This window comes from Sturnira hondurensis, unplaced genomic scaffold, assembly GCF_014824575.4.
Source record: "Sturnira hondurensis isolate 20B ecotype Veracruz unplaced genomic scaffold, ASM1482457v3 Scaffold0021632, whole genome shotgun sequence".
NCBI classification, from domain to species: Eukaryota; Metazoa; Chordata; class Mammalia; order Chiroptera; family Phyllostomidae; genus Sturnira; species Sturnira hondurensis.
The window spans coordinates 1,009,682-1,078,289 of record NW_028094263.1 but is presented as its reverse complement, the minus strand read 5'-3'; the positions used below and the strand labels follow the sequence as shown (position 1 = coordinate 1,078,289).

Here is a 68,608-nt window from a genome sequence, read left to right as displayed (position 1 = left end):
ACTCAGAGCGATGCCCTCACCAGGCCCAACGTGGCCCTGAAGAGCCCCCCAGGCTGAGAGGGAGGACCCGCCTCTGACCTGGGGGTCATCCCAAGTCTGCAGCCCTGGCCTGGGGGGCCCCTTAGCTAAGGGCACTAGACATGCTTTGGATCCAAGTCTTACCAGGAAGTCAATTCACGAGCCTCAGTTTCCTCACTTGTAAAATGGGGGTAATTCCTGCCTCCCATGGTCCCTAAAGGAATCTGGAGAGCTAGTGACAGCAGTGACCCTGGGGCCGACAGTGAAGACGAAGCCAGAGGGTTGGGGGGGCCGCTTGGGCCCATCAACCCCCAGTACCTGCAGAAGCCATTCCTGAGGCCCCCTGCCGGGGCACAGGGCGGGAGAAGCAGGATCTACGGGGCAGGGCGATCTACCGGTCAGCGCTCTGCCTGCGCCCTGCCAGGTAGCAGCCCGATCCCACATCCTGGGCGCTGGCACCCGCCACCACCCGACAAGGAGATTACCAGCCTAATCTCTGTGGCGCTAAAGATTTAGGTGCTGCCAGGATACTGGCGTCTACACGGGGCCCGTCTGCACGGGGAGCTTCCAGGGGCGGCCAGGGCCCGTGGGATGGGCAGGGGAGGGTGAGCCTGGCTCCCCAGGGAGCTTGCGGGTGGCCTGGGCACGCTGCCACACACAGGGACAGGGAGGGAGTCGGGTTTTCCGAGCGGCTGGAGAAGCTCAGATGAGACTAGACGACTGGAAAGACTTCCGGCTTAGAAGGTGGGTGGCCTCTCAGGCAAAGGTGTCTCCTGGCTTGCAGGGTGGGGACAGCAGAAGCTCCCTGGGAGAGGAGGGGCGAACCCCAATCCCACCCTGCCTAAGAAGTCTGGGGCTTCCGAGGACTGCTGGCGGGTGGAGGGAAGGGTCTCAAAGCCACAGTCAGAGCACCAGGGCTGTTTCCTGAGGTCAGATATCAGGAGGGACTTCCTGGCACTCCAAGACTGTTTTAGGGGAAGCGAGGGAACCAAGAGACCCTGACGTCACCTGGGTGGGCCAGAGGCAGCCCTTGCCCTGCTGGTCACCCTCACAGGGATTCCCCCACCTGCTCCTACAGGAGCACTCCCCGGGCGCCCCTGTGCCCCAGGGGCTGCCCTCCCCGGCTTCCTCCATTCTCCCTCCAGGCAGGGAGTGCCCACCTTCCAGCAAGAATCTGGAGCAGATGGGCAGGGGATGGTGGGTAGGCCAGGAGGCACCAGCCCCCTTCAGTATCTCTCCCCAGAGCCCATCCCCAAAGCCCCCAGACCTCAGCCTTGAGGCCCAATTTGAAAGGGCAGAGAATCTGTCGACCTTCCTTCCTCCCTTCAGAATCGCCAGAACCTCAGCCTCTCCACCACCTGCCCCTGTCCAGCTTCCTCTCCCCTGAGATCAGGCTGCGTGCCCAGGCCCCGCCTCTGTTTTGCACACCCTCCCCGCAGCTGGGCTTGCCCCAGGAGGGATCCCCTTCTATTCTGTTTCCCCAGCCTCTCCCCAGAGGCCCCAGGCCTACCCCACCCAGCAATGATTTCTGTCTGGCTCAGAAGGAGGCCCGCCCCCTGCCCGGGGGCTGTGGGAGCCGTGAAACATTCCTGGGGTTCCTAGGAGCCCCCTCCCAGTTAGGTGACTCAGAAGCAAGGCCCCCCCCCATGGTCTTGTCACCAGGTGCTCCCTCCCTAGGGACAAGCAGACACAGCCACCTCCCTCTGACTGGTTTCCAGTCAGATGAGTCTGGGGTGGACCCAAGACAGAGGACCCAGACACCTGCAGACACCTGCAGACACCTGCAGCCACCTGCAGCCACCTTCGCTCTCCCGGCAGAGCCATGTCAGCGCCCGACGCCCCCCCCCAAGGGAGGCCGGAGTGCCCTAGATGGGGCCCAGGGCAGGAGGAGAGGGCAAAGCAGGGAGGGAGGGCTGGAACGGACGGGGGACTCGAAGGTTGGAAAGTTTTAGTTCAAGGTAATAGCTCATAAGCCTAGTAGCTAAGGCAGGTGAAAAGGTATCAGTTCAGGAACAGCAGGAACGGCCCACCCAGGAGACCACAGCGACTGACCTCTGTCCTCCACGAGAGACCATAAACAACCCAGGTGGCCTCTTGTGTTCCAGGGAGAGACAGTCCCGGCCCAGGACACAGCTACAGAAGATCACGGGTCAGGGGTCAACGGACGGAAAGGTGTCAGGGAAACTGCCGACTGCCACTTCTATCTGATTCACCTCTTCCCTGAGCCCCAAAGCCCGCCCCCCACATTTCTGTCCCCTTAGAAAAAGGCTGGCTTGAAGGGAAACATGAGACAGTCTGTTAGGGTGCAGACCCGCCATCTTCTCAGATCGCGGGCCCTCTGAGTAAAATGCCCTTAGAGATTCCATCCCTGTCTCCGCTTACCAGGTCTGGTAGTGACAGGCAGCCTGATCGCTGGTGCTGGCTTTTCCGGTTTTGGAAATGGCGGGAATGGGTGGGGAGGAAGTCTGGGAAGCAGAACCTGGGCCTGACACAGCCGGAAACTCTCTGCTTCCCTGGAGCAGAACCGCCTCCTTCCGGCTGCCCTCCCCACCCTCTTCCTAGGCCTGAGGGAGGTACAGGGGAGGTGAGGGGGCCCCAGCTTCAGGCCGGTCCCCCTTTCAGGCCTGGGGGAGCCCTGGCTCCTTCCACCTGCCAGGCCCCAGCCCCCAGCGCCCTGGGGCCTTGTCCCTCCTGCCCACAGAGGACGGTCACCCTCTGTGCCCGTCCAGGCTGGCTGCTTACTCTCATCCCCTGTCATTGGTACCTGCTCTTCGATGCTTGAGAAAATTCCTCCAGGGGCAGCTGTGGCCTGGGGGTCCCCAAGAGAAAAGCTTGTCTCTCCCCTCCGATTGGACCCTCCCCCAGGGTGGCAGCTATGTCTAACCCCCAGCCTGGGAGCCAGCTTGGGGTGGGGGTCGCGTCACCGCAGGGGAACCCTGGGGATATTCGGAGAGTGGCCCGTCTCCTTCCTTCACGCAGCACAGCTGGCGAGAAAGGGGTTCCCTCCGCTCCCTGTTGTGGTGCTGACCAGCCAGGCCACCCCTGTGTGCCCTCCTGCCCGACCAACAAGGCAGGAGAAGGGCCGGGCAGGGCAAAAGGATGACCCTGGAGGGAGGGACAGAGGCGGGAAGACCAGGGGGCAGGACCAGGCAGGGGGCACTCTGGGAGGGAGGAAGGCAGAGTGGCCTCCACACCCAGGGCTCTCCTCCCGAGGTCTACACTGGGAAGGGAGATGGTCCACCCTTTCCAAGGGCAAAACAGGAGGACAGAGCAGCAGTGCGCCTGTGCGGAGGCCCAGGCTCCATGGAACCTCTGCCACCTCCTCCCATCAAGCCCCGCCCCCCCCCAAAACGCCCCGACCCACTTGCCTGGGAGAAGCTCCCTCTGCTGAACCTTACAGGCCCTAGTCCCTGCTGCCTCTGCCTCAGGACCAGGCCCTGAGGGCTTTTCACTCCACATTTCACATGCAAAGCACTTTCCCCAGCGAGGTTTGCTGGGGAGGAACCCCAGCTCCTGACCCTGACAACCCCCAGGGTCAGACCTATGTCCCTGTGATGACGTACACACTCCCCGAGCCCATTCTAACACCAGTGAGTGCTAGCCACTCTCACTGGTGTTAGAATTACCGGAGGTGGGTCTGCTCTCCTTCAAGGATTATCATCCTTTGCTTCATCTCTGACCCACTGCAAGGTCCAACTCATTGCACTGTACACAGTAAGTGCCCAATTGATGCTTGCTGCACCGATGCAGGCAGTGAGAGCCCAAAGCCGGATGTCATTTCAGCACCATTCACTGCATTCATTGTGTGGCAGTCGCCGGGCCGGGCACTGAGAACTCAGCGTTGAGTCAGCCAAGCCCTGCCCAGCAGGACCGGAGGCGGGTGAGTGAGAGACAGACACACAAACAGCCCATCACAGCCCTGTTATCTGAGCGGGGGCAATAAAGGTGTGTATACACAAGCACCTGGGAGGGGCCGGAGGGAGCAACTCATTCAGACGGGACCTCTGAGGACAGTTTCACAGGGAGGGACAGCAAAGCTGGGTTTTGGAGCCAGGGCAGGGCTTTGCCAGGTGGAGAAGACCCGACGAGGAATTGTCCAGGCGAGGGGGCACGCCTGGCGTGTCGGGGACCACCAGCAGGCGTGTGGGTGGATCAGTGCTTCCCCGGGAGGCGTAGGAGTGTTAAGGGACATGGACCTCGCAAGGGACGGCTTTGTTTGTTTGTTTGCTAGCAGTCGCTGTCCTAGGCTCTGGTAGAAGCTGATGAGCGCAGCAAACGGCATCTTTGCTCTCACGGAGCAGCTGTAATAGCAGGAGAGGTGGGTGGCTATCAAATCGGGGAAGGACACGTTCTCCAGGGAGACACGAAGGGGAATCTGAGAGTCCGGGGGGCCAGGGAAGGAAGGCCTCTCCTAGGTAACGTTCAAAAGGGCAACTGACCCTGGCCGGAGTGACCAGTTGGTTGGGCATCATACCACAAAGCAGCAGGTCACCGGTTCGATTCCCGATCAGGGCATATGCCTCAGTTGCGGGTTTAGTCCCCAGTCAGGGCACGTGCAAGAGGCGACCGATACATGTTTCTCTCTCACATTGATGTTTCTCTTCCTCTCCTTCTCCTCCCCTTCCCTTCTAAATATAAACTAATAAAATATTTTTTTTAAAAAGAGGGTGACTGAAAAAGGAAAGAGCCAGTGCAGGGAAAGGCATTCCAGGCCAAGGTAAGTGCAAAGGCCCTGAGGTTGAAGCAAGGTACCCCTTTTCTGACAAGAGGAAGAAGGGCCAGTGCAGCTGAACAGGGTGAGCAAGGGTCAGAGAGGGACAGGGCCAACCTCGCAGAACAGATTTTTATCCCCAGGGCAGCAGAGCTGGGCCCAGACGATGCTGACGAGAGCCAGGACAAGGGACACCCTGGTCCGTTTCTGCTTGTTTCACCGAAGACTTCCCAGAGCCCTCCCACAAGCTGACGGGCACTGCGACCCTCCAAGGAGGGAGGACGTGCTTCCCAGACTTCCCCACCCAGGGAGCCACTTCCAGGAGGAGCATCTGGAACTGGCGTCCCTCGGAAGCCACTTTGGGAATGAATCTCTGCACCAATTGACAGGGCACCGATGTGGGCAGAACAGCTAGTGTGCGGGTTGGAAGGAAGGGGAGACCAGCAACGCGCCGGGCAAGGCACACTAGAGTCTGGCCCGACCCTGCCGCGGTAAAGAATCACCCAAGCGTTGCTGAACTCTGTTTTCTCTCCCTGTGCGTGTGTCTGTCTATAAAGATTTTACTTATACGAAAGGGATATTACCGATCTCATCAATGCCTCTGGGTCCCCATCAATAACATCTCCCGGAGAGCCACCTCGTTTGTTTCCGATCCATCATGGCCGGCAGCTATAATCTCCTTCCTCCTGTCGCTACCCACCGCCTCTCCGGTCTCCAACTTCCTTTGCTTTTAGAAGCAACGGTGACGTCAACCTCCCGCAACAGACAGCGGTGTGAGCTTTCTCGTCCAACTCCGCAGGGGAAATTTTAGCCGTGGGATTAAAGGGTTAGTCCCTGTTTTACTTCAGTAACTATTTCCAGATTTCCTCTCCAGAGCACAATGAAACGATATCTGGAGTTTGCCTGAGGACACTCTAACTTCCTTCACGCAAGACGAGAGGGAGAAACAAGCATGGCAGCCTGTGACAGTTATGAAAAGTGGGTGACAGGCATACGGGAGTTCGTTTGGCTGTTCGCTCTCCTTCTGTGTATATTTGAAATTTTCCACAGTAAAATAAAAAACACCTTCTCGAAAAGCGCTGCAGGTGTTCGCCCCACCAGCCACGAATGGCAGTGCCGTCCCCGCATATCTGCCCGCACTGGGTCTCATCGAGGTGTCACGGTTCGTCTATTCCTGCTTCCCAATTTTTGCCATTTTGATCACTGAAACAGACCTCTCTTTTCCCGTTGTTTCGGTTTTCATTTCTCTCATTATGAGTGAGGTTGGACATCCTTCCCTGTGCTCTTCGGTCCCTTTTTCCCTTCTCCTTTCTTACAGCCCAGCTGCTGGTCTATTCCTTACTTGTTTTTTCTGGGGGGCCTTTTCCTTCCTGACTGGTACGAGCTTTTGGTAAACGTGGGGATGAGGTCTTCGGCTCCTGGCTTGCAAATGCGTTTTCCCCAAGGGCCATTGGTCTTCCATTGTTCATACTGTCTTTTTCCAAACAGATGACATCATTCAAGTCCTATTTGCTGGGGGGTTTTTTTCTTGTATGCACCTAAGCACAAGACTGTTTCAGAAGGGCTCACATTGGTGATGAGGAGAAAGCCGGATGGGGGACCAGGACTGGAGCGATGGCCTGGGAGAGAGACCAGGGCGAGGGTCGGGATGAGAACGGTCATCACGGCGAACGGGGAGAGGGGCCTGAGCCGGGGAGGCACCAGGAAGATGCTGCAGCATTTTCGGGATGAGCAGGTGGGTGGGCAGTGATGTCACCGGCTGACACTGGAAACCAGAGGGAAAAGCCAATTTCAGAAAAAGGAAATAATTCACTGCTCTCAAAGCACTTGGGACCCTGTGTGGTCACACCTAGGGTCACCTGGTGACGTGGGCAGGGACCTTGCCTCCTCTGTGTCCCCAAAGGCTAAGACAGCAAATGATGCCCCGTAACTATAGAAGTGAATGAAAAGTGAACGGCTTGAGTCCGAGGGGCCTCCGCCTGGGCAGAAATGTTGGGAGGTAGAAGGAGGCATCACAGCCCAAGGTACGTTTTCCTCCATACTTCCACTCCCCTCCGCCAAGGGGTCAATGGGCTTGGCCACAGCTTGTCTGAGCCGGACCTGGCTGTGTCCCCAGGCCCACTCACGGGAGCCTTTGTGGCAGAGGACAGGGGCAGCTCCTGGTACTGAGAACTCCAGGATCCTGGGATGTGGCAGGTGGAAGTCCTCCTCCTCAAGGTGGGTGAGGGAAGCAGAGAGGCAGTGAGGTCACAAGGAGAATGGCGGAGGCAGAGCCCTGGGGCTGGAGCCCTGGGGAACTTTCTAGAAAGGCCAGCTGGGCCTGACAGATTCCTAGAGACCCAAGGAAGCACCTCCAGAGCAGGTCAAGTGGCCAGTCACATTTCTGGGGGTGGTTTTGAGGTCACCACCTGGAGAGAGAGGATGGAGACACTGACCCCACAGTGCCTGACCAGGGAGAAGGACAAGGGGAGAAAGAGGACACTCTGGGGCTCACACTTCATGGATCGTCTCTTTTCACCCCTGTGCTTGTTAGCTACTAAGGCTGAAGCCAGAATCCTCTGGCAGGCCCCTGGGCTTTCCTATAAAGACGCGATTGCATGCCCCTCTCCAGTGCATGGCGGGAGTCTCAAATCTGTGCCTGGAGCGCCCTCTGCTGGCCATCCTGGGTCGTGCGCTTCTGCTCCGCCATCCTGAGAGGTATCTCGGGGGCCTGGAGACAAGGGGATGGATTCCACCTACTCTTCACACCTGCCCTCTCTCCAGGCACCTGGTTTCCCCTCACCATCTTCAGCCCCTCCCCCTTTTGTCCCATGACTGCTGTAGCTCCAGAGACCCAGCCCGGGCCACTGTGTCCATTCCCCTGTCTCCAAGCCCACGGAAACAAAAGTCCTTCCTGAAACTGGCCTGTGCATTACATCATGCCTCGTCCCCAGCTTTCCCCATTCTCCTTTCTCGAAGAAAAAAAAATCCTGCCCTGTCTGGCACAAAGCCCTCCCCGCCCCCCACCTTAGGTCATTCTATTAAACCACTCATTCCAAAGTCAACCGCCTTCACCAGCTTTTCCCAGCCCTAAATGTGAGTGTTGCTAACGCACACGCTCTGCACACACTCTCCCCTCTGTGGGGGCCACCCCCTTCCCACTGCCACCTCCCTAGGGACGGTGCTTTTCTTGGGCCCCCCCCCAGAGTATGGCACCCAATCAGTTCACGACAGATGGGGTGTGTCTGTGTGCAAAGCTTTGTGAGTTCCCAGTCTGTGCATCAGTGTCCTGGCCTGCCCTGTGCGTGCTGCACAGTGAGTGTGTCCACCTCTGCGGGGTCTCACAGAGTCCCCCAGGTGGGGCTTCTCACCCAGGCTGCTCACTGCCCAGTGAAGAGCAGGAAAAAGCCCGAGTCCCCGCCCGCAGAGGGCAGCACTGAGCTGCTCTGGCCCTGCCACAACCTGCCCAGGGAAAAAGTCTGGCATCTCACCAGACGCTGGGGCACCCACAGGGGGTGGCGAGAAGAACTCCAGACCTGCGAAAGGAAGTGAGGAAATAACACCCCAAAATCAAGACTAGTGCTAACACTGCAGGAGGAGGGGTGGTGTGGGGAGGGACCCTCATCAGAGTTTTAAAAATTAGGTGGCAAGTTCATGAGTGTTGATTGTATCTTAATTCTTAAATCCTACACATATGTTATAGATAATATTTTGAACCTATCTGACATTACTTCTTTTTGTTTCATAAAGAACTGCCTCGAGGAGAGAAAAGACCACTCACCCCCTGAGTAAACTCACCTGGGGCCCACTGACCCTTCGCGACCCGTGGGTCTCCCAGAACTCCCGGGGTGGGTTCCCTGAGTTTGACCATGGCCTTGGGGAGGGGAAAGACCAGCAGCTTCTACTGCCCTGGGTCCCAGACAGCAGGCCTCCAGGATAAACCAGAGATTGATGCAAGGTTCACATGCACACTCACACACTCTCAGACTCACAAAATCACACTCACAGTTACACTCACATTCATTCAGGCTCTTACACACTCACCCACATTCACTTACACACTCCATGACTCCCACGCTCGCACTCACGAGTCTCACACAGTCACACTGATATCAGTCACAGGCTCACCCATCATCACCACAGACGCACACACACTCACACATACTCACAGATTCACACACACTAATACGCACATCCACAGACTCTCATATTCACACAATCAGCTCACACGCATTCACAAATTTACACAATCATGCACACTTATAAACCCATTCACACACTCATATTCACACTCACACATTCATGCAGACTTGCCCAGCCTCACACATGAATACACACTCACAGGCTCACACATTCACACACTCATACACACCCGTGCACACCTACACACTTGTGCATATTCCCACTCACACAGCCTCTTGCTACTCATACTTTACACACCCATCCACATACTCAGAGCTATTCACATACCAGCCTATTAACAACCTTGAGTCCTCACAGGGGGAGAAGGAGCCTGTATCTTCCTTGATCCCAAGAGAGATTTCTGGAATCTCCCCAGAGGACCCCAATCCCAAGGCAGAGGGGCGTTTCTGCTCAGACCAGGGGAAGCAGAAGCAGGGCCACGAGACAGCCCTGTAGGCCTCAGAGGAGCTCCCCAGACTTCCTGCACTCGTTCACTAGCTTCTCTCACTCCCCGACCTGCGTGAGGGAGGGCCTGCGGACAGGACGGGGCCACACATCAGATCTCGATCTTGGGGAGCTCTGTCTCCAAGGCAGACGCCTGAACCTCACGAGCTGGCCCACCAGGGAGGGCATCACAGATGCCCAGCATGTAGGGCTGCGGGAGCTCCTGAGGGGGGCGCCTGGCACCCCAAGAGTCGGGACACCCAGGGAGGGGGTCCAAGCAGGGACCTGTACTCACAGGGGTCAGAGGTGGACATTGGCCTAGGTAAAGGCCAGGAGGCACCGGGGCCTGCTGCAGAGGGAGAGATGAAATGGGAGCTGGGCCAGAGAGGCTGGCTGGGCCCGATATGTCAATGTATGGTTGCTTCTCGTGCATCCCCTGCTGGGAACTGGCCTGCAACCCAGGCATGTGCCCTGACTGGGAATCGAACCCTGATCTTTTGGTTTGCAGGCCCACGCTCAATCCACTGAGCTACACTAGCCAGGGCGACTGTGGCCTTTCTCTCGAAGGCCACAGAGCACCCGGACCAACTGTGCAGAATGAACAGGGACAAAGCCTCCCTGCAGGGGCCGACAGCATGTGCCCAGAAGCTGCAGGCCTGGCAGGTGCCCGCAGCCCCTGTCCCAGGAGAGAGCTGGCCCAGAGACCCCACCCCCGTCCAGGTTGCAGCCGTGTGCTCCCCTGACCATCAGAGGAGCCCCAGTGAGTGCCCGAGGGTCTGTCTGCCTGTGCAAAGGGTCAGAAAGAAACACACAGCACCCAGGGCCCGGGGATCTCCAGGGAAAGCTGCCAGTTTCCCCCAAATGGCCTTCCCCAGAGGGGCTGCTGGCTACCGCCCAGCAAGGATCAAGGGAGCCCAAGGGAACCCCGCAGGACGGAGAGGGGCTGGGGGGCTGGCGGAGCACGGGGGATGCAGCTGGGGAGGGCCCTGGGCTCTGGCTCCCCTGCTGGGGCCTGTTCCTGGGTGAGGGAGGGTGGGGCTGCTCCTGCCTGCACATTCCGGCTGCTGCCTCACCCTCGCAGCCTGTTCTCACCTGTTCCCAAGATTTCCCAGGCTGCCCTGGACCCAGTGCCAACTCCCAGAATCCTTCATGGCTCAGGAGCCAGCACCAAGGACCCTGGTCTGAGTGCCCAGACCACCTGCCCTGGAACAACTGCCTCCCCACCACACACACACACACACACACACACACACACACACACACACACGACAACTGGGCTTTCAGGGGCAGAGGCACTTCCTTCCCTGCAGAGAGCACCTCCCTGAGACAAATGGCTGCCTTCCTGCCACAAGGCCCCCGATAGGGGAGGGAGAATGGCCGCCACACAGTCCCTAGAAGTCAGTGGGAGTAGAGTCACCCCCAGCACAACAGCCCTAGGGTTCAGCAAAAGAAAAGGTTGGGGAGGGAGTACCCCCGCCTGACACCCCCCAGGCCGGCCCTGCTCGGTGGGCCAGCTGGGGCCAGGACCACACCCACCCTGCCCTCCTCTCTCCACCTGGGGCTACCTGGCCACCTGGAGCTCAGTACAGGCCCGGGGTCCCCATCCAGGCTCATCCCTCAGACTTCCCTCCCACGGCCCTAAGTGTTGCCACTCCCGACTGTCCTTGCAGGATGGAATTCCCATGCCCACCTGAGCCCCAGAGCCCGGGCCTGTCTGTTCCCACCAAGGCCCAGGAGGGGATTTCTGCAGCCCAAGCTGCCCTGGGCCCGCCCAAAAAATAGCCTGGACCTGCCTGCTGCAGGGGCACGATGGAGGGGACCAGCCCAGGCCCCACAGGCTGAGCTCGAAACCACTGAGGCCACAGAGCAGGGGACAGGGTGGGAGGCAAGGGCAGTGACGGAAATGCTGGCTTCTCCAGCAGCACTCGGAGGAAAAGGGCAGACAGTGAGCAAGGCCCCCCGAGTTCCAGACCTGAGGCCTGACTGGTAGAGGCTGACACAGAAGCTGCAGGGCTGGGGTGGACCTGGCTGGGGAAGCAGTGGGGTCCCGGCATAGCCCATCTCAGGTTCCAAAGCAATTCCTCAACCTCAAGGTCACATTCCAGCCCCCAAGAGCCCAGGGGCCTTGGCAGGTGGGAGGCTCCTGTCCTCCTTTCACAGGAGAGGAAACTGAGGCCCAGAGAGAGGAAGCAGATTTTACAGGTGGCAGGGACTGACCTTGACCGACCCACACAGGGATCTGTCCCAGCCCCTGATGTCAGTACAGAGAGCCCGGCAGCTGGTGTGGAGAAAGCAGGGCCAGGGTGGCGGCCTGTTTGTAATGGCCCACAGCGCAGACGCCCCCACGGCACGGGGCCCCACGCAAAGCCTGTGTCCCAGGACCCACTGGGCACCAGAACTCCAAGCTGGTGAGGACAAAGGCCTCTGAGAGACTGGGGGCAACAAACAGAATGCTGCCTACCCCCATCTGAGTAGTAAGCAAGGTCAAAGCCCAAAACACAGCCTGTCTTAAGCACCAGCCCCCAGCTCTCCAAGCGCAGAGGCAAAGGGGGGCATGAATAGGGGGTGAGCAGGGGCGCCCCAACTGCCCAGGCCCTTGTGGGGACTGGGGCTCCAGGAGGTGGCCCCCCCAGCCTGCACCCCACCCTACAAGGATCTGCAAGGCCAGCAGTTCCCACACCCCGTTCCCAGCAGCTGCCAGACCCATCCCTTACAAGGCCATGGTGCTGAGCTGGCCCAGGGCGGGCGGGGGCCTGGGGGGGGGGCGGGGGGCCTGGGCGGGGCGCAGCACACCTGGCCTGGCCAAGCCCCGGCGCGCCCTGCGTGTGAGGAATGTGGCGGCTGCCCGGGCTGGCCCTGGGAAAGTGGCCACCCCCATGGCTCCCGCCCAGCCCTGACTCAGCCGGGTGGGCCGGGAAGCTGCAGCCTCAGCAGGATGAGCCTCTCCCACCCCGCCCACCCCACCCACCCCGCCTGCCTCACAATGAGGACAGGGGCCGACGCACCAGGGGCAACGCCCGCTGGGCCTTCTTGTTGGAACAGCAGGGATGCCGTTGAACTTGACCCTCTCCTGCACAGCCCGGGGTCTGCCCACAGCAGCCCCCCAAATGTTGTAAGAACTAGGTCCTCTAAACAGAGCAACCCATCACTTCTCGGAGCCTCAGTTTCCTCATCTATCAAAGGGGCCGGTGGCAGTCCCATCCCAAACTGCGGGGCTGAGGTGGTGGGGAGTGACTGCCTAACCTAGAAGCCTTTGACGAGCGGTGACAAATTAATAGTGGCTTTGGCCAGGCCTGGTCACTGGGGAGAGGACCCACCAGCTCAGGGAGGGGAGGCAGCCAGACCCTCGGGGACCCCCTCCCAGAGCCGCCAAAGCTTTACCCCCCCTCAGAGGCCGGGCTAGCCCCATGTTCCCAACAGAGCTGAGGGCTCCCACCGGCCTGCTTCTGTCACCGGTACAGGTGTCCCAAATTCCCAGGACAGGGGCTGTGTCTCCCCCTCAGACTGGGAGCTCCTGGAAGTCTCCCTCAGACAGAGGGCTCCCCAGACACTGACCCCCCCACCTGCCGTTTCCCATAATCCGAGCCCTGGACCACGGAAACCGAAGGCCAGTGCAGACCAGAAAAACTGTCCTTCCCCTCCCCAGTGCCACTGGGCTTCCCGGGCCGTGACATCCCCTGAGCTCGCCCGCTCAGCCAGCCTCCAAACACGATACTGGAGCCGCCCCATGGTGCCCCCCACCCTGACCCCAGCAGCTGGGGAAAATCCCGTAACCTCCCGCCAGGAAGGGGGCCTGCTGTCTGCAGCCAGGACAGAAGTGTCCCCTCACACCTGGTCTCCCTGAGCCCTCCAAGAGCTCTGCTTCCGTCCCCCACTTCTGTCCCATGATCCAGGCCAGGAGAGGGGCTGGAATCGGGGCCACACAGTCAAGGTTGTTGGCACAACAGCCCTGGCCAGCCTGAGCTTGGGTGGGGAGGGAAGGGGTCTCCGGGTCCATGGGGCCCTGCTGCCCCTCCCCAGCCCCAGCCAGGCTCCCCCACAGCAGGGCACGCAGGCCCAGGCTGGGGTGCGGCGCTGGCGGGACAAACAGTCTCCAGTGCTGGGTGTTGTGCCTTCGTTGCCAAGGCAGGAGGCTGGGGACTGGCGCCCTGCCATGTTTGGGCCCCAGGCTGAGTGTGTGGGTGGGAGGAAAAGCAGAGGGTTTGGGGTGCGGACGCACACTTCCCACTCCCAGGCCCTGTGGGTAGGGAGGGCCTGCCGGGACTTGAAGCTCCCCAGGCGGACCCAGACTTGCTCCGGCCCAGCCGCCCTACCTTTCTGCTGGCTCTGGGACACGCCAGGCCAGGTGGAGCGTGTGAGGGGAGGGCAGGCTCCCCGCTGCTCAGATGCAGGGGGCCGGGGAGCTGGAGCCCCAACAAGACAGGCACTGAGGTGCCCCAACCCCCAGGACCGACTTCATACCACACCCTGTCTCAGACCCTGTGAGAAGGGGCCCTAGAACACCAGGTTAAGTCACCGCCCCTCTCTGGGACTCAGTTTCCCCAGCTCTAGCGTCAGGAGCTGGCCAGGGTGGTCCCTGAGGGGCACCCCCAGTTCTGTTCTTCCCGTCATGAGCTGAGAGAGGTGGAGGATTCGGGCAGTTGTCTGGGACCATGGCTGGCTGGGAACCCCTGGCAATAAGGGCTCCTCAGGCCCGTGGCCCAGCCGGGGGCTGGCTCCCTCGAGTGGCTGGGTACAGGAGGCCGGGGCTGCAGCCAGGAATTGTGTTGGCAGGAAAGCGGGTCTCCCCGCTGGCCCCGATGGTGGGACTACCCTTTCTCTGTCTCCCAGCAATGGCCAGGCAGTAGCCCAGAGAACCAGGGCCTGACCCCTGCTGACTTCTCACAGCTCCCTACCTCTCGGCCCCCTGCCTCTCAGACAGAAGCCAGCCTTCATTCATTAGATCATTTACTGAACACCAGCTGTGTGCCTGGCTCTGTGCTGGAGGCTGGGGAGGCAGAGCCAAGGCCCCTTCCCAACGTAGGGGACACACAGCACAGTACAGGAAGCCACGCAGCACCAAGAGGGCCGCATGGGGTCAGGGCAGGAAAGCTTTCAGGGGAGAGAGAGGCTGAGTCCCAGTGGGGGGCAATGGCGAGGGGGGGCACCAGGAGGGGACACAGGCATGTGAACAGGGTCACGACAGGTATGGGCATTTTGGGGCAACAGCCCAGGAGGTGAGACTGGCAAAGGGGCAAGGAGCTGGCCTTGGGGGGCCTTGCCGCCGGCTGAGCCAGTAGGGATGGGGGTGGGTGCAGGGGAGGGGGAGGACCTGGTCCTGTGGGGAGGGACCCACAGGCAAACACTCTCTTGTCCCCAGCCGAGACTCTGGACCCTACCCCCACCCCCAGAAACCCAACCTAGGTGACTGCTTTGGGCAAACACACGAGCCTTTGCTAATCCAATCCAGACCTGCCCTCCGGAGCCTCGAGTTGGCAAAACAAAAAAGAAAGAGGCCTGTCCATGCGAGTGCGCCAGCTGCAGGGCCACGGGGCCACCAGGCCACCAGGTGGGGCGTGCATGGGGGCTGGCCTGGCTGGGAGCACAGGGACAGCAGGCCACACGCTCAGCCACCTGTAGGGTCCCCTCACTCCCCGGGGCCCTGGGGGAATGAAGGCCCCTGCCCCGGCAGGCTCCCCAGTGTGCTGCCTGAAAGTGTGGGATCCCAAACACAACTGGGTGCATTTTCACAATGAACCCACCAGTGTAACCAGTCCCCAGATCACTCCCAGAGTCCCCCACACCCCTCCCAGGGACTAATCCCTGCCCCCAGGAGTCACCATTACTCCTGACAACGTAGATCCGTGGGCACACTTTCGTGCTCTACAAAACTAGATTCTGAATACGCCTTATTTCCCATCTTCTTTTCCCTGCCTAGAGAATCCTGCTGTGTGAATAGCCCATTCCAGGCAGGGCAGCTTGGGGAGCCCAGCCCCCTGCCTTGCTCCGTCCAGAGCAGGTGTCCAGAGCCTGGAGGACCACACAGGCCCCATCCCCACCCAGAGAGGGCCCGTGCTTCTCTCCAGACCCAGTGGGGAGCCTGGCTTGGGGCTGCAGCCCAAGCCCCGCCCCCAGCGCTCCAGTCTTCCATCTCAGCTCCCCCTCCCAAATCCAGTCCACTCATCCCCGTGTAAGAGAGGGGAGGAGAGGCAGCAGAGATATGCTAATGACATGCAAATAAAGTGAATGCTGAGGAAGGAATATAGTCAAGAACATTGTAACAACCAGGACAGTGCGGGGCGGGTACCGGAAACACTGAGGGAAACACTCTGTAAAGGAGATGATTCTCTAACCACTACGCGGTACACCTGGCCCTAACACAAAAGAATGATAAATGCAAAAAAAGATAATTAAAAAATTTTAATAATAAATAAATAAATAAATGCAAATGGGTCCAGGCTCCCTGAGTCAACAGGGACAGTGCAGAGCGAGACTCCAAACTCCAAGTGGGCAGACTGGGTGCTGCCTGCGGCCTCACCCCTCCCACTGGCTCCTGACCCACAGCCCCCCACCCCCCACCTCTCCCTGAAGCCCCCCACCTCCTCTTCCTGCACTGATTCCATGGAGTTCACCTGGGCTGGAGGGGGAGGCCCTGGAGGGGGCTCAGCCCTTCCCTCCAGGTCGCACGTCTGGCAGGGAGGGAGACCAAGCGCACTGGACTTGGGGACTCAGTAGGTGTGAGCCTGGCCTGAGACTCTGCACTTGTGGCGGCTCCATGGGACGTCCATGCTGCCGCCTGGGGTCACAGTGTGTGAGCAGCCAGCCGTCCGCGGGGTGGGGGAGGGGTGTCCGCACAGGGCCCCAGGACAAAGGAAGCAGGAGAGGGGTTAGGGATGCGCCTGGGAACCAGCAGGCCAGGATCGAATCCCAGCTGTGCCCCCTCCTCACGATAGAACGTGTCCTCCTGTCCCAGAGCGTGGGGGCCTGAGCTGGAAGGTGCCCACTGACAACAATGGGCCCACCCACCAGGTTCCCGAGGCCTCACTGAGACAGAACCTGTCAAGCATCTCCAAGGAGCCTGGCTCATTGCAAGTGATAATTGAGAGACTCTTTTTTTCTTTTTTTTAAGCCAGGGTTGGCTAGCAAAGGGTGCAAGGAAAGTTTTCAGGGTGAAGGGAATGGTCTCCATCCTGACTGTGGCAGTGGTCCCTTGGGTGCGTCCATTTGTCAAAGCTCATGAAGCCCACGATTAAAATAGGTGAAAGACTCAATATCTTAGGAAAACGGAACTTTTACTAAGAGACCGTGAGACCAGGCATTGGAAGATGAACAGGACGACGGAGTCGTTAGGAGGAGGGAGCTGCCAAGGCTGAGGCAAGGAGCCATGAAGACACAGCCTCACACATGGCCAGGGAGGAGGGGTGACAGCGCCCCTGGCGGAAGGACCACATCTCAAACTGGAGGAAGTGCCCTGCCCTCCTCCAAGGGCTGCTGGAGACAGGAGTTCATGGGGCCCTTGCTGGTGCTCCCTGGTGGCTAACGCCAGTGACCACTAATTGGGCACCTACTATATGCCAGCAGGCCCTGGTCTGGAACTTGACTTAGATCAGCGGTCGCTCTGTCCAAGAGCTAAGATTGTTTTTTACATTTTTAAGTAGTTTTTTAAAGTGAAATAGAGCAATATATTATTATGACATGTGAAAACTGTAAGAAATTTGCCCTGGCCAAATAGTTCATTTGGTCAGAACATCATTCGGATACACCAAGGTTGTGGGTTCAATCCCTGGTCAGGGTCCATACAAGAATCAACTAATGAAGGCCCTGGCTGGTGTAGCTCAGTGGATTGAGCGCAGGCCTGCGAACCAGACGATTGCGGTTCAATTCCCAGTCAGGGCACATGCCTGGGTTGCAGGCCAGTTCCTGGCAGGGGCCAGTTCCCAGCAGGGGATGCATGAAAAGCAACCATACATTGATGTTTCTCTTCCTCTCTCCTTCCCTTCCCCTCTAAAGATAAATAAATAAATATTTTTTAAAAAAAGAATCAACTAATGAATGCATAAATACAAGAACCAAATCTCTCTCTCTCTCCCCCTCTCTCTCTCAAAGTCAATAAATAAAATTTTAAAAAATTGTATGAAATTCAAATTTCAGTATCTACAGATAAACATGTATTGGAATATGACCGTTTGTCCATGGAGAGTGCCACGCTTCGAGGACAGGGCTGAGTATTTTCGACAGAGACCACATGGCCAGCAATACCTCTGATACTGACCATCCGGCCTCTCACAGGAAAAGTTTGTCTGTGGAGATCACACCACACAGCCCTTGCACAAGGTCGCACGGAGTTAGTGCCCAGGCCAGGAATCCAGTGCCACTGGACCTCCGCCCGCACCTCCCAGCCACAGACCCCGGCGAAGCGAGCAAGCTCTGGGCCTTTGCGGAAATGTGTGTGCAGGGTCCTCAGGATCTGAGGGTTCTGCACCCTGCGGACCCGCACCTCCTGAGAGAGCGGGTGGAGAACATGGGAGGTAAAATACCACCTGCTCCTTCTAAAAGTAAATCAGAAGAAAATAACAAGGAAGTAAAAAACAGTAAGAAGGTGGAGGAAACATAAAGAGAGATCAACCATCAAGTGAGGGACATGATCTAGAAATTGGAATGGCTCTGGCTGGTGTGGCTCAGTGGACTGAGCATTGGCCTGTGAACCGAAAGGTCGCAGGTTCAATTCCCAGTGAAGCCAGGTCCCCAGATGGGTACCTGCAAGAGGCAACCAGTGGCTGTTTCTCTGGCATGTTGATGTGTCTCTCCCTTACTTTCCCCCTCCCTTCCCCCCTGTAAAGAAATAATAACAATAATGAGAAATGGACAATGAGGGAGCAATTAAGCCAGACCCTGGTGTTCCTCCAGAAGTGAGAGGTGAAAAAGCAAAGATAACTACTGAGGAGATGATGGATCGGGCAAATGACTATTTTTTTTTAAAGTGGCCACCACCAAATGATGGTGACCTACAGAAAGCCACTGACTTGTCCACAGATGCCCCCAAGCTGAACCCTCACTCGGCCATTCCAAATGCCAAGAGAGCCAGTGTCTTCATCAAATTGCAGAAGCCCAGTAAGACTTCTGGGCCACTGGGAAGAAGCAGCCCGTGACCTTGCCCTTGATGAAGAGGCCAGGGCAATGCTGAGAGTTCAACCAAGGGCCCAGAAAACTGCAGAACATCGGGGAAGGTACAAGCGGAAATGTGCGGGGTGAGAAGTAAAAGGGAGAATGGAAAGGGTCGAGAGGCTCCAAAGGAACACGAGAGCCCAGAGGGAGGGAGAGGTCGGACGCGATCGGGAGCTCGGTGTGGCTCTCCTCTGGATGGCTTTCCTGGGGGAAATGCCTGGGCCCGATGAAGCCCTCCGGGGTCCAGAGGTTCTCACAGCCACTCAGGATCCAGAAGCTGCGGTGGCCTTCCAGGACATGGCCCAGGACCGGGCAAATGTGTCAAAACATCAGAGCAACCCAAAGGTTAGGAATCTCATCAGCAAATTGTCAGCCAAATTAGGAGGTCAAGCGTAATGACCTTCTGACAGATAAGGCCCTTGAAGGAAGGGAAGCCCAGTGGGTTAGATCACCCATGGATGGCGCACGATGCCCCTCTGACCTTCTCGTGAAGAAAACTGGAACACTTCGCAGAGAATCCCTACCCCCACCCCAAATCAGCTGCAATATTTTACAGTGGTTTGCCTTTACGGTATTCATTCAGATACTGTTTTCCTGCTAGGAATGATAAACTTCAAGCATTTTTAAACCTTAAAAATATTTCAAAACAAATTAGAAGGATGCATTCGCCCTATTTTTTTATTTACTAAAAAAAAATTTTTTTGAAGACTGTACAAATGAGAACGAATGAGGCTGTCACAAGAGCCTTCCACCCCTGCAGAGGTCCGGACCGACCCCCAACTCCTGGCAGGACTGACCGGCCTCCCTAGTCCTGCTGGTAAACCTAACCCACCTCAGTGCGCACCTGGCAGAGCAGCAGCGTCCCCTGCTGGCGGTCGGGGGACTGGTGGCACCCTCTGAATCCCTATTCTTAGCTTCTGCCGCCACCTTGTGGTCTTATTCAGAAGTACAAGCAGGGGCCCACACAGTGAAGACGGGACCGTGCAAAGCCGTTACAGCCAGGTTTCAAAGGCCGAGAAAAAAAATGCAAATTATTCTGGGAAAGGATCGAAGCCTCCAAGCTATTGCCCACTGAAAACATTTCACCTCCTCCCTGTTTGTTACTTGATGGGTGAGAATACATGTGACAGCGCCCAGCGGGTTCCTGAGTCGTTAAGCAGAGACCATGAGCTGTGGCCAGAGGGTGATAACACGGGACTTGACGGTCTGCTGACCCATGTCCTCCCGCCCATGCATTTGGCTTGGCATCCTTCCTTCATTCTTTCTTACCTTCACTCACTATGCATTCACTCTTTCAACAAATTTCTGAACCAAGCTAGCACTGGACTGCTGGACGCTGGAGAAACACCTGAGAGCAGCCGGTGTGGTCCCGCCTCCTGGAGCCGACAGTCTGGTGGGATAGACCATTACCCAATAATGGCAGTCAGGTGCCACAGGGCACCTCTAGGGGGACCGAGCAGCCCTCAAGGTCTGACCTCGTTGGGTGTCAGGGAAGGTTTCACACAGGCTAAAGAAAGGGTGAGTTAGCCAGGCCGAGAGGGCGCACACGTGCAAAGTGCCTGGAGGCAGGGAGCACACCCAGCAAGTTGCCAAAAGAAGGTCTGAGAGGCAGGAACGGAGAGGGTCTCAGGAAAAGGGGGCAAGACAGGGCTGGAGGGAGGAGGGGCTGTGCTGGGAAGAGCCTCCAGCGCTGGGTGAATGCACCAGGTTCAGCGTGGAGCCGCCACGAGGCAGTAGAGGCAGGCATGTGTTCTCCTGAGGCGCCCCCATCCCATGACCAGGCGGTCCTTCCTCTTTCTCCAATGAAGTCAGCCACTGTCCTGCCCCCTTGAGGCATTCACAGATGGAGTCACCTCCCTGTCCCCATGCCAGCCTCTCATCCCATCACATCGTCACTGGCCATTCCCAGGCAGACACAGTCTCAGGGCAGGTGAGAGGGTGCTCTGGAGGCAGGCACTGGGCGCAAATCCCGGCTCATCCCCTTACTGGCTGTGTGGCCTTGGGCCCAGTGCCTAGCTTCTCTGAACATGAATTCTCTCCACTGTAAAAGAGGCACTGCTCACCTCAGAGATGGCGCTGTGAGAGGGGTGGTGGCAGGAGTGGCACTGCCGTTCTTCCTCTGTGCCCCCCAGCGAGCGCCCCGGACTGACCTCTGTCACATGGATCATGGGTGCTGGTTGTCAGGGGTGCTCCTCCCAGTACAATGCCTGACACTTGGTGTGTGCTCAACGGTGTTAACTGGATGAATGAATGATTACTGTGTTGAATACAGGCATATCCACAACTGCCACTAGGGACATAGACCAACCATTGCAAATGGTGAGGATACCCACAGTGCTGGATAATAATCCAGGCAGATAGTTAGTGAAACCCAAGAAGAGGTCCTGTGCGCTTGGGGCGCCCTCTGCTGGGCAGGCCCGGCGCTGCCCTCACGTGTCCCAGCCTCCAGGCACCTGGAGGAGCCCTCACCAGGGAGAAAGGTTCAACCCCCGAGGCACTTCCGCCTCTTCCCTGCACACCCCCTCTCCGGGGGGGGGGGGGGGGGGGGGGGGGAGTCGGCCTTGACCCTCCACGGACATCTTTGTCTTTCCACTCTCCTCTCTCCTACTCCGTTGGCAAATATTTCAGGCATCCCTGAATCCCCACCTGCTCTGTCTCAAGTTAGAATCACCAAAGGTTGGAGCAGGTGGGGACGTGGTAGTCGTACAGCTACCACTCACTGGGCACCTGTAATTCGCCATCCGGGAAGTGCGGCCCCTCCCTCTACAGGTGAGCAGCTGCTGTGAGACTGTGAGGCTTACTCAGGGTCACAAGGCAGGAATTTTAAGAAACGTGATGTTTTTCATTCGCCTGAATGGGCCTCCTCCTGCCTCAGCTGGGAAATACGTGGGCCTTGAGATGGGGGCAGGGCCCTCTGTGGCCCCAGGAGCCTCCCCTCGCCCGCTTTTGGGCCACACAGTATCCCAGAAAGGTGGAGAAAGTGGTGAGTGTAGGATCCTTAGTGCGGCCACCGTTTTACCTGGGGGAACACTGCAGGGCGGCTGGGGAAGGACCAGAAGGTGAATAATCACGGGTACTTCCTGCGAGCTAGACTCTGTGATGACCCTTTCCTGGTTCAGCGACACTACCCCGACGCCGCAGGGCAGAACCGGGACCCAAACCTGCCGACCCCTGCCCAGCGCCCCTTCCACGCCACCAGGGTCTCTCTTGGAAAAGAGGCCACAGAGGAAGGAGACCTCGGGAAGGGCAGTTCAGGAAGCACGTGCACACACGCCAGGCCACCAGCGGGCGGGCGCCTCTACCCGAGAGAGAGGACCCTCCTCCGCCCACCTCATGGGGACCCGGTTACCCGTTCGGACTTTGGCCCCTGGAAAATTGGAAGGAAGCTGGGGGGGGGGGGGGCCGGGGGGCGGAGCACCTCACCTCCGTCCCGAAGCTCGGTCTGTGCTGCCATCTTGTGGTCCTAGGAGGAAGTGCGCTTGCTCTGCCCTTCTGCATTCGGGCGAGGTAAACAATTGGGTTGAGCGAAAAGTGGGCGCTATGTTGGGGCCCCCGGGGTCCAACATGGAAGAAGGGACAGCCCATGCCCTGAATGAGCCTACAAACCGGCAGGGCTGCTACGAAATGACACGGTCCCAAACTCAACTCAGCAGCCGATGCCCACCAGAATAAGTCACGCTGAGTTCCAAAAGAAGGAGGAGAGAGCATGCGCTAGAGGAGGCTCGGGAAAGGTTCCAGGTAGCAAACAATGCTGACGGTGGGCCTCAAAGGGCAGGTGCGGTTTGGAGCAAGCCAAGACGTAGGAAGGCGCTCCAGGTGGAGGGACCACCCTGAGCAAAGGCAGGGAGGCAAGAAAACATCGGTTCTAAGGAAAATCCAGTTCCTCCCAAGCCCAGATCGGGTGCAGAGAGGAGAGGGAAAGGTCATTTGGGAGCCTCATGGGCAGGTGTTTGCGCGCCAGTCTAGGGGGTTGTACCTAATCCTCCATCCACCGGGAGCAGCCAAGGTCTCTGAGCAGGGGTGCAGCTGGACCCGGGATCCGGAAAAGAGCACGACGGCTGCAGGGGGGGATGGAGGAGGTGCTGGGAGAGAGCAGAGGAAGACAGACGGCGCTGATGGAGGAACCGAGCAGGAGTCGAGGACTTGGGCCCGAGGTGCTGTCAGGACCTCCGGGCTCAGACATCCTTCCGACAACTGAAGTAATGAATTTGTAACAGAGAAGCAGACGCAATTGCTCACATGTGTACAGACTTCGTGGTAAATAAATCCCTTTAATGCACAAATGCCTTTGACTGGTATTTACGGAACCCCGACTGTGGTCCCAACCCTGCGCTAAATGGTCTGGGCTTCGTCGGTAAAGCGTGTTAGGCTGCAGTGGGGGAGACAGACATCAGCCGCCAGCCCGTGAATGACCTGGGGCGGGGAAAGGGGCTGTGGGAATAAGGGGCAGTAACACAAGGAAGAGGGTACGGGACGACCGGCGGGGGGCTGCAGTTTAAAATAGCGGCCAGGAAAGGCCTCGGTACAAAGCAGACGTTTAACGAAAACCCTGATGCAGCAGGCTAGGGGGAGGAGCCAGCGAAACAGGCTGCTTTGGAGTAGCGGCTATTTTGAGATGTAGGCGCTCAAAAACCAGCAGATGCGGGGGGGGGGCGGGGGGCAGCTCTCTCTAAACTCCCCTTTTCTGCCTAAAAACAGATGCTCCGAAAGGAGCTCCGCTGTCACAAATCCTCTCCCCCTCCACAGGGGGAGGCTGGCTCCGGCCCCAGGAGGGGAAACTGGAAGCCAGTACCACACCCCAACTCTGTCAGGACCCTCACACCTCCCAGCTACTTCACGGGCCCACTCATCTTTCATGAAAATCATCGACTCTTCCCTAACAGGCCTAGATTTCCCCCATCACCTCGGTATTTAAGCCTGAATTCTAAGCCACCTTGGGGCGTTCTTCATTTTTCCTGGGCATCTCCCATGTATGAATGAGACCGACATGTTAGCAAACTTCGATTTGCTTTTCTCTTGTTCATCTTCTAATACAGAGGGGTCTCAGCCAAAAACTTAGAAGGATACGGGCAAAGTTATGTTTTTCACCTCTGTAAGACTTTGCGGGGGGGGGGGGGGTGCAGACACCTGGGGAGAAGCCACCAGACCCCAAACACCAGCCCAAGGCCGCAGGGGGAGCCCTTCCGGCCTGTGGTGGGCCCAGCGGGGGAGCCGGCGGGGGTGGAGAGTACAGTGGCTGGGACAAGCTGAGAGAGGTGACAGGGATTGACCACAAGAGGCCTCGGGGAACCTTGGACACGGGCACACTTCCAGAGCCCCACTGCGGGCTACCGCGACGACCCAGGCCAGAGATGACGTGGGCTCGGTCCTGGGCAGGGACCGAGCAGTGGTGTGCAGTGGGCAGGCCCTGGGTACCTGGGGTAGCAAGCCCCAGGTTTCCTGGGCTGTGGGTGTGGGGCAGGAAAGAAGAGTCCAGGGCAATGTCTCCACGGAGATGGGGCCACCATCACCTGTCATGGGAAGGCCGTAGTTCAGGTGGGCAGGGGGAGTTAGGGGCTCAGTCCAGGGCCTGCTAAGGTTGGGGTGTTTGTTAAATATCGCAGTGGGGATACACGTGTGTTAATGTCGTTTAACCTACTGGGTGAGCATGTGTCCACCTGCTCAAGCGAGTGTCTTATTGTGGCAAAAGGCACAGAACATAAAATTTACCATTTTAGCCACTTTACGTGTGCAGTTCAGTGGCTTCAAGCGCGCGCACTGCTGTACGACCGGCACCACCGTCCGCCTTCAGCACCTTCCCACCACCCCGCACTGGACACTGTCCCCATCCCCCCATCCCCCTCCCCCCACCCCTGGCAACCACTGCTCCCGGTGTTTCCACCGCCCCGACCCCTCTAGAGACCTCCCGTAAGTGGAGTCACACAGCGTTCGTCTGTCTGTGGCCGGCTCATTCCACTTAGCACGGTGTCTTCAAGGTTATTCCGTGTTCTAACATGTGGCAGAATTGCATTCCTCGTCAAGGCTGAGTAATACTCCATTCTGTGTGTAAGGATCATAATTTCCGTGTAGTGTTTCTGAGACACCACTGTGCTGCCCCCCAGCCCTGTCTGTTGTTTCCCACCTTCACGCAGGCGGCCCCCCCCGAAGCGTGCAGCTGGGGTTCCCACCGGAGGGCGCAGAGCCCAGTATTGCACCAGAGGCGTTTCTGGTCCTCGGGGCCCTGGGATTCTGACACCCCCTCTGACACAGACCTGGAAACAGAAGCCCATGACATTGAACCGAACCGAGGTGCAAACACAGGTGCATCCTCGTAGATGCGAATGAGTGTGCCCCGGAAGAAGGTCTGAGAGGCCCAAGGCAGTGGGAATCAGTTGGGGACCTTATAGTGTTACCAGTGTGGGGGCAAGACAGAAATCGAGGGGGAACCCCAGAGAAATTTCCAGTCAGACTTTATGAAGCTTGTGCCCGAGCAAAAGGGAGGCAGCCCAGGGGAAAGGAGGGTCCCCTGAACTGGCCCAGGAGGGCTGGCCCTGGGTGGCTCCTCTTATGAGCTGGGGGCAGAGCGGGCTTGCACGACAAGGCTGGCTTTTTTGAAAAGGGCAGGCTTGCAGAATTTTTTATTTTTTATTAAGAAAATTGCTTCTCTACTCATGAGACTTCTGGCACCACACGTGTGACTTTCCGCCCCAAGCAATTCTGACACTACCTGCTGGGAGTCAGNGGTCCCCCGAACTGGCCCGGGAGGGCTGGCCCTGGGTGGCTCCTCTTATGAGCTGGGGGCAGAGCGGGCTTGCACGACAAGGCTGGCTTTTTTGAAAAGGGCAGGCTTGCAGAATTTTTTATTTTTTATTAAGAAAATTGTTTCTCTACTCATGAGACTTTTGGCACCACACGTGTGACTTCCCCCCCCAAGCAGTTCTGAGGCTACCTGCTGGGAGTCAGCACAGCACCCACGTTGGGGGGGGGGGGCGGGGACTCAGCCCCACGAGATCCCCGCCCACTCCAGCTATCAATCACAAAGAGAGTGGCCCCGGGTCACCTCGTTCTGTCTGACTTGACTACAAATCAGGGGTTCCCACAGCCCCCCCTCCAGTTTGATGATAGCAGCCCACAGAACTCAGGGAAACACTTACTGTCACTAGTGTATTATAAAGGCTATTTATTATAAAATAGCATCCAGAGGAACAGCCAGATGGAGAGGAAGAAAGTGCAAAGTCTGGAAGTTCAGGAGCATCTGTTCCCGGGGAATTGGGGTGCGCCACCCTCCCCACACACGCGTGTGTTCACCACCCAGAACCGCCCTGAACCCTGTGGTTTAAACTTGTTATGGAGGTTCCATTACGTAGACATGACTGAATCACTGGCCGTTGGTAACTAATTCAATCTCAAGCCCCTCCCCCTCCCTCAGAGGGGGTTGGGGGGCGGGTCTGCAAGTTCCCACCCTCCGATCCATGGCCAGTTCCTCTGGCGCCAGCCCCCATCCTGAGGCTCCGGCCCCCCTCCCGCGGCCCCAGCGCCCAGTCATCTCATTAGCATACAAACAGACACCCTCACTCTAGGGCAGGGGCGTCCAACCTTCTGGTGTCTCTGGGCCACACTGGAAGAAGACTCATCTTGGGCCACACATTAAATACAAACACACCAACGAAAACTGATGAGCAAAAACAGGTCCCTGCACAGTTTCCGCGACATCCGCCACCGCAGATAAGCAAACAAGTTCTCACATAATAACCCTCATCACACAGCGGCCCTTCCAACAATCATCTAAAATAGTCGACCAGGTCCCAAGTTTGCGATCGCTGATATAGAAAATGGACCTATCTAAGTAATAAAACAGTAATAAAACTAAGCAATGTTTTAAGTAGATTTACGATTTTGTGCTGAGCCGCATTCACAGCCCTCCTGGGCCGCACGTGGCCCACGGGTCGTGGGTTGGACACCCCTGCTTGAGATTACAAAGATCGTAGAAGTTCTTGTGTCTAGAAGCCAGAGAAACCGATTATAATGAAAGACGCTGTGGGCACCCCTACCACTCAAGAAATTACAAGAATTTTAGGAACCCTGTGCCAGGAAATGGGCACAGAGACCAAAATACATTTCTTACTATATGACAAGATCACACTGGATGTGATCCAACTTATGGTCAATGTTTACATTTCTAGCTCTCATAAATGACGATGTTTAAAAACTCAGGCTCTATGTCAAGTCTACAGAGAGTAATTGGGTACATGCATCTTCAGTCTCTCAAACTAGGAGAACCTCTTCTTTTCTCCGCCCCCCCCCCGCCCCCAATCACGTGTCCCGCAGCGTTTCCAGTCTGAACTCACAGACTGAATTCCCATGGTGCAATTCAACACGTTCCTCTGCCCTCCGCGTTGCTTAATACCGGCTCGTTAGACCCAGAGTCTTTTCTGCATTGATTTTTTTAGAGAGAGAAAAAAACATCGATTTGTTGTCCCACTTATTTACGCAACCATTGCTTGCTTCTCGGCCGTGCCCTGGCACAAACACACACATAACAGAAGTCCACCCCCTTATCTAGTTCAGGACAAAAGGCAACTAACTCAGAGACAGCCTGTAGACTTTGATTTGAAATAAAAATGCATTGTGTTCAAAGGTAAAACAATAGAAAAAACGTTTGATGTCTCTAAGCACATCTGCTACCTAGGCCTCCCGGAGGCTGGCACACCCTTTTTTTGGCCAAGCAGAGACGGGTCTGGGCTGTACCCACTCCGGGGAAGGCAAGGGGCAGAGCCCAACTGCAAACCTGAGAGAGGAAGACTTTGAGGGCTGGCCCTGGGGCAGGATCAAACGCGGAGATGCAGGAGCCAGCAAAGGCTGGTCCTGGGTGGAAAAAGAGAAAGCGTTAGAGAGACCAGGGGTGGTCTGGCCAGCAAGATCTCTGATCTGCGCTCTGCGTATGCAGAAGCCCACCGCCTCCTCCACAGGGTCAGTGCGCCAAGCTTGCGCTGCTCACTTCTGTGTTACATGAGAATGGATTCTTCGGGGAGAATCTGAAGTGGAGCCAGGGGCCGTATGTCTAATGCGGAACAAGGCAGGGCGACCCCAAGTAGCTGACGCCTTCCTAACAACATTCACATAAACAGACAAAACATGTCGAATGGGTCCTGGACATCCCCTAGGTGGTAACTAACTTAAGTGATTTGGGGGGGTCACTTTTCTACTTTTTTAATTATTTTATTTTATTTATTTATTCTTAGAGGGGGAGAAACAACCCTGTACAAGAGATACATCCACTGGTTGCCTCTCACGCGCCCCCTACTGGGGACCTGGCTGGCAACCCAGTCATGTGCCCTGACTGGGAATCGAACCAGCGACCTTTCAGTTTCAGGCCAGCACTCAATCTGAGCCACACCAGCCAGAGCTCTACTTTTAAATTTTTTATACATTGAAAATATACAGTTGACCCTTGGACAACATGGATTTGAGTTGCATAGATCCACTTGTACACAGATTTTTTTCTAAATAAATACTGAAATCTATTTTATCTTCCTTATGATTTCTTAATAACATTTTTTGTCTAGCTTACTCTATTGTAAGAATAGAGTATATAATACATAGAACTTACAAAATATGCTTATCAACAGTTTATATTATCTGTAAGACTTCCAGTCAATCGTAGGCTATTCACAGTTAAGTTTTCGGAGAATCAATAGTTATAAGCACATTTTCAACTGTGCAGGGGTCAGGCTCCTCACCCCCCATTGTTCAAGAGTCTGCTGGACTATGTTACTTTACAACCAAGGGAAATAATATTATTTTACAATACCGAAAGAACCAAAGGAAGTAGGCCCTCTCAGGAAGTGTTATCTCGGGTAGAGGGGACAGCTGCTAAGCTGTTTGGGGCAAAGGATGACCAGCAAGCAAGACTGACGTCAGGGAGAAGGCTGGGGAGACAGCCACGTGTGGGAGCGTGGCTTTGACACGGGCTGTGCCGCGCTGACACGCTCTTCGGTCTAGATTCACCTGGGGCAGCGCTGTCCAGTGGGAATTCAGTGCATGCCACGCACGTAACTTTAAATTTCTTAAGTAGCCACATTTTCAAAAAAGTAAAAAGAAACAAGGGAGATCAACTTTAACAATGTTTTATTTTACCCACTGTATCCAAAGTATTTTTTCAATAAGCAAATCATATAAAAATGAAGCTGTTTCACAGTTTTTTACGCTAAGTCTTCAAACCCTCACCCGTTATACAGGCAGTGCGTCCAAACTGGACTAGCCCCACTTCCGGGGCTCCAAAGCCCCCCGGGCCCGTGGCTGCTGTGCTCTTTGGGAGCTGAATTTCATCTGGGGAAGATGAGCCGTAGTAGGGCAGAGGTGAGGCTGCCCAGAGAGTGACGCGGGCTTGCAGCCGAGGGCTGGGGGCGAGGTGCAGAGGTGTGGCTGAAGGTGGCCGCAGGCCAGTGGGGGGACACCAGCCGTACCCGGTGAAGTGGGGACGAGTGGGGAGGGCTGAGCGTGGGCGAGTGCTAACTCAGGACACCACTCTCACTGGCTCACTGCGGCCTCAGTGACTTTTGGTTTTGGAGGGGAAAGGGGAAAAGGAGGGACCTCCTCCTCAAAGGCAGAGCTGATCACGCCAGGCCCTGGCTCAAAGCCCTCCTAGGACCCAGCTGCGAGGAGCCAGGCCCCGCCTCCAGCATGACCGAGGCCACGGGCACCCCTGCCGGAGCCTGCTGCCCTCTGCCTCACCTCCCCCACCCTTCACCTCCTGGGTCCTCCTTCCCCAACTGGTGGGAAAGTTCTTCAAGTCCGTGGGAAGAACGTGGGAGCCACGGCTGACGTGTTGCTGGGCACACAGAGGGGCCTTCCTGGAGGTGGCCCTTGTGTGACTTGTATCAGCTTTTTTAACAATAAAAATGAAGTGAAAGGAGGCTGGAGGAGCTGTGGTCGCAGTCCCCGGCAGAAAGCCCTGCCCAAACACCTATCAGCTTCTCCTGGAAGAGGAACCAGGTCTGACCTGATTTCCAGGCAATGTGTCCAATGCTCTTCTGTCCATTGGGAATGCCCGCCCCCCGCACACATGAGGGAACTCCACTCCCACACCCCGGCAGAAGGCAGGGCCCTCTGTGGCCGTTCTGGCATTTCCAGAGCCTGGAGCCTTGCGGGGCCGTGAGCTCCTTGAGGACAGGTGCCAGGCTTGGCCCTTTTCCATGTCCTCGGTGAGCTCAGGTTGACTGCCCGGGTGGGGGGGAATACCAGGCAATCTGGCCTTCATCCCCCTACCTAAGCAAGGCCTCTTCCCTCTCATCCCATCTACAGCAGCTCCTGGAGGACTTCCTGGAGGAGGAGGAAGGAAAGGACAGGAAGGAGACGCCAGCAGGATGGAGACCGCAGATGCTCTGCCAGCAAAGAGGCAAAGAGGAACTGAGGGGCACTTCCCTCCTCGGGTCGGCAGAAGTGAATCCACAGCAAGGGGAAGACGCACGAGGATGAGGAGGAGGCCCGGCTGGGCTGCGGGGCGGGGGTGCAGGTAAAGTGTAACGGACAAACACACTGTCACAGAGGGTCCAGCTCAGTGAATTTTCACCACCCGGATCAAGATCACAGTCATTTCCAGCACCCCACGGGCGTCCTCATGGTGAAGGGACCCCACAGGGTCAGAACCAGCAGCTCACACGGTCTCCCACTGGGGCAGAACTGAGCAACCCAGGTGGGGAGAATAACGCCTTCACTCACCAGGAACTTCTGGGTGGGTGTGTGCACGTGTGTGCACATGTGTGTGCACGGGGAGGTGGGCAGGCAGGGGAGGGGTGTGCACTCTTCCAGTCATTCACATAGAGGGTGATAGCTCCCCAATAAAGAATGCAAGAAATACCACATTTATTTGACTTTGTTTCTTTTTTAAATGATTTTTTAAATATTTTCTTTTTTTAATTTATTTTTAGAGGGAGGAGGAAGAGGGAGAAAGAGAGGAAGAGAAACATCAGTATGTGGTCACCTCTCACGTGGCCTGCACTGGGGACCTGGCCCACAACCCAGGCATATGCCCTGCCCGGGAATCCAATCAGCGACCCTTTGTTTCGCAGCCTGCACTCAATCCACTGAGCCACACCAGCCAGGGCTAGTTGACTTTCTCAAGGTCAACTTAAATCCTGTACCAGTGAACATCCCATCAGGCTGCTCAGAAGTTGATTCTGGATGTGGCAGGGCTCCAGCGTTCCCTAGACCTCTCTCTCGGTGAGGGGTTTTCTGTAGCACCAAGAGGTTTGGGGGGAGGGGCCTTGGACCAGATCACCCATCTGCCGTGGTGACCACCGAGACACCTGTTTGGTGCAACCCCTTCCTGGGAGAAGATTCTGCCACTTCCTTGCCAAGTTTGGGACTGTGGGGAACTTCATTGAGGCTGAGGGTCCCCAGGTGTCCCCCACAGCCAAGCCCAAAAAGACCACATGGAGAGACTCCTACCCCCATCCTGTGCCACGCTGAGGGACTCGCTCTGGTCCCCTGCTGTTCTCAGAGGGTCTGTCTCCCTGTCCCCTGGGAATCTGGTGTCATCTATCTAGTGACTTGATAAAGTCCCATTTCTATCCTGCCACATATATTCATTCAAATCCCCTTACAAAGCCTAAGGGAAAGGTGTCATTAGCCCTTTGTACAGATGAGAACAATGAGGCTGGAAGAAACTGAGTCACCCGGCAGGAAGACGGACAGGTGATGCCCAGTTCAGGGACTCCCAAGCCAGCGTCCCGCCCCCTGACCCCTGCTGCCAGGGCCAGGGCCTCGGACCGACCGAGGAGCACAGTCATGCATCAAGCTGAGTTAACAGGGGCACGTGTGTCGCTTTCAGACTAACTCACCCTCACCATCATTCCCCACAACAAGCTCCCAGGGCCAGAACAGCCTCTGCACTGACGGGAGACTCCTGTAGCTCCTCCTTCAAAACGCTCCCAGCCTGTGAGCACAGAGCTCTGGACTTTAGACCTGGGACGGCCTCAGAAATGTGCCAGCCTTCCTTTTATGGGAGATGTAGGGGAGCCCTGAGAGGCACATAGGTCCCTGCGGAGAGGCTGGGAAATGGGGCTTCCCTAGGGATCCCTCCCTAACCTGCGCCAAGAGGCCAGGTCCGGCAGCTCCTTCTGGAGGCAAGAGTCAGACCTTGAAAAAGCAGGGCGGAGGCCTGGCCAGGTGGCTCAACCGGTTGGAGCCTCATCCCGTGCACCAAAGGTTATGGGTTCAATCCCCAGTCAGCGCACAGACAGGAGACAACCAATTAATGATGTTTCTTTCTCTCTCCCCTCGCCCTTCCTTTCTCTCTAAAATCAATGAACATATCCTCAAGTGGGGGTTTAAAAAAGGGGCGCAGAAGTCAAAGTCATAGCCTGGAGCTGTTCCTCGTACCTGAGTACATACGAGGTATGTCTACGTGCTCATTTGACAAGCACTGAGCACCCACTGTGTGTCAGGCACCTACCACACGCACACAGTGGGGTCCACAGCCTAGCAGGGAGACAAACGAGGGAAGGGACAAGGCCCAATTCATGGGTGCCAAGGTAAGAACATTCAAACCTGTAGAGAGTGTTTTATGAATTTACTTGGACAATACTGAGCAAGATCTTGCATTCTCCAAAAATGACAGTTTTGTCATTCCTTTTACACCTTTGGAATTAAGAAGAGAACATACGGTGGGCCCAGCAAATCACATAACCAGTCCAAGGAACAGATGAGCAACATGTAGCACGGTAAATGCCAAAGTAGTGAGGGTGCGGAGAAGGGCCCCCAACAGTCTCCTCCAAGAACAACAAGAACAGATGCTCCCAGCTGAGTCCTGAAGGGCGAGCAGGAGCTGCCAAAGGAAGATGTGAGCAAAAATCCCAAAGGAAATTAAAAGGGAGTTTTATTCACGTATGATTTGCAAATCAGGGACATGCCCTGGGCATAAACCAAAGACATGTACCAAAATGGTACATGTTAACATGAAAAATTTAAAAAACAAAAGAAAAAACATACCAAATGGAGGGGATAAGGCTTGTTTTTTTAAAGGCGATCATTGCAAGGAGCTGATGGTCAAAGAGATGGTTGCTAGGGGAAACGAGACCACAAACTTACCTCATTTGTCTTCTGACTGTAGGCTGACCCAGTGGTCAGCAAGAGGGGCTGTGATGCAAGAACAGTGGGCAGCCAATAATTAGGCATTTGTCACAGTCCCGGTTCTGGCTCAGGCTTGTAGAGCACAAGCTTTTGGGTTATTTATCAACAGAAATCAAATAGCACACAAACTGTTCATTCTGCAGGCAGTTTCCAAGTTCAAGGAGCAGAGTCATCTGTAAACAGTCTCAGAGTTCAAACTGCAAAAATCCAAATGTTGGGTGCTGGCCAGGTGGCTCAGCTGGTCGGAGAATCATCCCACACACCAAAAGGCTGCAGGTTCGATTCCCAGACAGGGCACATACCCAGGTTGTGGGTATGATCCCCAGGGCACGTATGGGAGGCAAATGATCAATGTGTCTCTCTCACATTGACGTTTCTCTCTCTCCCTCTCCCTGTTCCTCTCTCTCTCTCCCCACTCCCACCCTAACGGCAATGAAAAAATGTCCTCAAGTGAGGATAAAAACAAACAAACAAACAAACATGTTGGTAGAAGTATCCAAATATACCAGGAAAATTTTGGAGGACCAAGAAAGATATCAACAGCAACAGACTCATAGTAGGGGATTTTAACACCCCATTGTCAACAATGGGTAGATCTTCCAAGCAAAGCATCAACAAGGATTTTGCAGCACTGAACAACAGTCTATCAGGTGAACTTAACTGATACATACAGAACCTTTCACCCCAAAGTAAAATATGCATTCTCTTCAAATGCACATGAGACATTCTCAAAGACGGACCACATGATGGGACACAAAATAAGCCTCAACAAATTCAAAAAAATTGAACTCACATCAAGCAGCTTCTTAGATCACAAAGGCTTGAAACTAGAAACCAATCTCAAGGGAAAACCTCAAAAACATTCCAATTCATGGAGACTGAACAACATGCTATTAAACAATGAATGGGTTAACAATGAGAACAAGGAAGAAATCAAAAAGTTTTTAGAAACAAACAAAAATGAACACACAGCAACCCCAAACCTATGGGACACAGCGAAGGCAGTCCTGAGAGGGAAGTTCATAGCAATAAAAAAGCCTACCTAAAAAAGATAGCAACATTTCAAACAAACAACCTAACCCTACATCTACAAGAACAAGAGGGACGATAACAAAGCCCAGGGCCAGAAAAAGGAAGGAAATAAACAAGCTCAGAGCAGAATTAAATGACACAGAGATTAAAAAAACAATTCTAAGGATAGATAAATCCAGGAGCTGGTTTTTTGAAAAGATAAACAAAATCAGTAAGTCTTTAACCAGACTTATTGAGAGAAAAAAAAGAGAGGGGACACAAATAAATAAAATCAAAAACAAAAGAGAAGAAATCACAGGCAATACCACAGAAATATAAAGAATTGTAAGAAATTACTCCAAACAACTAGATATGCCAAGAAATTTGACAACCTGGGTAAAATGCACAAATTTCTAGAAACATATAACCTTCCAAAACTGAATCAAGAAGAAGCAGAAAACCTGAAAAGACCGATAACAACTAGCAAAATCAAAACAATAATCAAAAAAACTCCTGGCACACAAAAGCCCTGGCCCAGACAGCTTCACAGGCATGTGTTACCAAATATTTAGGGAAAAGCTAACTCCTATCCTTCTCAGAATATTCCAAAAAATTCAAGAACAGGGAAGACTCCCAAACTCTTTCTATGAGACCAGTATTATCTTAGTTCTAAAATCAGGTAAAGACACAACAAAGAACAAAAACTACAGGCCAATATCACTAACAAACATAAATGCCAAAATCCTCAATAAAATACCAACAAGCCAGATCCAGAAATGCATTAAAAGGATCATACACCATGACCAAGTGGGATTCTTCCCAGGGATGCAAGGTTGGTATAACATTCATAAATCAATAAACATAATACACCACATAAACAAAGCGAAAGACAAAAATCACATGATCATATCAGTAGACGCCGAGAAACCATCTGATAAAGTGCAGCACCCATCTATGATAAAAATGATCATCGAAGTGGGAGTGAAAGGAGCATAACTCACCATAATAAGTGCATATATGAGAAACCGACAGCCAACATCATACTCAACAGGTTAAAAACTAAAATGTTTCCCCCTAAGATAGAGAACAAAATGAGGGTGTCTGCTTTCACCACTTTTATTCAACACAATACTGGAAGTTCTAGCCACAGTGATCAGACAAGAAAAAGAAATAAAAAGGCATCCAAATGAGAAAGGAGGAAATAAAACTGTCATTATTTGCAGATGACATGATAGTGTACATAGAAAACCCTATAGGCTCCACACAAAAAAACTACTCAACAAATGAATTTGGCAACATAGCAGGATGCAAAGTCAATATTCAGAAATTGAAGGCATTTTTTTTTAAGATTTTATTTATTTTATTTTTTTTAGAGGGGAAGGAGAGAGGGAGAGAAACATCAATGTATGGTTGCCTTTTGTGCGTCCCCTGCTGGTAGTTAGCCTGCAAGGAACTGGTCTGCAACCCAGGCATGTGCCCCGACTGGGAATCGAACCGCGATCGTCTGGTTCGCAGGCCCGCGCTCAATCCACTGAGCTACGCCAGCCAGGGCTAGAAATTGAAGGCATTTTTATACCCCAAGAATGAAATATCAGAAACAGCCATGGCTGGTGTGGCTCAGTCAATTATTAAGCGCTAGCCTGCAAAACGAAAGGTTGCTGGTTCCATTCCATGTTGGGGCACATGCCTGGGTTGTGGGCCAGGTCCCCAGTTATGGGTATGCAAGAGGCAACCAATTGATATTTCTCTCCCTTTTTCTCCCTCCCTTCCCCTCTCTCTAAAAATACATAAATGTGATCTTTAAAAAAGAAAGAAAGAAAGAAGCCAGGCAGCGAAAGACAAATACCATATGATCTCACCTATAAGAGAAAACTATTGAAGAAAAACAAATAAGCAAAACAGAACCAGAGGCATGGAAACAAGGAACAGACTGACAGCAACCAGAGGGGGGAAGGGTCTAGCCAAGGAACAGGCATAAATGACCAATAGACTCGGACAACAGGGTGAGGATTGGCTGGGGAAGAGGGCGGGGGAGTGGGAAGGGGAGAGCAAGAGGGGAAAATTGGAACAACTGTGATAGAACAATAAAAATAATAATTAAAAAACCAAAATGTTGGGCCACTGGTTATGTTAAAAGTTCTTATACATCCTCAAAGAGGAGGGAAGAATGTACCAAGGGAGAGCATGCACAAACACCCTGAGATGAGAAAATTCGGGGTGCTTCATAGAACAGCTGTAGAATATGGGGCATGAGCCTGACCAGAGAGCCAGGGCCAAGGCAAGTGCTCTTGGCCAAAATAATTCTGAAGAACAACAGAATAGAGGGTCTCATTCTATTGGAGACCACGACACTGTGTAGAGCCCCTATCAGGAAGAGATTGTGGCTTAGAGATAAAACCAGTGGAACAGAACCAAGACTCTAAAAATGAACCCACACATATGATTATGATGGAGAACACACAACGAATCAGCAGGGCAAAGATGCCTTATTCAGTAAACGGTGCCGGGACAACTGGCTGTCTATATAGGAACAATAATTAGACCCCTGCTCACACCACCCACAAAATAAATTCCACATGGCGTAAAGACCTACAAGTGAAAAGCAAAGCTTTAAGACTCCCAAAAGGAAATGCAGAATCGCTTTACAAACACAAAGCAGAGAAAGGATTCCTTTGATAAGATCTTTTCCTAAAAGGTAAGATTGATCAACTGGACCACATGATGATTTGAAATTGTCACATGTGTGCAGACCTGGAGAGAGAGCTCTGTCATTCACTCTCTCTCCCCAAACCCCTTGCAAGCAGCACCACGTCTGTGAACCCAGGTGGAGGGCAAGTCGGGTCCTCAGCCTCTCAGACTGGGCTGGAACTGAAACTTGAATGCCCATGACTTCCAGCCACAGTTTGCCTTTCCTGGCATCACAGAAACCAAATTATTAATCAAAAGATCACCTAGTAAATACAGAATCAAAACAAACTATTAAGTCCACCTAGCTTTTACCACCTTGGGGTGGGGGGGGGCAGATTTGAGCAGGCTCTCACTTTGCAGCCCATGGTGCCAACAGTATTGCCCCAAAATTTAATTTATTGGCAACATTTAAAATTCAAGAGTTTTTTTTTTAAACTAAACACCTGGAGTTCCAGGTTCTCCTGAAAAAGATCTGGCACAATGGGCTGCAGGTGCATAGGCTTTACCCGGACCCCATCGCACCCCATTACATCGCCCTTCGCTGTCTGCACTCCTTTATCTGACCTGCCTGGCAGCTGCCCTGGGGTCTAAACTGTTTTTTACCCCTGCAACTGAGAGCATTTCAATTAATACATTGAAAGAGCAAGAAAGTTGACTGTGTTGAAGGACGTAGTTCACCGACCATCTGGGAAGGCTCTACCCCACACAACGAATGACCGATCCTTCAGGTGCCTGAACTCCTCTCCTGCCCCCAGAATCAGTTACTGTCCCTTGACCTCGTGCTAATGAGCTGGGCATTCTTTCCTTACATTATCTCAATGACAGATTTAGAGGTTAACCTATTTTTCAGTTAGATTCACCTAATGATATCTGAGATATCATTATAAATTAATCTAAATGATAAAGTTAAGGTGGTCAAAATATATATGTAATAAACAAAACTACTTTAAAATGGAGCCAGAGCTGCCATGCGAGAGGCACACTGCCTTGAACTCTCATGCCTCAAACCCTGTAATCTTCAAACAGGACAATATAACCTTTGGACAACCTTTGGGCCTAGGACAACACTGTGTCCCAAAGAACTATTTATAAATATAAAAAGAAAGCAGTTATATTATGACTATTGGATTGAAAATTCAACACACTGTATAAAATTAACATCATCATTTTCTGCTGTGTGCACCAATAGATTCCTTCTATTGATGTAATTGTCCCCCCTCCTCATAAATACCCATTGCCTTTGTCTCCTAATGGGAACGTCACTTGGACTTCCACTTAAATTAATGGTTTCTCAATAGCTATTCTTCTGGAGCTCAAATAAATGCTTGTTGCCTCTCACTTTGAAAGGCCTTTTTATTTTTAGGTTAACAAAAGTTTGGGTTACAATACTGCATGTTGATTAAAGGGCCACCCTAATCTTGTAAACAAAGAGGAAGTAGGTGAATAGGTGAGTACGAGATAGTGGTAATCTGTGCTGTTTGGGAGGCTCAGCATCTAAATCCTCTCCGAAGACTGCCAATCTGCTCCACAAAAACCCCTCCTGAGGCAGGTACCGCAGCAACACGGTCAAAAACGCGGAACTTGACAGAGAACAGTGCGCAGGCGCGTCCGAAACCTCCGCCAGTTTTCTGCGCGGCTGACACCTCCCCTCGGCCAGCACAGCCGCCCAAACCAAGCTTTCTCTCCCCCTCCCTTCCCTCCCCGAGTCAGGACGCCCTCCCACCGTACTGAGTTCCTGCGCAAGCGCCGCCCGCGTCCCCGGCCTTGGACCAATTGGAAGCGCCGGCACCTGGACGCTGGGGGCAGGACGCCGTGGGCGGGGTCGAGACGTGAGGGCAACGCGCTGGCGACACAGGGGCGGCTATATAAGTGAATACAGGCACCGCCCCTCCGCCCCAGTCGCTGAGCCGCCGCCGAGGACTCAGCAACCTTCCCCTCGAGCCCCCCTCGTTTCCCGACGCTCCGTCCCCCCTGCCCACCTTCTCCCGCCGCAGCCTTCCGCAGGCCGTTTCCACCGAGGAAAAGGAATCGTATCGTATGTCCGCTATCCAGAACCTCCACTCTTTCGGTAAGCTAAGGAAAGGCCCCGCGGGGCGAAGGCCCAGGTGCGGCGGCACGGCTGTCCGGGCTCGGAAATAGGGCCCGGACAGCTTCCAAGCCCTTCGGGCCTTCCTAAATTTGGATAGAATGAAGGTGTCTGCCCTCGTGGTCCCCGGGGACAGGGCCTGGGCCTTGAGGTGGGTCCCTGAGCGTGACCGGAAGGGTAGGGCGAGAGGTCAGTTCTTGGGCGGGCCCTACGTCTCGGGTGGCGCATTTACTAATGGCTCCAGTGCCACCGCAGGCCACACCCGCCCCTCCCGCCACCCTCGCGTCACGTCCTCTACGTCACTGCCGTTGTCCCGGCCTCCGGAGAGGGAGGTGGCACAGCCCTAAGTGACAAGTGCGCGCACCAATGGGGCGGGAAGTTGGCTCCGCCTCGGAGCTCGGGTTCCGGCCGGTTGCATCAGCCGAGTGGGGCGTTGCCTGTCAGCCCTGGCTGCCCAGACACGTGATCTGTCTCCGAGGGCGGGCCCGGAGGCCGAGGCTTTCCACGAATCTTGGAAAGCCGGCCCTCCCGGACTGACCTGTTCAGGGAGAGCCCAGGAAAAGGACATACCTGATCTGACTCATCCCTTAGCGAGTTCACTTAGTTTTCTGCATGCACAAAACACCCGGTGGGGGGCGACAGTGGCATCTAAGCCACAATGGCTCTAAACTTGATCTTTCTTTCCAGACCCCTTTGCTGATGCAAGTAAGGGTGATGATCTGCTTCCTGCGGGCACTGAGGATTATATCCATATAAGAATTCAACAGAGAAACGGCAGGAAGACCCTTACTACTGTCCAAGGGATCGCTGATGATTACGATAAAAAGAAATTAGTGAAGGCGTTTAAGAAGGTAAGTCTTGTAGGAAATGCAAACTTGCTCACGTGGGGGTGCTGTGTTTTATTTACCGAAAGGGATTATTACTGCTGTTGCTTCACCTAATTTGCTTTGCATCCCTTGCAGAAATTTGCCTGCAATGGTACTGTAATTGAGCATCCGGAATATGGAGAAGTAATTCAGCTACAGGGTGACCAGCGCAAGAACATATGCCAGTTCCTGGTAGAGGTGAGTTCAGTCACTTGGTGCATTTGAGCTTCTGCTCCGGCCAGATTCTGCTACCTCTGTTTAATTTCTGCTGGGGAAACAAGTTTCGTTTTACAAGGCTAAGCAAAATGGCTGAGTTTTGAATGGCATAAACAAATGTATTTTTAAAACAAGGGACTTGTCTGCCTTGAGTGTGCTTTTTTTAGGGATCTACTTTAAAGACTGCAAATTTAAACTGCATACAGACAAGTCCTAATGATAAGCAGGAAGCCTAGTTGGCTGTTCCTCCTAAGAGCTAAAATTTTATTGCACGTTCAGTTTCCCACTGAGTACCCAAGTTGAGAGCCACTGTCCTAGAGGGGGGAGAGGTGTGCGTCTTGGTTCTTGGACTCCCCTTGCCTGGTCTAGGAACAGGAAGACGGGACTATTGGCACCAGAATTAGAGGCTTTGATGCTCTATCCACTCTTTAAAATTTCCCCCTTTTTTCTTTGCAGATTGGACTGGCTAAGGACGACCAGCTGAAGGTTCATGGGTTTTAAGTGCTTTTTGGCTCACTGAAGCTTAAGTGAGGATTTCCTTGCAATGAGTAGAATTTCCCTTCTGTCCCTTGTCACAAGTTTAAAAACCTCACAGCTTGTATAATGTAACCATTTGGGGTCTGCTTTTAACTCGGACTAGTGTAACTCCTTCATGCAATAAACTGAAAAGAGCCATGCTGTCTAGTCTTGAAGTCCCTCATTTAAACGGAGGTCAGGCAGGAGGCACCTGGCAGTGTCCAGCCTGAAACAAAGCAATAACGTGATGTTTCAGCCAAGCGCAGAGCCCCAAGATTGTCACAGGTGGCCATGTCTGGCCAGAAGATCCTTGCCAGAGTTCCCTGTCCTCCTAGAATGTCACCAACTGAGCAGCCCGAGGTGAGGCTGAGAGGAGTGAGGCGGCAGCAGGGGCATGTTACCGCTAGAGGGAGCCTGGGGTAGTCGGAGATCTCCAACCTGACCCGTGGGTGGAGCTTAGAGCAGCCACCTTCCCTCTAAGCAGGGTGATGAGGATATCTGGTGTGTCACCGAGGTCTTTTTAACCAGACGTATCCCAGCTAATTGATGTCCAAACACCAGAATTTGAGGCCAACCTCCCATCAGAGTTAAACTTTTGACAAGGGAACAAATTTCAAACCGATGTGTCAGTCATGTAGCTAGCTGTAGTGCTCACAACTTGACTAGCAACAGCTGCCCAATGCCATGTGAAGTAATGAACTGATTTTTGGATTTTCCCTTCTTCAGTTTTAATGTTATGTAATGTATTTAAACCCTTATTTAAATAAAACTTGTTTTCAGAAACATCTGACTTGCAGATTTGATTCTATACATAGCCAGTCTCGTGTGTGTGAAGGAGCCACAGGAGTGGGCAGCGGACCCGTCTGCGCCCGAAGCTGCTCAACGGGCCTGAGCAAATCCGGGCCAGGAGAACATTTGGCTGGTGCCTTTAGGTTCCCCAAAAGGAACAAGCATGGTGTGGGGCTTGACCTAACCTACAAACCCCTAAAAAGATACACAAGTGTCTACTACTCCTAAGAAGTTAGGTTTGTGATATTAAAAAGCTTAGTGACTAACGTGTTGGGGAAGCTGAAATGGAGTGTTGGCGGGCTGTCCCTGGCAGGACCTTGAGTAGTGGAGTTCATTGAGGTCTGCATCTGGGTTCTTGGTAAACAGCACATTCTCCCAGCAGGTGGATCATAAACTAGTCCTGGTTTCAGACACTGAAATAGGCTGGCAACTACTAGGAGGGGTTATAAGAAGTCGGCACTTGCTTTGTTTGTTGCCAGCCCCTGTGTTACAGGTGGTGGTCAACCTGGAACAAGTCGGGGTGGGGGTCGCGGTCTGGTGGAGAGCTGAGCCAGAGGCCAGCGCCCTAGAAGCAGGAGAGGATTCTGGTAGGTTGTAACACGAGTTCCCTACAAAAGTGATTGGTTTAATAAACTGAACCACTTGGTTCCAGCCATTTGCATCGTTCAAAACACTTAGGTGATACTTTTAAATCAGGTTTGACTTCAACAAAAGGGCTTTTCCTAGAGGAACTTCTAAGAAGTAACACAGGAGGCCAAACCCACAGAAGGTGGATTGAAATGAACCACCATGGGCTGATGCGCAGTTTCTGTGCTGGGCTGCTAACGTCTCGTGCCTTTGAAGGACCTCTCTTTCTCTCAAAGGGGATTATTCTGCAGTAAACTAGCAACACCACAGTTAAGTCAGCTGTCCAGTATCGACTGAAACCATTATCAGCACATACAACGGGGTTTGTGGATACCCTATTCTGATTGATGTTTTGTGGGTGTATCAGGCCTGAAATAATAAAGTGTGTCTCCTGGATGGTTGAGGAAACTCAACTATGGAAATTCCAAGGCTGGTAAGTGATAGCCTAGAACTCCGTCTCCTCTCCCCACCAGATGAGCTCTATCTTCGCATTTTAAATAGTTTGTTTTAGCCTTGGCTGATGTATCTCAGTGGATTGAGCGCGGGCCTGCGAACCAGATGATCGTGGTTTGATTCCCAGTCAGGGCACGTGCCTGGGTTGCAGGCCAGTTCCCAGTGGGGGACACACAACAGGCAGCCATACATTGATGTTTCCCTCTCTCCTTCCCTTCCTCTCTGGAGATAAATGAATACAATATTTTAAAAATAAAAAAATAGTTCGTTTTACCAACACAGTCTTCATTGTGCAGTGCAAACCAAGGGGAATCAGGGCACACGAAGGTGAGTCAAGAAGACACCCTGTTGAGATGTAAGACCAGCAACAGCCTTGTGAGGCAAAAAGAGGCCAGTGCCACCACTGGCTTGGCCAAAGAGCACAGGACCTCGGAGCACTGGGGTGTCTCCCTCTGCCACCCATGGGCAGGGGTGTCAAGGCCCAGCGGTGAAAGCACCCAGGACCTTTGGCTGAAACAAAGGCCCTGCATAGAGCAGAAATAATAGTACTCTTACTGGGTGCTAGGCCTTTGCCGAGCATTTACACATCGACTCACTGGTTACACATTAGCCCCAAGGTAAAACATTCAGAGAGAAGTAGCAAGTGGAGAGAAGGGAGGAGAGGAAAATGAGGGCTGGAACGTTGGTGTGAGATCAGAGTGGGCTGAGCCACAGCCATGGTTCTCCCCTTCTCATCCATTTCCTCCACTCCTCAGTCTCCCTGCCCCACCCCAGCTAGCTGCAGCCCTCCTGCCCATCCCCCAGGCCCCTCTCTGCAACAGGGACAAGCAAAGACTTTTTTTTTTTTTAGAGAAGAGAAAGGGAGACAGAAACATCAGTGTGTGGTTGTCTCTCACATGCCCCCTCACTGGAAACCCGGCCCACAACCCAGGCATGTGCCTGACTGGGAATCGAACCAGTGACACTTTGGTTCTCAGCCTGGTGCTCAATCCACTGAGCCACACCAGCCAAGGCCAGACATTTCCTAAAATTACGTAATTTAATACAATAAAAACCAGTCAGCTTGCCCTAGCTGGTGTGGCTCAGTGGATTGAGCACTAGTCTGCAAACCAAAGGGTCACCAGTTTGATTCCCAGTCAGGGCAAGTGCCTGTGTTGCGGGCCAGGTCCCCAGTAGGGAGCATGTGAGAGGCAACCGCACACTGATGTTTCTCTTCCTCTCTTTCTCCTTCCCTTCCCCTCGCTCTAAAAATAAATAAATAAAATATATTTTTTAAAAAAACAGCTAAAACTACAGAGAAATTTACAAAAACCTACTTAAAGCCTATTCAAATGACTGTATGTTCTATAAATAGATAAAGAAACTATATTTGTAACCTGAACATCCTACCAAGTAGCTCTAGAACTGACCCCTTCTTCATTTACCATCCTTAGTGGCATCTGTGTCAGAACGCAGTTCACAAGGCTCTGAAATTAAGCATTTGCCTTGGCTGGTGTGGCTCAGTGGATTGAGCGCCAGCCTGTGAACCAAAGGGCCACCGGTTCAATTCCCAGTCAGGGCACATGCCTGGGTTGTGGGCTGGGAGGCAACCTATCAATGTTTCTCTGCCTCTTTCTCCCTTCTACTGTCTCTAAAAATAAATAAATAAAATCTAAAAAAAGAAAAATGAAACCAAGGGCTCTTTGACTAATTTTTTTCAGGAGATAAACAATTATTTCAAAATTACCACATAACCTCAGATGTTTCAGTAATTTCTTGCACTTTTTTCTTTTTATGATGTTTTTCTTTGCTTTTAAAAATTCCTTGCCAGTACTATTTCAGAGTCCTAATTCAGATATTTATACAATGCACTCTTCCTGGGAAGCTTGTTAAAAATTCAGACCGTGTTTGGCTGGGTGGGGGAAGGGGGAGTGGTGGCTGGAAAATGCAGACAACTGTAATTAAACAGCAATAAAACAATTTTTTTAAAAATCCAGACTGTGGATCCCACCCGGAACAGTTCAGCTCACCTGGATGTCAGCTGAACAATGCTCAGCCGCCCCCACCCCCCTCAGTTTTTAAAGGCCTACCAAAATGTCAACTGAAAAGAAATGCATCATCTCTAAACTTTGACCCAACAACTTCAAAATCAGAATGAATTACTGCTTAACACTACAAAAGGTAACGTTGGCCATACGGGAAGTAGAATTCTTATGTAACTATATGTAAATGTAATCAAAGTTCTAGAGAAAGAACTAATTATTAACAAAAGTTAGATTTGTGAAGTTTATAAACATCTTTTCGAAAATGTTACCAAGAAAATATGTCTATTTGGCCAGTGGGTGCGTGTCATTGATTTCGCGAGAGGTGTGGCAGCGTCACGCTGGAATGCCTGGCGCACAGGCCCTGGGCAACGGCCCTGCCTCGAGAGCACAGGATCTGGCCCCAAAGCCCTGATGCGGGGCCCAGGAACTGGCCTTTTTAACCAGCATCAGCCACTCCTTACGGGAGGGCCGCAGACCACTCCTGGGGCAACAGTGCTGCGGGAAAGGGGGGCTGCTGAGCAAACGAGCAGGAGAGAAGCGTCAGATCTGAACTCCGGGGGAAGTAATCAGGAGCACGTATGTCATGTAAGATGGTTTGAAAGGGGGGGCGGTCGAGGGCCAGAAGGTGGTTACCAGCATCCGAGAAACCAACCCTGAGACTGTGAGCTCTCGTGTGTGACGTGCATCTGAGCACTTTCTTGCAAGACTGCCCACGTTTTTATCAGACTCTTAAAAGCACCCACTACCGAACACAGTTAAGAATCCCTGGTCCACGGTTCCGTCCCCAGGCCCACGAAGCCCCAGGGATTAACGAAGGTTTTCCAGGCCCATCATTACAAGCAGCAGCAGTGCCCATTTCGGTGTCAACTTTTAAAATTAATAACTATTTTGAAACATCAGTAAATATCTCTAAAACCGGCGGTGTGTTGGGCAGAAGGCAGACACACTCCGCAGCACAGTGCTCCAAAGACGGTGCATGACTCCCTCTCTCCACAGCCACTGTCCCGTCATCGCCCAGTCACAGCAGTCTGACCGTTGCACAGTTTAAATTGTCTTTACTCATCGTCCTTTATGGTTGATTTATACCCAGAATGGACGACTGGTTAAAAACAGGAAACACAGGGAACACACAGGATGCTAATGTGGAGCACAAACATGTCGGTCATCCTGTGTGTGTGTCCAGTCATCAATTCTCACTCTGTTTCTGCGAGACGACAGAAAACAAGCACAAGGACAAAGTCGGCTGCGGAGAGATCGACTGACTTGGTTCCGCAACCCACCGTGGAGACAGAAAGAAAGACTGCCGCTCGGCACGGCCTGGGAGCTGGTGCAGACCATCGACCCCTCCCCAGACCCACGGAAGCAGTCTTCCTTCCAGCAACCTCCATTTTATGAAGTTTGAGAAGCGCCAGTTTGGACCATAAACGCAGCAGACTTCATACCGCAATCTGCGAGCTGGTTAAAAAAAATAAACCGGTATCATGGTGACTTGTCATTTTTTCAGAAGTGCGTTTTTCATTGCAGTGTTAGATCTGACGAAAACAGTTGAAGTGCAGAAAACGGTTTGAGCAGAGTAGGTACTGAGTACCATTGCTCTAGCGGAGAGGTGCAGAAACCCGGCAGTCACGGAATCCACCGGGGAGCTCCACGGTGGGACCAGCCTGGGCTCAGCTCTCAGGGCCTCAAGGCAGAACCACGGGCGTGGCCCGTGAGTGATGGTGATCTGCCCATTCACCCCCATCAAGCTCCATCGGACCTGCAGTTTCCACTCCTGCCAGGAAGATGTCGAAAACGATGTTGAAGGGGGACGTACAGTGATGGGTACATGGGGGACATAGCACTGGAATATATATGTATCAATAAGCATGTCCTTGGGTGAGGATTAAAAAAGAAACACACTTCCCCACCCCATCTCTCCTTGCTGTCTGTCACTCCAACCCACCCCACTCACTGGCTCAGCAGGCAACAGAGCGAAGGGAAGAGAAAGATCACCCTGGAGGGAACAGGCAAGCAGCAGGAAGACTTTTTAAATGCTTGTGGAATCCAACTGTCCAGGTTTGAGCCTCACTCACGTGTCTCGAATGCTATGGGCATATTACCATGTTCAGTTCGGTATTTGGTTTCACCCGGCTCTCAACAGGTCACCCTACTGCCGAGGCACCATGGCTGGCAGCGGATGGGAGAGTCCTGGCTCAGAGACGAAGAGGTTGGTTATTCGCAACCCAGCTGGCAGCATGATTTGCATCAGTTCCTCTTACCCCCCAGGGTCCTTGTTGGTGACATAATATGGACCCACGGTAGTTGCACCTGAGCTGAGGGACACTGAGCTCGGGGAATCTATCGCTTTTCTAGTCAGCAGTAAGAAGCTTACCCTTCGTCCCATAGGGAGGCATTACTTCGTGTAGGGGAAAGGGAGGTAAAAACATGTTGCAAGTGTCAGCAGGCTTGCTTTGGGGAGAGCTTCAAGGTCCAGGGGAAGGAGAAGGCTTCTCTCCTTACTCCCCTCCCCCCATAATTATTCACGGCACTTTAGGGTCACATCGCACTGTCTCCCCTCTAAGAGAACAAGAACAAAGACCCACTGAGTCAACATTGTGCACCCAGGGTCTGCACAGTGCCTGGCACAGAAAAACAGTCACTTAGAAAAACTACTCTGAACGAATAGATAAACGAATGGGTGGATGCACGAAAAAGTGAAGGCACAAGGTCTCCAAGCAGGCAGCAGCGTCTGGGCTGAAAGGCCTGGTGAAGGGGCTGGCCTCGAACAGAGCTCTGCACCCTCCAGTGATGAAGGAAAGGACAAAAGGACAGAAGGACTCAGACAACTGCGGTCAGTCATGGCCAGCAGAAGGGGACTGACAGTGAGATGACCTTGGGAGTGAAGGAAGAGACATTCACAAGGTTGCCAGGCAACAACCCAGCTGCAGAATATTAATCTGCAATTGAATCAACTGGCTAGATTCGGGAACATTCCCTGTTTGCATGGAGTGGGGGACAGAAAGGGGGCGATGTCCTCCGTCAGGAACTAGGGGCCAGCCTGGCAGGTTCCGAAGCAGAGAAGGGGTACCAACCTATTCTAGATGCATGCCGCAAAACCGAAATGGCACACTGTGGGGCCAGGCTGGGAAGGAGGACAGTGAAGCCAGGTGGGGTAGATGGGTTGTGAGGACCCAGGCAGGTAGAGGAAGCGGAGGTCACAGGGGAGGTAGATTGGGCTTCTGGGGAGAGGGCGGGACAGGAGGCCAAGGCAGCAGTACTCAGAGTTACGACAACCGGCCAGGTTCACAGCTCAGCCCTTCACCCCATGCCTGTGGGGCCGCGGCAAACACCTTCACCTGGCCGACCACACGTCCTCCACTCTAAAATGCACCTGAGTAAATACTTCTCCCACACAGGTGCTTTTAGAATTACTTTCCCATTTAAAAACCACTATCTGACATTGCTAAATAAAATACTTTCTAATATTTTATTATAAAGATGTTCAAATACACAGAAAATGTTACCGTATTTTTCTCAGAGTATAAGACACACTCCCCCGACCCCGACATATTTGGGAGGAATAATGGTTGTTAATGCTGCTGTTGGGTTCTGTTTACATTTACATTGGTGAAATAGTATGTTATTTATGTTATTAAATATTTGGCCACATTTTTTGCTCTTTTCCTCCTCTAAAACCTAGGCGTGTCTTATGGTCAGAGAAAATATGGTAATTTTAATGTGAGCACTCATCTGCCACCACCTAGACTCTATAAGTTATATTAGTCTTGATCTCTTGTCCATCTGTTTTCTTTTTTATACATTTTGAAATAAATGTGCAGTCCACTTCCCTGCTTGCCACAGTTCTTTTTTAAAATAAAATGTTCTTACAATGAAACGTGCAAATCCTAAGTACACATCCGCCAGGCGTTGACTGCCTGCAAACGGGACTCTGAGCTCAAGTCTGAGAGTTCAGGGAGACAATGTGCCTGCAAGCTTTCGTTCACCAGCGCAAGGGTGACTGGTAAAATGCTGGGGGCAAGGCAGTCTCCAGGGTGACCCAGCGCCACGGGAGGCAGAAGGTGGGGAGACCTGAGGAGCTAGTGTGAGGCCTGCATGGAGGAGGGGGCGTTAACCTACAGGGGAGGGGGGCTGCCAGGGACAATTGCAGGGAAGAGTGGAGACGAAATGATCCAGGAAAGGGGGAGATTATTCTCAGTGGCAGAACGCAGCAGCAGGAGGTGCCGGTAAGGCTGCAGTCAGGAGAACACCAACAATAATAGCACTAACTCAGAACTTACCTGCACAGGGAACCAAATCTCACACCGGCCCTGGAGGGCAAGTGCCCGTACCATCCTCCAGACGGCAACTGGCCTTAGATCACGTGGTCAGGCAGTGCCAAGCTGGGAGTCCGGCCCAGGAGAGGACTGGGGTGCTGTGTGGCTTGAGTGTGAGTGTGGGGCTTAGGGCTCCCCAGGTGATCTTAATGTGAGCTGTGTGTTGGGAGCCACTGCCCCCAACACACAGGTGGCTCTCAGGTGAGAATGTGAGAGGGTGGCCAGCGGGAGAAGGCAGAGGCTAAGTTGGGGGCTCCCTCTTGCTCTCAGTCCCAGGTTTCTGGGCCTGTCCCCTGGCCCCTGAGGTTGGTGGGCGGCCTCCCAGCTCAGCCCGAGAGCAGCATGCTGGCTGTCCTCTTGGTCCCAGACAACAGGCAAGGCCCTTCTTCCACCCCAGCCCCCTGCCCAGGGAAGGGGCCATGGATGCCCATGTTGACACAAACACCTCCCAGGTGTCACTATTTGTCCCAGCACCTTCACACCCGCCAAGGCCCCACTGCCTGGGACAGCGTGACTGAGCCACCATCCGTGTCTGTCTTTTCCTCCATCGAGGAGGTCCGCATGGGGATCACCAGTAACAGTGACGCTTCTCAAGGTCGCCTGTGGTCAGGCTGCAGAGCTGCCCTTGGAGAGGTCCTCTCCCAGGAACTGTTCTCCCCTTCACAGGGTACCACCGTCATGTCTATTTTTTTGCATGTGACCCCTCCCCCAGAACCTAAACTCCCTGAGGCAGGGAAAAGGCCACCAAGCTCATCTCTTAGCCTAGGGCCTCACCAAAGCCTGGCTTACAGCAGGCGCTCAATAATTGCAACGAAAATGGAACAGACGATCAGACCAACACCCTAACGTATTTGGAAAATCACAGGCAAACTCACTCGGGGCTGGTTCTCACTGACAGAAGCCTTCCCGGGCCTGGAAACCCTTGCATGCCTTTCCTGTTGCCGCCCTAAATAGTATCACCAATTTGCCCCGGCAGGGTGGCTCAGTGGTTGGAACATCATCCATACACCAGAGGACTGTGGGGTCCATCCCCAGTCAGGCACATCCCTGGCTTTCCGTTTCAATCCCCAGTCAGAGCACCTACGGGAGGAACCAATCAATGCTTCTCTCTCACATCCACATTCCTTTCTCTCCCTCTCTCTTTCTTTCTCTTCCTTCCACCCCTCAGTTCCTTCCTCTCTCTCCAAAATCAAGAAACACGTCCTCGGGTGAGGAACCAAAAAAATAAAAAATTACCACCGATTAAGGCTTCAGACCACACCAGCCCCCCCTCACAGTTCTGTAGCCCAGACGCCCAGGCACCGCGTGGCTCGCTGGGCCAAAAGCAGTGTGTGGCCGGGGCTGCACTCCCTGCCGAAGGCTCTGGGATGCATCCGCCTCGCAGCTCAGGCAGGATGTTGGCCGAACTCAGCTGTTTGTGGCTGTGGGGCCTCTGCTGGGGTCACACCCCCGTCCTGCAGGCCTCCCCCTCCCACCTTGGACCCAACAAGGGCAGGTCAAGTCCTCTCCGTTCTTCGAAGCTCTGCCTCTAGCCAACGAACATCTCTTCTTTTAAAGGCGCATCTGGTTCCATTGGGCCCACTCAGACCATGCGGGGTCAGCACTCTACTTGAACGTCCGTAGCGTTAATTACATCTGCAAAGTCCTTTCTGCCATGTCACCCCCCACATGTCCTGCGGGCTGGGGTGCGGACGTCTTTGGGGAGTCATTATTCTGCCCACCGCCACCACCCTGCCCCCCAGAGAAGAAAGGTCCAGAAACAGGTGAGTTTTGAGCCCGGCTCTCCTTGGTCACGTGAATTCAGGACAGGGATTGCTTCACCTGCCTGGGCCTGTTTTGTCACCTGCAGAATTGGAACACACTCCCACTCACGTACCAGGATCCTGATAAAGAGCAACGGCATTCATTCGTGCAAAGGACCGGCAATGATGACAATGCCCGGCACGTAGCAGTCATCTCTGGGAGCCCAGGGGCAGGACCCACAGGGCGGGGACGGAGCCCCAGGTCTGGGATCTGGTCTTCCACCTGGTAGACAGACCTAGAAACTGGGTTTTCTGATCACCTGCTAGTCAGAGTGTTAGATCCTGGCTCCACCCAGCTTCACCAGCCCCCAAACCCTCCTCATACCAGCAGGCGCTGGTCTCTGGCACGGCCGGCCTCCATGGGCTCTGATCCTGTTGCCTCCTTCAGTGACAGTTCAAGGCGGTCGGTTCTCTGTGTCACCGCCAGTGGGAGGAAAAACCTTGGGTTCAAAAAAGGTGCTTTTTAGGGAATTACCTTCCTTAAGCCTTGGGGGAGGTGAGGCTCTCTCAGGACAGTGAGTGCACAGTCCTTGTCACATTTCCCCTTCACTGCAGCCCTGTGCGGAAGGAATGAATGATTCCCATTTCACAGGTGGGGCCTACGGATGCCCAGAGAGGATAAGGAAAGAAGGTGCAAACAAACGGGTGCAGACACCCATGAAATTCCGGGCACCATGCACGGTGCCTTACGTATGTCACCTTCACACGGCTCTCCCCCAAGTCATTTCCCTCAGTTCCTGGAGGAAACAGCAGCTCAGAAAGGGACAGAACTGCCCAGAGCTCCACGGGTCCCTTGTGAGGGGAAGGTGCCAACTCTGTGATGGTGAGCTCTCAGGGCCAGGGCTTTCTCTCTCGACTGTGAACTTGAGCCCTGCTGCATGCTCGCCAGTGCCCTACACAGCGCCATTCTGCCCGCCTGCCTAACAGGAAGGGGTCCACACCTCTCTGGTGCAGTGGCCGCCCCTGTGCCACCAGCCTGCAGAAGACAAGCCAAGGGGCCAAAAAAAAAAAAGGAAGGAGGAGGACGAGGGGGGAAGGGGAAGGGAGAGGAGGAGGGGAGTTGGAGGGGGAGGGGGAAGAAGAAAAGCCAAGGGGCATAATGCCCCCCCACACACCCCAACCCTCCACCTCCCACCCCCCACAGCAGAAATCAAGTCTTTCGTTCTGGTTCAAGCAGGACTCTGCTGAAAGCTCATAATTTCCCATTGCCATGGCAACATGAACATCTCATCTCAGGGTATGAGCAAATATGCTCCCCTCTGTCCACCCCCCCACCCCTGCCAGTACTTTCAAAGTCCTTCCACCTCTGAGTTTCTGTGATTCAGTTATTATCGCCAACCCCCGCACTGTTTCGGTCATTTACATTCATTCTATCTGCTGAGTCACCGAGACCTGCTCTGGATTAGGGTGGTTATTCACCAGAACATTCGGCCACTTGTTGCCATGGATACCTCGAAACCTGCTTTCTTCATCACCTGTTAATTCGCTGTAGAGCTGGCTGTGCGCGTGGGTACCACTGCCCTTTACCCAGGACCCAAGGGGCCTCTAAACTCCTCCAGCCCAGGAAGGGCCCTAATGACGCACGAACAGAAGCAAAGTCCCTAGTACCCCCCAGCGGAAGGATACGTGACAGCCTAGAGCTCGTTACATCCACCCAAACCAGACCCAGGCAGGCAGTTACCAAACAGGTCCACAAAGCCTTGCATTTGGTTTCCTGGAACATCTTGGACAAACCCTTGAGTCTCTGTGCTCATTTTTTATTTATTTTTATTTTATTTTCTAGAGAGAGAGGAGAAGGGAGGGAGAAAGAGAGGGGAAGAAAGATCGATATGCAACAGAGATGATGTGTGAGAGAAATATCGATGGCAAGTGCCCCAGCTGGGGAGCCGGCCTGCGACCCAGGCAGGTGCCCTGACCGGATTTAAACCCGCGAGCTTTTGCTTTGCCAGATGAGGGTCGGTCGACTGAGCTATGCTGGTCAGGGCTCTTTGCTGACCATTTGAAGATCTATTTTTATATTGAAAACTGGTGGGTGCATTGTGTAGATTACTGTCTCCCCATGAGCCTCGAAGTGCAGGAGCCTCAAGGAATTGGCTCTAGGAAAGGACTTTGCGAGAGGTGGGGGATGAGGAGCAGGCCTGGGGAGGTACAGGGGCAGCTGCAAGCTAAATCCAGCCCAGCAGAGAGGGCTCAAGGAGAGAGGGCGGTGCTCAGGGCTTTCCAGGTAAGGGAAGATGCAGGGGGTTCAGAGCCAACCTGGAGGCAGCAGTAGGCAGAGAGCGAGGCCATCAGCCCATGGCCCATTGCTCCTGATAACTACGGCACGTCCTGTTTGCAGAGGCCTACCAAAGGGACAGGGGATCAATATGTCACTCTATATTCACACACTCCCTGATCTGCAAACATCAATGTATGGTGACATATGCTTTCTCTGCATCTAAGGTCATTTGGTCCATCTGCCTCACCAGCCCCCCAAAGCGGAAGTAGTCTGAGGGATGAGCAGCAGGCCTCTGACCCCGAGGACATGGTGGGGACATTGTTCCTGACCCCAGGGAGTCTGTCTGCTGCCTGCCTTCATGCCCAGCTGAAGAACTGCCCCCACCCCTCTCCTGTCCCCCACCCTGAAGTCAGCCCCCTCTCCCTTCCCCCCACATCCAGATGACAAACTCTAGATGGCAGGGCAGGGCTGGGGTTGCTCCCCTTGCGGTGGGGAGTCTGGCTTCGTGGGGGAAGAGGGCCTGGGAGGGGCCTTGAGGGCTTTATAAGGCAGGGCTGGAGCTGCCAGCCCAGCAGAGGACTGAGAGGTACCAGACAGACCTCAGCATCAGTGGACTCCCAACTCTGCAGGTGAGAGCACCCAGGAGCGGGGTGAGAGGCTGGGAAGAGGGTTGATGGGCGCCCCCCGCCCCGATACACATACACACACCCTGTCAAGGTTCCAAGCTCCTATCTCCATGTCTCCAGAGCTAGGGCCCCTCCCTTAGCCCAGGGCCCGACTTGGTCACAGCACCAGGACCCACCTAGCTTCCCAACCCTTGCCCTCGAGCTGACCTGCTGCTTCACCCAGGGCCCAGCCCTGACCCTCTTATTCCATTTGCATCCCAGCTCAGGGAGGTGGGCAGGACCAAGGCTAATCTCCCATCTCTCAGGGGAGAAAACCCAGGCCCAGAGGGGAGAAGTGACCCAACTCACTGGGCAAGGCTAGGACTGGAACCCAGGGTTCCTGGACCCCATCTCAAGCTCTTTCACAGAACAGCCCTTCCTGAAAGAGCTCCCCATGATGAGACACGGTCTCCACCAGCCAGTCGTGTGCTCGGCACTTGGTAGTGCAAGCGAGCGCCTGTTTATCTGAATTAGTTTAAGTGTAAAGAGCCACATGGGGCTTGTGGCTGCCACACTGAGCAGGAACAGTTCACAAACCCTTGCCGAATTGCAGACCTGCCCCCTGGGTGCCGGGACTGCCTGCCTTTAAGCTGGGCCCTGCTCTCCTTGGCAGACAGGATGCAGCGACTGTGTGTGTGCGGGCTCCTCTTGGCACTGGCTCTGGCCGCCTTCTCCGAAGCTTCCTGGAAGCCTGGCTCCCAGCTGCAGGACTTACGGTCTGGTCCAGGGGTCCATCGGGGCCTGGGTCCACATTCACTGGACCGGCTGGGCCCAGCCTCTCGCCATCAAAGGCAGCTGAGGTTCCAGGGCCCCCCAGACCTGGTGGCAGGTAGGAGCTGCTGACAGCCCTCCCTGCTTGCCCCGCCCAGCCAGTTTTGGCCCTGGCCTCAGTCCCAGAGGCTAGATGTCCCGCCCCATCCTCACCTCCTCTCCCCACTCTGATCCTCAGACCTATCCAAGAAGCAGGGGCCATGGCTGGAGGAAGAAGAAGCGTATGGATGGATGGACTTTGGCCGCCGCAGTGCTGAGGATGGGGACCAGCATCCCTAGAACCGAGCTGCAGAGCCTGTGGCCTCCCAGCCCCGCCCCAGGGAAAACCAATCCAAATAAACTAGCTTCCAATGGATCACACTGCGTCACGTGTCATGGGGTAAGGGAGGGGAGTCGCGGGTAGGGTCCAGGCAGGGAAGAGACTTGAGCACCCCTCTAGGGGCAGGGGTCTTGGCTCATCCTTCTTGGTGTCTCCACAGCCTCACACTGAACAAGAATCTCCATTTGGGAGTGGGAGAACAGGGAGAACAGGGGGTGGGGGTCACAACCAGAGGAAGTTGGGGTTTTTATTAAAGATTTTATTTATTTACTCTTAGAGGGGAAGGGAAAGATAAAGACATCTGTGTGGTTGCCTGTTGCACCCCCCACTACTGGGCATCTGGCACACAACTCAGGTATATGCCCTGACTGGGAATCGAACTGGTGACCCTTTGGTTCTCAGGCCAGCACTCAATCCACTGAGCCACACCAGCCAGGGCCGGAGGCAGCTTCTTAAAAGCTTCCAATGATGTCACTCCAACCTTCCCATGCTTCCCATGGCACTTAGAATAAAATCTATACTCCTTGTCAAGGCTCTAAGAGCCAGTCTGCATGGTGGGTGCCGTCATGGGCACCCCGTTTCTCTCCCTGTCTCTTCTTTTCCCAGACGCACCTTGCTCTTTCCTGCTCAGATCATTGGTCCTTGCTTCCCTGCCCCCCACAGCACAAAGGCAGCCAGCTGCCCTTTTCCCCCACGGGGCCTGGGGACCTCGGTGGAGACACCTCTTCCTGAGCCACCTACCCTTTCCGCCTCTAACCCTCCGCACCCGGCCCCCATTATTCTCTAACGGGGGCATTATATTTTCTCTAGAGCGCATGCCACAACCTGTAGCATTTTGTTTGCCAATGTGTTGTTGGCCTCCTCAGTTAGTAAGGGAAACCCTTGAGAGCGGGGACCATGTGCCCCTCTTCCCTGCTGTAGCCCCGGTACCAAAAACGGGAGGTACCCAATGAATGTCTGTCAGATGGGAGGGTGGCTGGCGCCGGCCCTTGGTGGTGTCTGGCCCACGGCCCCTCACTGGTCTTGGGTCTGTCGGAGGCCTCCTCCCACCAGCACATGCCCCCGAGGGCTTTCTGAGTCCCAGGCAGGCCGGAAACGCTGGGCGGCCCCAGAACGGCCATTCAGTCCACGGCAGACGGGAGTTGGAGGAGAGCCGCAGCGCAGGCCCCCAGGCTGGCAAACTTTCTCCAGAAGGGTCGAATGGGAAATACCCTGGGCCTTGCAGGCCAAGGGGCAAAATCAAGACTCTTGTGGAAGCATTCAAATAAACATCTAAAAAGTGATCATGAAAAACGCAACCACCATTCTTTGCTGGCAGGCTGTATGAAAATAGGTGAGGCCCAGGGGTCAGCGTGTGCGGACTCCTATTCCAGAACAAGCGCCATCGTCGGAAGACAATTCCGCACTATTTAAAAAGCCGCTGTGGCCGCTGTGGCTTGCTCCTGAGCCCCGGTAGGGAACGAGCACTTGACCTTTGGACACTAGGTCACCGTACGACTAGAGTGGCCCATCACCAGCAGGGTATTTTGTAGACCCTCCACATCGCAAGGTTGGGTGGGACAAGCAGAGGTTTGGTTTAGGATGTCAATGCTCGGTCTGAGACTGAGCCTGAGGAGGGCCGGAGGGCACGAACCACTTACTCAAACAGTCTTCCAGGTCCCCGGGTACCTACGTCCCCCGCACCTCCCCTCGGCTCAGCCCCATGGCCTCCTTGGCGGCTCCCTGGGGCCAGCTCATGGACGAGGAAGAAGCCAGGCCGGCTCACAAATGGGTAGGCTTGATATGCTGGTGAAACCAGGAGATGGACTGCTGCTGCATTGCGGCCCGCGAAGGGGTGCCAAAGACATTGGCGAGGGGCAGTTCTTCCAGTGGGTAGGGTTTCCAGTAAGAGACCTGCTCGTCGTCAACTCGGCGTGAGGGAGAAGCAGCCTGGTGGCAGGGTACCTCCGATTTCCAGGCAGTGGCCGATGGCTCCCCTGATTGGTCAGGGGACTTGTAGGAAGGAGATTATGGAATATGGGAGACAAAGATTTCTGGAGAGGACGAGAGTAGATGGATCCGTGATGGAGAGGGCACAGAGTGTGTCCATCTGAGAGCAGCCACCTGACGATCCCAGCAGACAGGATGGCTCATGCCATGGAAGTCAGCCGGACACAGCCTTCAGCCACTCCACCCTGGCACTGTGGACCCGTGAACACAGGGACAGTGGTGGTGGGGACAGGTTGCCCATAGGCAGACAGCCAGTTGAACTGCAACCTCTGTTGCATATCTGACCCCTCAGTGGCAGAGACCAACTCTGAGCCCTTGACTTGGGATCATGCCTCCAGGGGCCCCAACGAGCTGCCTGTGGTGAATTGATCACCTCAGACAGGTACCTTCCACCCTCTAGGGGGCGTTGGGCCGTCCTTGTGGGGACCGACCCATGTTCTACGCATGACTTGGCCTTCCTGCCAGTGCCTCCACCAGCCTACAGAGACGCAGAGCATCTGAGGACTTACAGTGTGTGACTTGCTGTCACTTGACCTCATAAAACATGACCTCAGGAATCTGCTTTATCGTGGAAACACTACGGCAATGAGCACATGGCCTTGGGAGATCCACTTGTCCCACCATGTACCGAGTCACCCATAAACCACAGGTCTGATAGAAAACTGGAATTAAAAGGCGAAGCTAAGGCCCTGGTCTGTGTGGCTCAGTCGGTTGGAGCATCAACCCGTAAACCAAAGGTCACATGTTGGATTCCCAGTCAGGGCACGCACTTAGGTTGCAGGTTCAGTTCCCGGTTGGGGCATGTGTAGGAGGCAACCCATCGATGTTTCTCTCTCACATGGATGTTTCTCTCCCGCCCTTCCCCTCTCTCTAAAATCAGGAGCGTGTCCTCTGGAGAGGATTTTTTAAAAAGTGCATTAGGGGGTTAGGGTGCAGAATGGACTCTGAACCAGGGGTTATTATACAGTGCTGTACCGTGACATCCAGAACACATGGGCCCAGGCCCCAAGGCCCAGTGTGGAAGTGGCCCCTGTCACCCTCCCTGCCAAGAGTCACCTCAGGTTTGTGTTCCCTGTCTTCTCAGTTCCAGACACTTCTGGACCAGAAACCCTGGCTCCTAGGTGAGGATGCTTCTACCAGGGAATACTCTAGACTCCCCTAAACCCTAAAGGTAGAACTGCTGCCCAGCCATTTTTGGCTCTTTGTGCTGTCAGACGGCAAACAGAAAAGTCAGTTACTATCAGAGGCTGTGGACTCTGATTAGCACGGGGAGCTGTCACTGCCTCACAGTGGGAGAAGGAAGGAGTGTTCAGGGTCTGGGGTGTGGGGTGCCTCTTGGGCCTCCATGCCTGGTGATGGCCATAAGCAGCAAGTTGCAGCAACAATGGCCTGAAATGGGCATGGTGACCAAGCGTTCAGACCTCTCGGGAGTGAAGGTCTAGGTTACTGCACCAGGAATGCAACGTGGACCAGCGGCCAAGGGTGCGGGGAATATAGGAGGAGTCCTCTGTCAGAGAACAGAGATGAGAAAAGCACTTGAAGGCATCAGGGCCAATGGCCGCAGTGGGGATCGCAGCTTATACACCATTTGCCCTCCAGGTGTAAAGTTTTGTTTTCAGATTCCCTGACCAGCCATCGTCTTAAAGAAGCAATGCCAGGCCAGAGGGAACTCCACGACGGAGCTTCAGTGCTTCCTTGGTGCAGGAGGTGGATTCCAGCAGGCTCCCGGGCCCCGCCCACGCCCTCGGCCCTCACCGTTCTGTACACGCTGCCCACGTTCTGCTACCAGCCCAGTTTCTCTCTGCCAGGGGACTTTGCCTCAGCCCATGTGTGGGGGGCCAGGGCGGCAGTGAGTTAATGCCCCCAGGAACGGCCCTCAGCCAATGCAGAATGAGAGTCGGTGGTCCCAGCTCCCCCACCACTTGGGTGGGATAACTGAGATGGGCTCTGTGTTGGTGCGACCCCAACTTTAACATGCATGTGCATTGTGGGGGGACCATGGTAATGTGCAGTCTCACTCTATGGGTCTGGGGTGGGACCTGAGATTCTGTAGTTCTCTTTTTCTTTTCTTTCCTTTAAGAGAGAGAGAAAGGAAGGGAGAAAGAGAGCAGGGAGAGAAACATTGATGTGAGAGAGAAATATCAATTGCTTGCCTCTAGTACGCACCCAATCAGGGATAGAGCCCACAACCTAGGCATTGCCCTGACCGGTAATTGAACCGGCACCCCTTTGCTCTACGGGACTACACTCACCCAACTGAGCCAGCCCCACCAGTCAGGGCATGATTCTGCATTGCTGATAAACTCCCAGATGTCAGTGATGCTGGCCAGTGGTGGGTTGTAAAACACTACACTTCCTCCCAGAATTCCCCAGGAGTGGCCTCAGTTGCCTAAATCTCCCTTTCATTAGGTTCCTTCTGTTCTCAAGTCCCCAGCTCCTTCCAAGAGTGCTTCCTGGGGTCGCCTTCGGAACACACTTGTTTTCAAACCCTGATCCAGGTCTGCTTCTGCCTCCGGGGGCCCCTGTCTGAGACAGGGAGACTCACCCCTGCTTCACCCTTCACACTGAGCACTAGGTCAGAGGCCCTGGATCAGGAGGTCTGATGTCTCAGGTTCCAGATTTTATTTATTTATTTTTAGAGAGAGGAGAAGGGAGGGAAAGAGAGAGGATGAGAGACATCCATGTGAGAAACATCGATCACTTGCTGGTTGCCTTTTGCATGCACCCCGACTGGGAACCAAACCCAGACATATGCCCTGACTGGGAACCGAACCGGTGACACTTCACTTTTCAGGACAATGCTCAACCAAATAAGCGACATCGGTCAGGGTCGAAGTCTCAGGTTCAAGTCCTAGCTCCATGACCAGCTGTTAGACCCTTAGGAGGGTCACTTAACCTGTCTGGGCCAGTTCCCTCATCTGACAACCACCACCCCGCAGGGGCTGTTGATATGGTTACATAATCCGTGTAATCAAAGCTTTCGGCATATTTGATATTGGAGCCCAGCCTCTCTCCACAACTTTGCCCCACCAAGGTACATTCGTGCACACACACATGTGCACATGCATGCACACACATGCACGCTCCCAAAAGATGTCTGGAGACTGGACCCAGTGATGCACAGGTAGCTGCTTTATTTCCTGCACCGGCACATACACAGGCTGACAAGCAACAGGAGAGCGAGAAGCACTGCGGGGAGCAGGGCAGGTACAGGTGGGGGTCCTGTGCCCCCGCCTCCAGCTGTTGACGAGTAAAGGGTGGGAAATGGGAGAACATCTAGACGGGCACTGAGGGGTGAACGGTGGGAGGGAGTGACTGGGCCTTGGGCAGGAGCCTGGGTGCTCACAGGCCGAGGCGGGGGCGGGACAGCGGGGGAAGGCACAACACTGGGCAGAGGGACTCCTCACCCACAGGTAGAGACACACCAGTGACAAAGAGGAACTAGGGGCTCAGAAAAAAGGGCCAAGAACGGAGATCCCTAAAAGTCGACAAGGACTCAGGAGCCACCTTTAGCTTGGGAGCCGAGGAATGAAGAGCATGCTGTTAGCAGGGTGCTCAGAGTAACTTCCTGGGCCAGGCCTAACCCCGGCCCCCAGCTCAGACCTCAGTCTGGTAGCTCGTGGGCCTCCCCTTGGGCTGCTCCTGCCCGGGGGCCACCTTGACATCGGGGGCCACCTTGCGTTTGGAGGCCGCCTTGCGATCCGGGACCAGCAACCACAGCCTTCGCACTGGCTGCAGAAGGAGGCCCGGGGGTCCTTCAGCATGTCTCGGAGGAGCGTCATGGCTTGGGCCCTCGACCTCTGGCTCGGGTTCATCAGGACATGGGGTGGGCTGGTGACAGATGGGGGTCCCATTTTGGAGGGTGGGAAGGACGGGGGAGGCGGGTGGGACTTGGTTAGGCAGCAGAAGAAGGGGCTTCAGGCTGTCCGTGGGGCCTCTGCAGGCTGCTGGGAAACAGCAAACCCTGGAAGAGAAGGGGTGGATGTGAATGGAGGGGCCTGGGGACTACGGGCCTGGCCTGGGCAGTGGGCAGAGGATGGGGCCTGGGCAGCCCTAGCAGAAGACAGGCACCACTGACAGTTACACAGGTTTCCCACTGGCATACAGGTCACCATTCAGTTTACAACCTGCACAGCCTCACCTGGTGACCCTAGTGAGACCACCCCATGGTGACCAAAGAGCCATCTGAGTGGGGACAGTCCAGATATAATAGTGAGGCGGCCATCAGGTTATAAACATCACGGCTGATCCCGCAAACAGGGTCAGAGGAGATGGACAGGCCAAGGTGGTCATTATGAATTAATGATGCAGAGACCAGGCTCAGATCCACCCTGGCTGTGTGACCTTGAACAAGTTACTTTCGTTCTCTGAACCTCAGTTTCTTCACCAAATAAATGGAGATGATAATACCCACCCACAGGGGTGTGGAGATAAGATTAAAGAAGATGATGTGTGTCAGTAAATCATCTCTGATGTCTCATGAGCCCCTGGAGAAGGCAGGGCTAGCACACGGCCCGCACTCAGCAGGCTCAGGTCCCCAACCTTCGGCGCTCCTAGCTGGGGGGAGGAGACCCTGACCCACGCCACCACCCTGTCGGAGGCCTTAGCCCACCTTCAGACTCACCCAGGGGACTTGTCCGACTGCCCTTGTTGATGGAGGCCTTTGCCGCAGAAGGCCCCGCTTCCTTCCGGGCCATGGGAGGGCGGCTGGCCCTGTCCTGCTTCAGCCTTCGAGAGTCCTTGGTCTGCACCTAGGGCTGCTACTCCATGGTCTTGTCCCCCATGTTTGTTTTGGCCTCCTGCTGCCTCTGCTGCAGGGTTAGGGAGCCTTGGGGGTGGGGGAGGTAGAATGAGGGTGGTGGGAAAGGGGGTTGGCAGAGACAGGAAGCTGAGGTGCAGGGGAAGCTACAGTCCTGGCCCTGACCCCCAGCCCAGCCCCCAGGAGAAAAGGGGGTGGAGATCTGGAATCCTATGCAAATTCCATGTAAATGAGCATTGGGGCCCATCCCAGCTGAGGGGAACTCCAGGTGCCTAGGCAAGTGATACACAAAGTCCATGCAAATCAGCACACTGGGTGGGGCCAGGCTGGGGTAAGTGAGCACTTGGTGGGGGCTCACCTACCCTCACCTTTCATCGGCTTGACGATCTGCAGCTTGTCCGTCTGGCTGGAGGGAGGCCCCATGGGAGCACTCACCTTTCTGGGGTGTCTTCTGCCTGTAATGGGTGTCCTGCCAGTTGGCCAGTTGCTGGAGGACATGCTTAATGTCCAGGTGTGAGAGGCCCAGGCTGCTGGCCTCCAGGTCTGAGGTCACCACGTTCCTCGGGGCCGCCTCATCCAGTTCCAGCCCTACCTCCTCCCAGGCCTCAGCCTCCTCCAACACCAGCTCCGCGTGGTCCGTCACCCTGTCCTCGGGCGGCACTACCTCTTCTATGGCCCCCAGATCCTCCTCAGGCACCAGCAGCTCCACAAGCGTGAACTCCTCTGCTGGCATGGACCCCTCCTCGGCCTCGAACCCCTGATCCTGCTCCTGCTCCTGCTCCTGCTCCTGATCCTCACTGCAGTACAGCTCACACCTGGGCAGGGAGACAGGAAAGGCTTACCAAGGCCCCGCCTGCCAGCCTCAGCTTCGCCATGGGGGTCGGGGGCTGAGAGTAATCCCACACTCTGCTCCGTCTATACACAGACCCAGAACCACACCACAGTTCTGTCCCAGCCAGGAGGGAGGGGAGCTGGGCGCCACTTCAAGGTTTCAAACACACAGCCCAGCTCGAAGCAGGAAGGAGGAAGAGGGTCTCTACCACCACTCAGGCCTGGCCCTCCGTGAGCCCCCAACCCTGCTGCTCAGCACAGACTAACAGGGATGATATTGCCGCTGCCCCCTCTTTCATTATTGAACCTCTACACCCCACCCACAGCCAGTTGTCATAGTAAGGCTCAGAGAGGTCACGTGACTTGCCCAAGGGCACACAGCCAAGAAAGGGATCAAAACTAGGACTCGGGCCCAGGTGTTCCCAGCTCCGAGGCCAGTGTCCACATGCCTCCCCGCCCCTGGTCAGGGAAAGGGAAGGCTCCGGTCTCCGCTAGGGGCTGCCTGAAATCAACGGCCACCGATGGGGCAAGATCTGAAGTAAAAGGAAGCAGCTTCTTCCCAGAACAACTTTCCACTCAGCGGAAATCTGGGCCTTGTCCAGGGCTAAGGGGTCACAGAGCCAGCTTCAGGCCGCTGTCTGGCTGCTGAAAGGTGAGGGGAGGTGACAGGGGTGCCCCTGGTGGGCTTACCCCAGGTTTAAAGTCTCCTTTGAGTTTATTTCATAATTCCTTCAACAGAGAGAAGGACCATCACAGTCCAAGGCAATGGAAGCTAAAACTGCCAGGTCCCTGGGGCCCCAGCAGGCAGAAACCCCAGGGAGAACTGAGCAGCCCAGACCCAGACCCTGTGGGGAGAGAAAAGGGCAGGGGGGTGGGAGGGGCTGGGCAGTGAACAAGGCGGGAGAGGGAGGCAGGACGGGCACTGCCTCGAAGGAAGGTGGAAACAAGAGGGCAAAGCCCTCCGGCTGCAGGAAAGGCAAGAGTGGGTGTGGGTCAGCAGGGCCTGGGGCCCGGCCGCGCACCCTTCCATGATGTACAGGGGGTCCAAGACGATTCTCCTCACAGACCGTCTGCGCTCCTTCGCCGGGGACTCCTGGCAATCTGGAAGCTCCTCCTATAGGGTAGGGGGGACATTACCAGAGGGTCCCCACTGAGCCCCACCCACACTTCCAGAGACAGAAAGGGACTGAGGATAGAAATCTTCCAGCAGGACTGAGACGCAGGGGACAGGAGTGGGAAGGCCTGGGCAGGGAGTGCTCACCGGAGGGGCACTGTGTGCGGAGTGGGCGGCAGAGCCCGTGGACGCGGGACCTCGCTGGTGGAGGGGGTTCTCCTGGTCCTCGATCAGCACGCCCCCACACTCCATGTACTTCTCCCGAAGATCCTGCAGCTGGAACCCGCCGCAGGGGCCGCTGGGACTCAGGCACCCCCAGCCCACCACCTCACCAGGGGGCCAGGAAGCTGGGCCAAGAGGCGGGAGGCCCAGACTCCATACCCACAGGACATGCAGGGAGACCCCAGGAGGTACCCGGACTCCACTCCACTCAGACCCCGACTGAACCTCCACCTGTTGGGCCCAGTGCCAGACACTAAGGGTGAAGAAAGAGACAGACCCACCCCTGGTGCCAGGAGCATGTCCTCTCAGGAGCATCGGGTTCGAGGCTCTCAAGGACCAGGGCAGGAACCCAGAGCGGGGGCCTCACCTCGTCTTGGAGCTGCATCTGGATCTCTTTCTCCGAAGCCAGCTGCTGCTGCAACTTCTCGGTCTCAGCCCCGTACTGGAAGAACCGAAGACCGGTGAGCCCCACCCAGAGCATCCGGCCGCCATGCACCCCCTGCCTCAGGCAAGTCTCCCCAGGCACATCAGTGAGTCTTTGGCAGCCCTTTCAATAGGAAGTCACATGAAATCAGGCCAAACGGGGAAGAGGGGGGGGGTGTGGCCTGGCTCCTGGACCTCTCTGGCCCCGTCCTTGGGATGAAGGGGCAAGATCAGGGACTCTCTGAGGTCTCCTCCAACTCTGCCTCGGGCCTGGGGCCTGGCTGAGCTGACAGCTCCGGGAGGAAGGGGCGCCATGACACAAGGAGGGAGCCTCACACACACCCCGACGCACCGACTGGCAGCGCTGCTGCAAGCTGGTGACCTGGGTCCGCAGCTGGGTGACCTCCTCCTGCTGCTGGTCGTAGTTCTCCATCCTGAGCACAAGCACCTCCGACAGCTCGGCCATCTGCTGGCTGGCCTCCGCTGCGGAGGAGTGGGGACAGGGGGTCAGTTCTGGTCCTCCCAGAGGCCTCTGTCCACCCCCACCCTCAGCTCCTTGGGTCCGCCGGGGTAGCATTCCTAACTCAGGTCTCCTTTCCAATAAACCGTTACTGACCCACGTGGAGCAGGGCACTGGGTGAGCGGTCAACCAGACCTGGTCCGGGCCTCACTGAACTCAAGTCTAGCAGGGTGGGGACTGATGGGAATAGAAGCCACAATGGTGCGCACTGCTGACTGTGATGGAGCAACGCAGCCTGGCCTTGTTTTGCAAAGCCTCGAAGTGAAGACCTCCCGGGGGGCACAGAGGGCTCAGCCAGGCAGAAGGGAAGAAACGGCCCAGGCCGGGTGTTGGGAGGCCCAGAGGACATCCCCGGATGCTGGGACGAAGTAGCCCGGGCAGGGGGCAGGGCGCAGATCTCAGGCTGGCAGGGAGGTTGGGGCTCTATCCTTCAGCCAATGGGAAGTTATTGGGGAGGTTTAGGAAGAAGACATAGGCAAACTGGCTGTCCAAAAGGTCATTCAGGCTGTGCGCAGAAAGGCCTGGAAAGGCAGGAGTGGAGGCAGGGAGGCCAGTTAAGAGGTGGCCTGGGCCAGCTGCAGCCCGGGTGGGGAGGAAGAGAGAGAGACTTGAGCCTTTCCTAGAAGGAAGGAGCCACAGAGTGGGAGGATTTGCTCCTCCTTTAGGGGTCTGGGGACCAGCGGAGCCATTCAGGGAGCTAGGGAACGCAGGGAAAGAAGGATGAGGTTTGAGGTGAGGGGAAGAGCGGTTGGTGCCTCAAGTCTGAATCCCACCAGCCAGGCTGAGCTCTTCGGGCACGAACACCATGCCTGGCCCACCCTCATAACACGCAGGGCCAGGCACAGCTGCCGTCTGAGGAGGACCCTGAAGTGCCCTAGCCCCGGTGCCCCAGAGTGCCTGGTCTCTGGGAGTTCACAGCTCCCCCACTGCTTTGCTTCTAGCCCCCTTCTCCCCTTGTCCCAGATAACAAAAGGACACTGGCTTCGAGGAGACCCACAGCCTCTGTACAGCTCTTTGCAGTTGGCACAAAGCATTTCCTCAGCTATAACCCCTGGAGAGGTCAGGAGGGCTGAGATTATCAATGCCCATTCTAAAGATGAAGGTTCAGAAAGGTCATGAACTCATCCAAGCTCACACAGCTAGGAAGTGCCAGGCCTGGGACTTGAACTCAGGTCTCGGGTCCTGAGTTCTGCCCTCTGCTCCAAGAAACCACTTCACGTACCAAACTGCTCCACACACTCCAGAATAAGCATCTCCTCCTCAAGGACATCAAGTTGAGAAACCTGGAAGGAGGGAGAGAGGAAGGAGCAGGCCAGTCAACACCCCCTGCCCGCAGGCTAGCCCTCTTCCCGAGTCTCACCTCCTCTCTCAGCTGCCCATTCTCCTCCTCCAGCAGCCTCAGCTGCTCCTGCAGGGCTTCCAGGTGCGGGCAGCGGTGCGGCAGCTCGGGCTTGGTCAGCAGCGTCCTAGGGAAGGGAGTGATGGGGGTCAGGGTGCTGCCAGGGGTCAGGCTGGGGTGGGCAGCTCCCAGCCCGCCTGGGCTAAGTGTGGCACCTCAGTCAGCCCCGGCACCCCTGCTGACAGGCACACGGGCCGTCCACATCTGTCTGCAAACAAGAAACCTGGGTCGTCCGGTGCAAGGGCAGGGCACTCACAGCCGGGGGGCTTCATAGGGATGGTCATGCTGCTCCTGCTCCTCCTCCTCCTCTTCCTCCTCTTCTTCCCTCTCCTCGTCCTCCTCCTCATCGTCGTCGGAGTCTGAGTAGAGCTGAAGGAGGTCATCCCGCAAGCTCACCTGGTGTCTAAGGTGTAAAATCTGGCAGGGGGAGAGTGGCCCTGGGTCAGGGCGGGGCACAGGAGCCGTATGTAGGCAGGCCCGAGAGGGCACGCCCCTCCCTCCCTCCCCTGCCCAGTTACCTCCTCCCTGGCCGAGCCCAGCATGGCTTCCAGCTTGCTGTTCTCCTCCATCAGGACACCGTTCTGTTTCACCAGGGACTGGTCTATGCGAGCTGCTGTATCCAGGTCCCACTCTCTCTGCAGAGGGACCCCCATCCATGGGAAATAAATTCCCGGTTTCTGGGGTCTCCCAGACAGGTGGGAGAAGCTAGGGAGCACGCAGCGGTCAGAGGGAAGCTAGGTAACTAGGGCAGACCCTCCCCATCCCCTGGGCAAGAGTCTGCCATTCACTCGAGGTGGGGCCTGACTCAGTTTCCCCTTACGGAAAAAGAGCAGGTCAGACCAGCTGGCTCTAAAAGTTCTTCCAGCCTGGACATCTTACCTCCACCTGCTTTCCATAAGTGGGACGCCCAGAGTGGCCCCTAGAGAGGTGGCCAGGCAGGAAACAGACAAGACCCCCCCCCCTACAGGACAGAATGCAGACAGGGACCTGGCTAAGGTTGGGGGGGCTCAGTGTGGGGCAGGGAGGCAGCACACCTCCTCTGGCACAGCTGTCATCACTTTGACATCCTCTTGGGTGGTCTTCTTGACTGACAGGGGTTGGTCAGGACACAGTGCTGCAAGAGAAAGTGGAGCAGCCAGGTCAGCGAAAGGGGGGTGTCTGTCTGCTACCCTGCATCCTCTCTTTCCTGCCCTGTGCCCATTCTCCCGCGACAGCAAGGGTTAGCAACAAGAGGGGAGCTCCTTCCTGCTCCCATCGTCCTCTCCATACCCCCCAGAACTCAGTATTCTCTTCCCTGCTCCCAGAGCCAACAGGACTCCTTCCTTCCTTCCTTCTTCCTCCCTGCCCCCTCCCCCGGAGGGGTTCGGAGATCACAATCCTCCAGACTCAGGTTGAAATGGGCTCTCAGGATGCCTGGGTCCCTGGCACTGGGAGGATCCGCAGACTGACTCATCGCCCCTTCGCCAGAGGGAAGCTGTGCCCAGCTCCTCGGGGCCTCGCGGGTCATAAAAACAGGCGCAGTCACCACCCCTGCACCTGTTGCGCTCCGAGAGGAGAGGGAAAGCGATTTCTCTGACACTGGAGTCGGAGCACCTGAGCTTCTAGACCCAATCCACACATCTCCCGAGACCCAGAGAAGGATGGGAGGGAAAAGAAGGGGCAGAGTCTGCCTGAGGGCCTGCCCACCCCCAGGCTGGGGGGAGTTGGAGAGAGCTGCACCTTAACCCGCCCCGCAGCCAAGAGGTTGGCAAAACCTCCCCCTCTGCCCACCCACCTTCCGGTGGCTGGCGCTGCGGGCCAGCGCAGGCTCAGAGCGCGCGGACAGCGCCCTCCCGCAGCCCCCGCCCCTCTCCTGGCACTGCGGTAGACCCGGGAGGTGGGCACGAGAGTGCGCAGATCTGGCGCAGCAACAGGCGCGCAGTGGGGGCGGGGAGCGCGCGGGCCCCGGGACCTGGCCCACTGACGGAAATCAGGGACTGAGGGAAGGGGAGGAGGTGGGAAAGAGGTGACCGGATGGGCACTGCAGACAGTGACAACGCGTGGGCGGGTGGAGGAGCGGGACCGAGTGCCAGAGGGGCCCGTGCGCCTGGACCCGACGGCGCCCTCCCCTCCCCTGAGCTGCCCTAGTTTCCCCAGCTTCGGGGTCCCGGGACCAGGTTGGTTTACCTTCCTCCTGCTCCGGAATAAAGGTGGAGCGCTCGGGGAGCGATACCCCCGGCCGCCGGCCGGTGTAAGTGGCCTGCGTCTCCCAGACGTCCGATGCCTTTTCCGTCCCCAGCTCAGGGGTCTGGGGAGCAGGAGACCCTTGGACTATGGAGCGGGTCCTCGGCGCGTCCGAGTTGCCGGGCACAGACTGGGCATCCCCGTGGACTGGCGCGAGTAAAGCTCCCGCCTCTGATCCAGCCTCGGAAGCCGGGCAAGCTCCGGCTGGGGGTCCCGAGACGGAAGGAGATCCGGACCCTCCTCCCGGTCCAGCAGCGGGTGCCCGCTCAGCGGAGGGCTCTGGAGCGGGACTGGCTGCGGGCGGCGGTGCGGGGGTGATCGCTGGGGAGTCCCCGGGCCCATCCCCGGCGCAGCCCTCGCCCGGATCCATCGGGCGCATCTCGGGACAGCAGTCAGCCGTCACAGCTCGGCCTTTATAACCTGCGCCTGGCTCGGCGCCCGCCGGGCCAATCCACGAGCCGGAGGGGGCGGCCGAGGAGCAACTAGTGGCGCTGAAGCCCGGAGCTCGCGCGTGGGCGAGCTCGTGGTGGCATAAAGAAGCGAAAAAACAATTAAAGAAGAGCAAGAAGACTCGAGCGAAGGTTCCAGGTGTTTCTGCGCGGCTTGGCTCCGAGTGCACGGCTTCTCCTCCCCTCTCCACCTCCAGAGAATGGTTCTGCCCCAAACCGCAGCTTCTGGGGGACTCGGAAGTCCTTAATTGGGAGCACCCCCTTCCTCTTCTCTTTCCTGGAGTTAGCCTGTGAGTTTGGGCCACATCGTGTCTTTCTTTCCCCGAGGGCTGAGAGATCAACCCAGACCCCAGGACGGTCTCCACGCGCTGCCCAGTCTGGCGCGTCACACACTCTCGAATCCTCGCATCCGCACTGCCGTACTCCAGCCCTTGACATCCCTCTCTCTTATTCCTTCATTCGCCTTATTGCCTTTCCTCCAGATTTACCTCCAGCGCGCACTAACTTTGCCCATCTCTCTCCACCCCGGCAAACACCTGTTCTTCCCGGAGACCCCGCTCGGACGTGTCCAGGTAAAGGCAGCTCCGACGCCGTCTCCCGCCGCCCGAGAGCATCCCTCATCCGAAGGCCAGCAGTGGTCGGAGAGCGTGTGCACCCCTTCCGCGCAGGGTGCGTGTCCCCCCTGCGCCCAGCACGGGACGGACAGCTACGGGGTCGCCGTAAAT

At 55.1% G+C, this 68,608-nt stretch overlaps 3 protein-coding genes and 1 pseudogene across 4 annotated transcripts; 3 read left to right on the top strand and 1 right to left on the bottom strand.

Annotated features, from left to right (window-relative positions):
• Positions 1 to 17,756: 17,756 nt before the first annotated feature.
• On the top strand, positions 17,757 to 18,874 carry LOC118977991 (hsc70-interacting protein-like; annotated as a pseudogene).
• Positions 18,875 to 38,167: 19,293 nt separating this feature from the next.
• On the top strand, positions 38,168 to 40,758 carry EIF1 (eukaryotic translation initiation factor 1). The gene is made up of 4 exons (XM_037033417.1): positions 38,168 to 38,357; positions 39,063 to 39,226; positions 39,338 to 39,439; positions 39,914 to 40,758. The coding sequence occupies exons 1-4, from the start codon at positions 38,327 to 38,329 to the stop codon at positions 39,956 to 39,958; spliced, it is 342 nt and encodes a 113-aa protein (XP_036889312.1). The 5' UTR covers positions 38,168 to 38,326; the 3' UTR covers positions 39,959 to 40,758.
• A 12,026-nt stretch (positions 40,759 to 52,784) lies between these two features.
• GAST (gastrin) lies at positions 52,785 to 53,939 on the top strand. The gene is made up of 3 exons (XM_037033560.1): positions 52,785 to 52,828; positions 53,478 to 53,693; positions 53,814 to 53,939. Exons 2-3 carry the CDS (start codon positions 53,483 to 53,485, stop codon positions 53,912 to 53,914), a joined length of 312 nt encoding a protein of 103 aa, XP_036889455.1. The 5' UTR covers positions 52,785 to 52,828; positions 53,478 to 53,482; the 3' UTR covers positions 53,915 to 53,939.
• A 4,760-nt stretch (positions 53,940 to 58,699) lies between these two features.
• On the bottom strand, positions 58,700 to 67,811 carry HAP1 (huntingtin associated protein 1). Of its 2 annotated transcripts, XM_037033486.1 has the most exons (13): positions 67,378 to 67,811; positions 66,246 to 66,325; positions 65,730 to 65,846; positions 65,468 to 65,628; positions 65,173 to 65,278; positions 65,035 to 65,095; positions 63,645 to 63,775; positions 63,237 to 63,311; positions 62,795 to 62,923; positions 62,556 to 62,647; positions 61,071 to 61,517; positions 60,568 to 60,771; positions 58,700 to 59,907 (listed from the first exon to the last, which is right to left on the bottom strand). In XM_037033486.1, the coding sequence occupies exons 1-13, from the start codon at positions 67,802 to 67,804 to the stop codon at positions 59,541 to 59,543; spliced, it is 2,397 nt and encodes a 798-aa protein (XP_036889381.1). In that variant the 5' UTR covers positions 67,805 to 67,811; the 3' UTR covers positions 58,700 to 59,540. The 2 variants fall into 2 exon arrangements, with proteins under 2 accessions (XP_036889381.1, XP_036889382.1); XM_037033487.1 differs by lacking the exon at positions 58,700 to 59,907 and having other exon boundaries at positions 60,689 to 60,771; positions 61,065 to 61,517.
• Between the last annotated feature and the right edge of the window lie 797 nt (positions 67,812 to 68,608).

Bases quoted from the DNA above. Each gene is read 5' to 3' on its own strand.
- EIF1 (XM_037033417.1), top strand. From the start codon at position 38,327: ATGTCCGCTATCCAGAACCTCCACTCTTTCG. The intron at 39,227-39,337 runs GTAAGTCTTGTA...CATCCCTTGCAG, and splicing joins TAGTGAAGGCGTTTAAGAAG to AAATTTGCCTGCAATGGTAC. The intron at 39,440-39,913 runs GTGAGTTCAGTC...TTTTCTTTGCAG, and splicing joins TATGCCAGTTCCTGGTAGAG to ATTGGACTGGCTAAGGACGA.
- GAST (XM_037033560.1), top strand. From the start codon at position 53,483: ATGCAGCGACTGTGTGTGTGCGGGCTCCTCTTGGCACTGGCTCTGGCC. The intron at 53,694-53,813 runs GTAGGAGCTGCT...TCTGATCCTCAG, and splicing joins CCCCCCAGACCTGGTGGCAG to ACCTATCCAAGAAGCAGGGG.
- HAP1 (XM_037033486.1), bottom strand. From the start codon at position 67,804: ATGGATCCGGGCGAGGGCTGCGCCGGGGATGGGCCCGGGGACTCCCCA. The intron at 65,279-65,467 runs GTGAGTGCCCTG...TCCCTTCCCTAG, and splicing joins CCCTATGAAGCCCCCCGGCT to GACGCTGCTGACCAAGCCCG. The intron at 65,096-65,172 runs GTGAGACTCGGG...CCCTCCTTCCAG, and splicing joins ATGGGCAGCTGAGAGAGGAG to GTTTCTCAACTTGATGTCCT.